This window comes from Pantherophis guttatus, chromosome 4 (genome assembly GCF_059756535.1).
Source record: "Pantherophis guttatus breed Tessera chromosome 4, ASM5975653v1, whole genome shotgun sequence".
NCBI lineage: Eukaryota > Metazoa > Chordata > Lepidosauria > Squamata > Colubridae > Pantherophis > Pantherophis guttatus.
The window spans coordinates 30,275,641-30,336,507 of record NC_142066.1 but is presented as its reverse complement, the minus strand read 5'-3'; the positions used below and the strand labels follow the sequence as shown (position 1 = coordinate 30,336,507).

Here is a 60,867-nt window from a genome sequence, read left to right as displayed (position 1 = left end):
TTACTTGGTGCCATTTTAAAAAATTAATAATTAATCAAATTAATCAAATTTCTATATTACCTATCACACTTGCATGCCCCTGGAGAGTTTACAAATAAAACAGTAAAATGATATAAAAGCTATAGTTAAAAATGGCTACATGGCTCAGGGCCAGGTTATCTTTGAGACTGCCTTCTACCGCATAGCTCCCAGCAACCGGTAAGATCCCACAGAGTTGGTCTCCTCCGGATCCCGTCAGCTAAACAATGCCGGCTGGCGGGCCCGTGGGGAGGGCCTTCTCTGTGGCTGCCCCAGCTCTCTGGAACCAGTTACCTCCGAGATCCGGACTATCCCCACCTTATTGGCCTTCCAAAAAGCGGTGAAGACCTGGCTTTTCCGGCAGGCCTGGGGCCGTTGATCTCACTCTTGCGATCTGGCAAGATCCGGCCATGAATGGTGTGAATGGGTTTTAATTGTTTTTAATGTTTTAATTTTTAATGTTTTTATATATGGTTTTTAAATTGTAAGCCGCCTTGAGTCTTCGGAGAAAGGCGGCATACAAGTTGAATAAATAAATAAAAAAAATAAGTGTGCTACACAAAAGCACATTTTGTATTGTTCTAATTGTTTTTATGTTTTATGATATCACTTGTTGAGATAGGTGGCTATAGAAATTAAATCAATCAGTGAAGAAATAAATATCAAAATGAGGTGATCTGGACATAGGAAAGAAGCACTAAGAAGGTACAGGAACAATATTTTCGCAAGAGTAGCTATCGTGATAGCTAGGTCACATGACACAGAATTAATATAATGTGGACCTGACGTAATTTATGACCACAATATTCTGTTGTGAAGGAAGACAGCAGGAACTTTAAAGGTTGGGACTGAATGATGTACCCTGGACTGGAAGTGTGAACAATAGAAGCTCTCTAAAGGTTACCTTGGCACAAACTCTATTCCATCAGGTGGCCCCATCCAAGTGATTTCAAATCATTTTGAAAAGTTAAATTGGATCAGATTTAAGTAGGACTTGATAGGAAAATAGTTCTACTTTGTGCAGAATATGGTCTCTCCGGTTCCTGACATAAATATCTATCTTTTCCTTTCTTTTGGAAATGTCAGGCTCCAATTTCTTTGCATGCAAATCTCTGCTCTCATTAAGGGTGCTTCCTTATGACAGGATCCACATGTATTGTGTTGGCTGAAAAAGCATTTAACTCTTATAGCCCCTCTGTTGATACCTCAGCCGGTACCTTTAGTGCACCTCAACAATGGAATTAATGAGTGTGCTGTCTTTCCAGATCTAATGGGGCATAGTTTCCAGATCTAATGGGGCTGCCATTGGCGGATCCTCTGCCTTTCTTTGTCCAATGAATACAAGTTGCTTTCCATAAGGATGGTGAGACAGTGAAGGGTTGGAGAATGGATTAAGGCTCGCTTCAGCATGTCTTCTGTCAGCCATCACAAACAGAAAGACAGACATTACAAGTTTGACGATCTTCATTGTTGCATTGTCCATGATGTCCTGACAGTAGCCAGAAACCAGGTGAGTAATTAGCCTTGAGACTTGAAGTCAAAAAGCTTGTGACTTGACTTGTGACATGAATTGTAGGGACCTGCTACAGGAGAAGAGACAGAGGTGGTGCCACAAGAGCTGTGACAGCCCAGGTTTGAAGGGATATAGAATTTTATGAGCCAGAATGTCAAGTTGGGGGCTCGAAACCAGGGCCAGGAGCATGTGTGAGAGGTACCCTGCTCTGGAGTATGGGAGTTGTGTCCAAGAATGGGCAAAGACTTAGAGAATCCCTAGGTACCAAAAAAAAAAAGCTTGATTGTTTAGCTGCTTTCCTATTCTCTCAGTGCTGACCTACTTAGCTCACCTTTTTGCAGCTGCTAGCTGAAGTGGTTTTGGGCTGAGTGCCTTGCCAGCATCTGGCACCCCATGATCTGAATCAGATCTCCCCCTCTTGGGGGGGGGTCACTGCCTCCTAGAGCAGTTACAGGACTGCCTACTGGTCTGTGTTGTCTGCTTCTTCAATCTCTGCCTCAGAACTCAGATGGAACCACAATTGTCATCTCTTCAAGTAGGTCAAATCAAGAAACAGGCATCCCTAAAACTATATTAACATGGGGTATAACAGAATCTTGAACCCCTGACAGAGCTTCTCTTACCTCCCTTTTATACCCAGGAAAGTCAAGACAGGACAATCTTGAGTTTCTTCCTCACTTCTTCCTTCTTCATTCGCAGCCAAGCTGCTATTTTTGTAATAGCTGTGGATATTTTTTTTCAAGGCTTCCTCTGTATTTCTCTACGAGTTGGATCATCTAGCTGACTCCTATACCAGAGGTGGGTTTCAGCAGGTTCTGACCAGTTCTGGAGAACCGGTAGTGGAAATTTTGAGTAGTTCGGAGAACCGGTAGTAAAAATTCTGACTGGCCCTGCCCCCATTTATTCTCTGCCTCCCAAGTCCCAGCTGATTGGGAGGAAATGGGGATTTTGCCATAACCTTCCCCTGGAGTGGGGTGGGAATGGAGATTTTAAGAGTATCCTTCCCCTGCCATGCCAAACCATGCCACGCCCACCAAGCCATGCCCACAGAACCGGTAGTAAAAAATTTTGAAACCCACCACTGTCCTATACCTCACTGAACATTCAGTCAGGATATTTGTAGGGGGGTGGCAGTGGTATTTTTACTAATCTATTATTGGTTCAAGAAGAGTTTTGTCTAATTAGCATAGGTAAATGGCAGCAATTTACTATAGTAAAATGGATGATATGACATAATCTTCAGTTCTCTTTGTGTAAAACTGTTCTACACCAGGAGAGGTAGAACATTTTGCTGTTGTTTATAATAAGCAGTAACAAAGAAAAGAGAAACCCACACCTGTCCTTGCATGTTAGGGTAAATGTTCTCCATTCCCTTCCGTGGAACATGAAAGAGCAATCAAAGCAGTTACATGTATTTCCTGCATCAAAGAAAAGTACATGAGGAGGCAAGGCAGGAACTGCATCTGCTATTAATACCTGCCTGTCTCTGCACCACTTCTGATGGTGCTCTTTATTACCAATATGGTAGTAAAATGTAGTGCAAGGGCAGAAATCCCATTCTAGATTCTTCAGATACTGTAAGTCAAGAAATAGGCATGGTAGAGTTAATAGGAATGCTGTTTATTGCAGTAATGATTTCCAGAAAAGAAATGGTGAAATGAAGATGGCTTCCCTAAAAGCAGAGCTGAAAACTGTAGTAGAATGAAGAGCCGGAGTAATCTTTGTAATTCCTCTCTGGACAAGGATTTGAGATCAGCCACAAGTGCTCCAGACAGTTGCCCCTTGCAAGGAGACAACAAAACAGTAGTCTCTGGTTTAGAGCTCTAAACTAATTTAATCTTTAAATGAGGGAATAACCATCTTGCTCAAACCATGGTCAGCCTCTTTTGGACAAATTGGCTCTTTGGTTTGTTGTTAGATTTGTAGAATTTGATCCACAGATATTTGTGTCCTAAGGAAAGACATCTCTGCTTCAATGAAAAGCTTCCACAACCTCACTATTGAGAGGAATGAGGCTGCATTTCATATTGTCACAGCTAAAAAAAATCAGATGCGGGAAGATACGGTTGTATCCCTGGGTTACGAATGAGATCCATTCCTAAATCTGGCTTTAAGTCAAATTTGTAGGTAAGTTGGAACAGTTATTTAGCACCAGTTAGTCAAATGTTTGCCTTAATATATACTGTAGTATATATTTTACCTTTCTGTGCACATGAAACACTTAAAAAACACTCCAAATACACTAAAATCTTAAATATAATAAAACAGTACATAGTAATAATTATATAGTAACTATAAAAGTAACTGCGTACTGTACTGTACTGAAGATAGAATATCTCTGTGTATGTGCATAGATATACAAATCTGTAAAAACCAGTGAAGAAGCATTTCTTAAAAGAATTTTGATAGGGAAAACAAGATTAAAGATTAACTTATTCTTCTTCCATGGATGCCTTGGATGATGCAAGGAAGATGATGGAGAGATAGAATGGAATGGAATGGAATGGAATGGAATGGAATGGAATAAGAATAAGAATAGAATAGAATAGAATAGAATAGAATAGAATAGAATAGAATAGAATAGAATAGAATAGAATAGAATAGCAGAGTTGGAAGGGACCTTGGAAGTCTTCTAGCCCAAACTCCTGATTAAGCAGGAAACCCTACACCATTTCAGACAAATGGTTATTCAACACCTTCTTAAAAACTTCCAGTGTTGGAGCATTCAGTTTTGGAGATGGCTACGGTTGAAGTTGTACTTATAGGAGAACTATTGTTATTGCTCAGATATCAACCAATAGACTGATGTTTGAGCAATAACAGTTAATATCATTGTATGAGGCAAGTTTCTTTCCGTGCTTTCTTCAAAACAGAGACCAAATTAGACCTTTCCCAGAGCAAGTTTGGGTTTCAAAGGGAGTTGAACATTTCCATTCTCCAAAATGCAAGAGAGACAAAAGTATCTGTTCTCACCCTAAGGCTGTTTCCTACAATATTCACAAACCAAAACACTTGCACAGCCAAACTCGGCAGGCTTTGTGTGTGTGTACACTTTAACAATTAATATGCCCCCTTGTGATAAGACCAAGAACTGTATAGGTTAGTAGACCACGTGGTTCTACTTTTTCTTGCCTCTTCTTCTGCAAAGAAAGGAATCTGGGTAAGATTTAAGTGGCCTTCAGTTCTTTACCGACATCAATTCTGTGTCATTGACAGCAAATGGATTTTAAAAAATTGGGAAGGTGCTAATAAGGTCCAACTGCCTGATTGATGAGTTCCGAAACAATTGCGGTCTCAAGGGTATGTGTGTATGTGAGGGAAGGGGGCTTAAGGCAAAATGGTGGTCATAACCATATAATTGAAGCCCTTTTCTACATTCAACTCATGCTCAATGAAAGTAAAAAGAGTCTGGCTTTGATCACCTGATGATTGCAACAGCTATCTTGCTACCCATCAGAAGTCAAATATACAAAGAAGGAAGTGGCTTAATTCCTTATTGCCAGTGCCCAAGAATCAGATGGAGGGATCTATTTTTGTAACTTTCTTAGTGGTTCTACATCTATTCCTTAATGGTACTACATCTACATGGAGTAAGCAGTGGGATATCACAAGATTCCGTCTTAGGCCCAGTACTCTTCAATATTTTCATAAATGACTTAGATGAGGGAATAGAAGGGGAACTCATCACATTTTCAGATGATGCTCAGCTGGCAGGAATAGCCAACACCCCAGAAGACAAGCTCAAGATCCAAAAAGATCTTTGCAGACTTGAATAATGGGCCCCATCCAACAAAATGAAATTTAATGTGGAGAAAAGCAGTGTTTTACACCTGGGCAGGAAAAACCAAAAGTACATGTATAGATTAGGTGAAACCTGGCTCAAAAACAGTAACTGTGAGAGGGACCTTGGAGTTCTAGTGGATGATTACTTAAACATGAATTACAAGTGTGCGGCGGCAGCCAAAACAGCTAATACAATCCTTGGTTATATAAACAAAAGCATAGAATCAAAATCATCTGAAGTATTAGTACCACTTTATAAAGCCTTAGTAAGACCACACCTGGAATACTGTATCCAGTTTTGGTCAACATATTACAAAAAAGATGTGGAGACTTTGGAAAAAAAGTGCAAAGAAGAGCAACTAAGAAGATTAAGGAATTGGAGACTAAAAACATATGAAGAATAGTTTGCAGGATTTGGGTTTGGCTAGTCTAAGAAAAGAAGGACTAGAGGGGGCATGATAGCAATATTCCAGTATTTGAGAAGCTGCCACAAAGGGCTGTCAATTTATTTTCCAAAGCACCAGAAGGCAGGATAAGAAAAAAGAAATGGATGGAAACTACTCACATAGAGAAGCAACCAGAAATTAAGGAGAAACTTCCTAACAGTGAGGACAATTAACCAGAGGAACAGCTTGCCTTCAGAAGTTGTGGGTGCTTCATCACTGGAGGTTTTTAAGAAGAGACTGGACAGTCACTTGTCTGAAATGGTATAGAATCTCCTGCTTGAACAGAGGGCTGGACTAGAAGACATCCATAATCCCTTATAGCTCTATTCTGATTGCTTGAACTACCTACAGTATTTAGCCAAAGCTTTGGACAAATACTTAAGGTTTAGCAACAACATATACATCCATATAATGGTAAGGATGGCAGCATTGAAGCTTCCGGCCTAATATGGCTTCCAAAGCTGACAGGATAGGATTCATTTTCTGCATAATTCATTTGCAAAGGAAACTTCCTTGTTTTTGCATTTTGTAATCTTATCAGTAAATAATGTATTAAACTTTTAAATCTAGAGCAGTTACAGTCCTGATTTCAAAAGAAGTTATGTACTCATTTCTATCTAAACCATGCTATTACCAAGTTCATATATGTCCTAATTAGAGTCTTACATAGTGTTTTAAATAAAATTGAACAATTAGTAAAATTGAAGTTAAATTAGCAAATATCATAGTATCCTAAAAGACAAAATCAAATGTTCCATTTTTGGGTTCAGATTGAGAGGTAAAAAGGCCTGCAGGTATTGCTATGAGCTCAGAGGAAGCTCCTTTGTGTGGCCAGAGTTAAGTGACCCTGTGCAGGTGGAGGTGAGAGATTAAGGAATTTGGGTTGCTATTTCTACATTTCAAGCCCTGTCCCTTGAGTAAGAGGCACGATTTGGGGCTGAAAGAGCAAAACGAGGATCTTTAGAATGAGGCATCTGAGGCAATGGGAAGGTGAGACGTTTTCAGCTCCTATGCAACTATTCACAAATGCAGGACCAGAAATCAGAATAGTTAAAACTAAGATCAGAGGTGAGGGGTTCTGACAATTCTGGTAGAATATATTCAGAAAAATGGAAATCCCAGAACTGCTTTGTGAAGGAGCATGCAGCTTGTATAAATTGTTTGTATAACTTTTAATTAGTTTATTCTGGCTCTGCTGACAACTGGAAGGTTGGAGGGACATACAGGTAATCTCGATTTACAACCATTCTTTTAGTGAGCTTTCAAAGTTACGACGACACTGGAAAAAAATGACTTCTCATCATTTCTCACACTTGCAGCATTCCTGTGATATGAGGATCAAAATTTGGATGCTTGTTAACTGGCATGTATTTATGACAGTTGCCGTATCCTGGGGTCATGTGATCACTTTTTGCCACCTTCTGACAGGCAGAGTTAATGGAGGAGCCAGATTCACTCAACAACCATGTTACTAACTTAACTGCAGTGATTCACTTAATAACTGTGGCAAGAAATGTCGTAAAATAGGGCAAAACTCACTTGTCTTACATAGCATAGGCTCAACTGTGGTCATAAATTGAAGAGTACCAGTGTGGAAAAAATATGGGATCCTTGACATATGACCAGGATGGAGCATGCCCATTACACTCATAAGCGATAATGGTTGCAAAATGGACTGACTCCATTTTACAACCTTTTTGCGATGACTGTTAAGTAAACTTCGTCACCGATAGTTCACTAAGGGCATGGTTTTGCCAAAAACTGGAAGTGCTGGATTTTGGCAAAACTGACATAAAACACAATCACGTAACTGTGGGATACTACAAACAGCCATAAAGGTGGCCATGTTCCCAAGCACCCAAAATTCAGCCACATGACCACAGAGAAGGACCAACCATTGGTCCAATGTTGAATCTGGCTTGTAAGTAATCCTTGGGACATCTGTAGTCACTTTGAATGGTTACTAAACAATCAGTTGAAAGCTGAGCACTTCCTGTAATTCAAATATTGACTAAGAGCGTACAGGAAGGAACCGCTGTTACAGATCACGAATAAATTTCAATGTCAACAACTTCCTTCAACTTAACAATGGATAGTGAGAGTGATGATGGGAAGAGCCTTTGCCTCAGTGCTAAAGGATCCACCACTGTCCTAAGTAACGTAGACAAGAGCATTCTGATGACCTCATTTCTGGAGCCCCCAGTATGATCCGGTCCTTACATTTGGCATCTATAATTATACATCGGTGGGGAAATAAAAGTAAGCCATTCTTGCTTGTATTCATCTCAGGAGTCCCCCCTCCAAGGTCTTATGACATATATGGCTGAAAACTTGTATTTTTGACCACTGATGCATATAAGCAAGGTTCAGAGGTTTGCCTAGGATTGGTTGCCTGTTGGGTTTTCTGTGGCTGGTGATTCAAAATAGCATAGGAGACTTCATCCGGATGTTCTCCAGCATCAGAGGGCTAGAAAGAAGAAGAAGGGTTTAGAAGACATACTTTCCTTCTCTGTTGCAATACAAGCACATGAGGTGATGTAATGGTGGGTGGGAATGAGCTTGCAAGAGGAAGAGATGCTGCCTAGGGAACGAGCAAATAAAAGGAGGGGGAGCCTGCAGCTGAACAATGGGTGGAGAAAGAAGTTTAGACAGGAGCCATGCTAACTTCTCAGGTGGTAAAAAGAGACAGTGCGTGCTTTGTATTTTGAGATTTGCAGGGTTGATGTCAGTCTCCCAAATACTAAGCTCCCTCTGAAAGCACAAATCTCCCGGTATCTCATTTTACCACCTGAGGAGTTAGGGCAGATAGCAATAGCAATAGCACTGAGACTTATATACCGCTTCATAGTACTTTTACAGCCCTCTCTAAGTGGTTTACAGAGTCAGCACATTGCTTTCAACAGTCTGGGTCCACATTTGACCCACCTTGGAAGAATGGAAAGCAGAGTCAACCTTGTCTTCGCCAGATCCTTTCTAACATCATTTCTTTTCCTGTTGTTCAACTCCAGGCCGCTCCCACTTTTACCTAATCAGCCCCTGGGTAGGATTTCTTTCCCTTTTCTCCCAAGGTCATTCCCACATACCACTTATGGGAGTCTCTCAAAATAAAAGAATTCAACTCTGCAGACTTGCAAGATTTACGTCAGTCCTTTGAGGTGGACCAGACTAGAAAACCAAAGTCATGAATACTACTACAACTTTTATTATAAGGTTACAATAACAGAATCGTCTCATTTGAGATGCCCCCTCCATCTTTGTGAAAACTAGGAGGGGTCAAAACTGAGACATTTTCTCAAATTAGTCTTCTACCTTGGATTCAAATTTCATTTATCTAACCACTATCTTAGTTGTGGCTCTTCCTATTGTTCCTCGAGGCTATTCTTACTTCCCATTACATGCAGTGATTCTTCAGATACTCATAATCTACTCTCTACTAGAGGCAGAGGGTTGTAAACAGCAAAATCTTTGCTGTCTCTTAGTTCATCAGTTTGTTCTGGCTACTTTTTTGCTAAAATCTCAGATCACTTCTTTTGACTTTTGTTTCCAGGTATCACTAAAAGGAGCATATGCTCTTTCATTATCCTTCTATTAGGATGAAAGCACTAGGTCAGTGATGGTGAATCTTTTCGGCACCGAGTGCTGGAAACCCAAAGCCCATTTGGCTGGTGTGTGCATGCCTGTTTTTGGCTGTTTTCCAGGCTGTTTTCTGGCCATTTTTTGGGCTGTTTTCAGGCGCTCCAGTGCCCGTGAAGACCAGCTGGCTGGCATGCATGTTTTGGCACGCTGTAAACCAGAAGAGAATTGCATGTGCCAGCACGTGCCCACAGAGAGGGTTCTGCGTGCCACTTCTGACACATGTACCATAGGTTCACCATTATGGCACTAGGTTTTATTTGCCTCTATCATATATTTCTTATAAATAAATCTCCTTTCAGTTATAGTTTTAAAAACTCACTCCATTCATCAATTCCCAGGCAGTTCCTGTTCTTAAGATCTTCATATGCTTCTACACAATACTTTTACTTCCAACTTTGAAGATACTTAGAGAGCTCCCATTTTTTTCATGAATGGAATGAAAACTTTTTGGCCTCAGAGGAATTGAACCAATTTTCTGGTTGCTCACTGGCACAGGACTGAACCTACACAGAATCCCCACTTTTCCCAGTTAAAACAGTTCGCATGAGATAAAGGAGAGTTAATTCAGCCTCCAACAAGAATGGTCAGATCTAGCCTTCCTTCTGTTAATTGAGTGGGTCATTTCTGGGGTTAGAGAATTCATATGTCTACCCATTCACTCTCATGATGTCATTATCAATTTAATGCCACCGGTTTCATTATGTGGGGTGGTTTCTTAAATTCTAAATCACACATGCACAACTGTTTTCAAGCTTTTGTGTGTCATTCTTCAAGCCAGACTCCCTAAAGCCAGACAAAAAGTAAATGGTTTTAATAGTTAATGTTGAATGTTATCATCTTTTTTTTCTTTTTCAACCCTGTAATCCAGGGGTGAAATCCAGCAGGTTCTGTCAGGTTCTGGAGAACCGGTAGCGGAAAGTTTGAGCAATTCGGAGAACCAGCAAATACCACCTCTGGCTGGCCCCAGAGTGGGGTGGGAATAGAGATTTTGCAGTATCCTTCCCCCAGGAGTGGGGAGGGAATGGGGATTTTGCAATAACCTTTCACTGGAGTGGAGTGGGAATAGAGATTTTGCAGTATCCTTCCCCTGGAGTGTGGTGGGAATGGAGATTTTGCAGTATCTTTCCCCTGCCATGTCTACCAAGCCATGCCCACCAAGCCCCACCATACCCATCAAGCCACTCCCACAGAACCAGTAGTAAAAATAATTTGGATTTCACCACTGCTGTAATCCGTTTTATCGGTCTGGAGTCAGAGTGACTGAATGGAGTTCAGTGCTTACTGGCTGGATGCCCTTCCTGATACCTATGCGGAGTTCGCAGCAGATATTTTCTCTTTGTGCCATGATAGAGGAACATCTGTCAATACCTAGGATTGAACCTTCTGAGTGAGAGGCAAGTGTCTTTGGAGATTTACAATGAAGACATCTTAGATCTCTTGGCAGCGGGCAAGGAAAGGACTTCTCGGATAAGCATTTGGGAAGACCCAAAGGGAGGCATTAAGGTAGGATATTTTTTTAATACTTTACCGATTTTAAGGTAGCAACATCGAGTATCTAGAAATTAGATGAAATTTCCTGATAGGGAGAACAATTAATCAGTGGAACGATGTTGTAGATGCTCCCACATTGGAGGATTTTAAGAAGAGATTGGACAACTGTTTGTCTGCGATGGCACAAGATCTCCTGCCTTGAGCAAGGGGTTGGACTAGAAGACCTCTGAGGTCCCTTCCAGCCCTATGATGATATTTACCTCTAGGCCATGGTGCTGTTCTTGTTGAATGTTATCAATTAATTGCAGTTAACAGCTTTCCTCCCTGTGCAACAATGTTCTCCTTAGGTCAAATGAAAACTGACAATTCAGAGGTAACTTTGGAAGGACTTGCCTATTCTAACATCTGCGTCTGATGAAATAATCTGGACAAGGAAGTCAGAGTTATGAAAAGAAATATCTTACCAGATTCATTGTTGGGTTATGTTCGTTGGTTTTGGAACCTGTGGATCAAAGAAAGCCATGAGATTCTTTGCCCAATTTGAATTTGATTATAATAACAGCAGCTGATCTTTTCAAAAATATCCTATTCTTAAAATTCCTAAATGAATAAATCTCTATCAGTTGATGATACCAGAAAAGTTTTGTGCCAAGGTGGCCCTACTCTACCATTGTTAAAAGTCATGAAGACCTAGGCCTTTGACATCATCACATTTGGTCTCTTTTATTTTTATATTTTACTGATTTTATTCTAATTTCTTTGATTGTTGTGAACCATTCAGAGTTGCTCAGAGCATACAATTTTAATTTAAAAAATATTCATTGCTTAAAAACTTCTTCCTGTTTTTAAAATATAGCTGCTAAGATCTTCATATTATTCCAGTTTGAAAAGCTGGTATATCTGAAGGACTTTTTATATGAAATTTACAGTTAAAACAAATTCTACCCACTTCCACTTTAGGTCTTTGCACTCCAAATTTGCAATTTCTTTTCTGGTTAGATTTGCTTGTGACACTTTGTTGACATTAGACATGAGATTATGTCTGCGTTTATTCAAAAGGTTAAAATTGTATCTTGTGCTGCTGATCTATTGTTCAGTTTTCTTAATTTTGCATTTCTCTTTCATCAGATGGCTTCCTTTGCTTTTCAGTGTTTGGTGTAAGCCATTTTTAAACCATGTCCATATGTTGAATTGTAATGGCTATAATATATTCTTTAAGACAGCCTACGTTCAGTTTGTTTTTTACTTAATTCAAGGATAAGGTGACCAGATTTTAACATTGGTAAAGAGGGACATTGTGGGCGTGGCTTATTTTGTGGGCGTGGCTAGCTGGTCACGTGACTGGGTGGGCGTGGTTAGCTGGTCACGTGACTGGGTGGGTGTGGCTAGCTGGTCATGTGACCGGGTGGCCATGGCTATGTGTATAGGGTAAGGTGAACAGATTTTAACATTGGTAAGGACACCATTGTGGGCGTGACTTATTGTGTGGGCGTGGCTTGGAGGCCATGTGACTGGGTAGGCGTGGCTACCTGGTCATGTGACCGGGTGGCCATGGCTATGTGTATAGGGACTACTCAGAGGGCTGAAAAGTCATTTCTGACAGGTCCTCACACTTTTGACTGGTCCTCACACTTATGACCATCCTCACATTTATGCCCGTGCAGTATTCTTAACAACCATGTCACTCATTTCACAACTGCTTCTCTTCACCATGATGACAAGATAGGGCAAAAATGTAAAATGTGAGGACAGTCGTAAGTTCGAGGACTGGTCAAAAGTGTGAGGACCAGTCAAAAATAACTTTTTCAGCCCTCTAAGTAGTTCATATGCACAAAAGGACTAACCAGAGGGCTGAAAAAATCATTTCTGACAGGTCCTCGCACTTTTGACTGGTCCTCACACTTATGACCATCCTCACATTTATGCCCATGCAGCATTCTTAACAACCATGTCTATTTATTCATATTTGTTCTCTTTTATTCTTTAAAGTTTAACCATTCATTCTTTATCTTAATATCTTTATATTTGTTTGGGATTGGCTTTCTTCCCTTTCATCTTTTTTATTGTACAGCAATCTTTCTCCTCAAACCTACCACCTCTCTCTTTTCTTTCCTTCTTACTTTCTCTTCCCCCCCTCTTCTTCTCCTCCCTACTTCCTCTTCCTTTCTCCTTCTCCTCCTCTCTTCCTCCCCCTCTTACCTTCACTCCTACTCTAATTTCCCTTCCCTTCCTTCATCCCTCTCTATTGCTGTATCCTTTTATGCATATGGACTACTCAGAGGGCTGAAAAAGTTATTTTTGACTGGTCCTCGCACTTTTGACCAGTCCTCGAATTTACGACTGTCTTCACATTTTACGTTTTTTGCTCTATCTTATCACCATGGTGAAGAGAAGCAGTTGTGAAATGAGTGACATGGTTGTTAAGGATGCTGCATGGGCATAAATGTGAGGATGGTCATAAGTGTGAGGACCAGTCAAAAGTGCGAGGACCTGTCAGAAATGACTTTTCAGCCCTCTGGTTAGTCCTTTTGTGCATATGGACTACTCAGAGGGCTGAAAAAGTTATTTTTGATTGGTCCTCGCACTTTTGACCAGTCCTTGAACTTACGACTGTCCTCACATTTTACATTTTTGCCCTATCTTGTCATCATGGTGAAGAGAAGCAGCTGTGAAATGAGTGACATGGTTGTTAAGAATGCTGCATGGGCATAAATGTGAGGACGGTCATAAGTGTGAGAACTAGTCAAAAGTGTGAGGACCAGTCAAAAATAACTTTTTCAGCCCTCTGGTTAGTCCTTTTGTGCATATGGACTACTCAGAGGGCTGAAAAAGTTATTTTTGATTGGTCCTCGCACTTTTGACCAGTCCTCGAACTTACGACTGTCCTCACATTTTACATTTTTGCCCTATCTTGTCATCATGGTGAAGAGAAGCAGTTGTGAAATGAGTGACATGGTTGTTAAGAATGCTGCATGGGCATAAATGTGAGGATGGTCATAAGTGTGAGAACCAGTCAAAAGTGTGAGGACCAGTCAAAAATAACTTTTTCAGCCCTCTAAGTAGTCCATATGCACAAAAGGACTAACCAGAGGGCTGAAAAAATCATTTCTGACAGGTCCTCGCACTTTTGACTGGTCCTCACACTTATGACCATCCTCACATTTATGCCCATGCAGCATCCTTAACAACCATGTCACTCATTTCACAACTGCTTCTCTTCACCAAGGTGATAAGATAGAGCAAAAAACGTAAAATGTGAAGACAGTCGTAAGTTCGAGGACTGGTCAAAAGTGCGAGGACCAGTCAAAAATAACTTTTTCAGCCCTCTGAGTAGTCCATATGCATAAAAGGATACAGCAATAGAGAGGGATGAAGGAAGGGAAGGGAAATTAGAGTAGGAGTGAAGGTAAGAGGGGGAGGAAGAGAGGAGGAGAAGGAGAAAGGAAGAGGAAGTAGGGAGGAGAAGAAGAGGGGGGGAAGAGAAAGTAAGAAGGAAAGAAAAGAGAGAGGTGGTAGGTTTGAGGAGAAAGATTGCTGTACAATAAAAAAGATGAAAGGGAAGAAAGCCAATCCCAAACAAATATAAAGATATTAAGATAAAGAATGAATGGTTAAACTTTAAAGAATAAAAGAGAACAAATATGAATAAATAGCAGTAATTAGAAACACACATACAAACATACAATTTATTTTCTTTGAACAGAGTATTTGGCCGGTTCACAAATTTAAACAGTGTTTAGTCACTTCAATTAAATTTACAATTTCTATATTTCCTTTTTGCCATATTTATTCCTCATCTATTTTTTTAAAAAAACCAATATTACCCTTCATCCTCATCTCTAATCTTAATCAAATTCAATTTTTCCCTTCTATTCTATATTATACCCCTTCCCATTGTCATCTATTTTTATATCCATCCTCACATTGTTTAATTATGTAATTATGTAATACAGTTGTTTAATACAAATTCAACATTTTAATATAAATCAATTAGTTATAAAACTATCTTTTTTGTATATTAATCAATATGAACATGAATATTCCTATTATTTCCATGCAATCCAATTTCTTACAAATCAATTAATTATATTTACCAATAATAATAAACCAAATAATTTCCCCCATATATTCCTCTGAACCACAACTTAACCATTTCTGCTTTCAACACAATATACAATTAATAGTATCTCAATTATTACAATTCCCTAGTTAAATACAGCTTTTTTTTCTTTTGTGTTTTAAAATCTTGAACTCTCCTCCTAAATTTCCCATTGTTTGCAGTTTTTCACCTACCTTTTTTGGGGAGGAAAAATAAAAATAAAAATAAATCTCTCTCTGCCTCATTTTGTCACGTTGCACCAAAGATCCTGGTTTCGGTTTCGTTTCTGCAGCTTAGCTAGGGGGAAAAAAAACTGCTTCAGGAACTCTTTACACTGATTGCCTGTAGGGCGGCCCTTTGAAGCCCCGGGCAAGAGTTTAAACAGTTTTTTTTTCTTCTAGCCATCAGCTGGGGCTCAAGAGGCAGCGGGACTGAGGAGGCAGAATGAAAAATCGGGACTTTTTTGAAACGCCGCGGGACGCAGGACAAATTGCTAAAAATCGGGACTGCCCCGCCAAAAGCGGGACGTCTGGTCACCTTATTCAAGGAGTATATCAAGGAGATATATAAGCTTTTCCCCTTGGATTATAAAAAAAATATTCCTGGGCCAATTACGCTACCAAGGTTTTCAGATTTTATCACTTATTGCTAGCAAGCTTCAAACTTCCTTTTAAAATCACAAGGTCTAAAATGTGCTTTGCTTCTCTGTCTGATATTATTAGCTGTAATATTTTAGGGAGAAGCTTTTTTAATGCTTTTTGTGAAAAGGAAGGCAATGCAGTCATTATGTGAATTTTATAGACCATGATTGGTTATTGTTCACCCACTTCTCTGTAACAATGTTTATTACAAGATCATCTCCACTTACTTTTTCTCCTTCTCCTGTACAGTACCACAGCCAGCAGCAACACGATAATCAGGAAAATGCTCACCCCAATTGCTGCCCATAACTTTGGGGTAAGAATAGCTGTAAAGCCAAAACACCTGCATTATATTGCTGCTCCTCTAGATGTCCATCTCAACATTCATTGGGATTTCCTAGAAGTTCCTCCGCACTTAGAAATGACACGGGTTGAAACTGGCACCCTTTGAACGAAAAATATGTCCCCTAAAATAGACTTATGATCTTTTCATACCTTCTGCTGACAGTGGGGAAGCAAAGCTACTATGATTCTTACGTCAGTGTGTTTGCTTCTCTCATTGGAGCCGTTTCCCCACACTGCTTCTTGTCCATAGCTCCTGGTTCTCAATCCATCCCATGCTTCCCTTTTTTACACACAAATACGCACACACATAAATTCCCTGCGTCATCATTTTACATCATGAGGTGGACCTAGACTTAAGCAACCACATGAGTCAAACCAGTTGAGTAGGACTTTCCATATCCCTTTTGTCACATCAGCACTAAAAAGGATGCTTTTCTGGAAAGCTTTGCTCCCACTGTTAGTCCTCTATCTTGCTTAATTCACAGACACAAAATATATCCTTTCAGGTAACAGTAACAGAGTTGGAAGGGGCCTTGGAGGTCATCTAGTCCAACCCCCTGCTCACGCAGGAGACCTGTACTAGGGATTCGAACCGCTGAACTGCCGACCTTTCTGATCAACAAGCTCAGTGTCTTAGCCACTGAGCCACATCTTTTTTTGTTGTTGTTTTCTTTTTTTTTTTAATTTAGCTTTCTGAAAGGAAAAAAAAAAGGATTTTCATCCATCTGTCTCAAGTCTCAAGGAGGGACAAACCTGTTTGCTTAGGGCAGAATTGCCTATCCTGTATCCCCCCCACCCATCTTCAGGTAACATGTTTAGAAGCTCATAAGTTAGACAATGTTGAATGAAGGAATGTTGTCCTTTTCACGTTTTTGTGCCCATATTTCACTTCCCACCACCTTTATTTCAAACTGCCATGCTGTCTCTGAGTTTCTATCTCAGATCCAAAAAACAATGGTTCCTATACATTAACATGACTCTTCCACAATGTTTATCAGATGCAAAAAGCGAATTTTGTAAAATTAAAACAAATCATTCTTCTTGGTAGCTGCTCTATATCTCACAGCTCTGCAAACTAAGTCACCATGTCCTGGTTTGACTTTATAGGCAAATGTAAATATTATACGTCCTGATTAATGGATAAATTAGGGTGGGAAACTTGATGCTATTTAGATATAGCTGAAATGAACTTTTGAGCATCGTTTCTCACAGGCACACCAGCTCTGGGTTCCGCATGGTGATTCAACAACATCTGTCTCTTATGGAGATGATTTTGATAGACAAACCCTTTTGGGCAGTGAAATAGGAGGAATTTTAAAATGGAGGGAAGAGGAGAAAATCCTTTATTATAAGCGTTTTAAAATGAAGTAACTGAGACAGGGAAAGTTAATGGAGGATAAAGAGGACTTATATACAATTCCCTAAGGTAGATTTGAAGATGCCTTGAAGGAGACGTCCTCATGACATACATTTGCTCTCTCCCATCCAAAGCTAAGGATGCTTTAGATTTACAGGATGGAATGGAATGGAATGGAATGGAATGGAATGGAATGGAATAGAATAGAATAGAATAGAATAGAATAGAATAGAATAGAATAGAATAGAATAGAATAGAATTTTTTATTGGCCAAGTGTGATTGGACACACAAGGAATTCAGTGTTGAAGTAGTATTTTTGCCTTGCTACATGCCACTTTTGTAGCAACTGTGGTGACGGAGGTGAAGCAAGAACTGACACCTTCTAAGCTCCTATGAAGTCCTCCCTCTTTTCTTCCAATTACTTGTGATTTCTCTCTATGCCCATTTTAGGTTTTTGAGAGCAAACGTATCCTAACAGTAACAGTAACAGAGTTGGAAGGGACCTTGGAGGTCATCTAGTCCAACCCCCCTGCTCACGCGATAGATTCTAGGGATCCCTTTACTAAGGATTCGAACCGTCGAACTGCTGAACTTTCTGATCAACAAGCTCAGCGTCTTAGCCACTGAGCTACTTGATCAGGCACTGAGGTTTTGCTGTATAATGCTTGATCTGTGCCTCAAAATATGCTAATCAGGCGTTACACAAACTCTTTGTGTACTGTAGCTCCTTATTTGCAGTTCTAGCAGTCTCACATATTAGACACAATCAAAAAAAAAAAATCCCATGGGTGACAGAGAATTTGTGGGTTGGAGTGTTACTGGTGAAGCAATGAGTCCACTCACTCAGTGTGGGTCAGCTGTTTTTAGACAGAGCAACTTCAGCAAGAGAGTGACAGGAGGAAAAGTTGTCATTTAGCCCACAGCCCACAGAAGAGGGAAGGAGCACAAGGAAACACTCCCCAGTTTTCCAGAGAGAAAAAGGAAATTGGGGGGAGGGGAGAGAAATACTTTACATTATTCTGTTAGTAATAAAGACAGAGGTAGCATTCCTGTTTGTGTTTCTTCTCTGGACTGCCTCTCAGGGATTACACCAATCTTGCAAGCCTGAAAATATTTCTCCCCTCCAAAAATCCTATACCCATGATTGCGAACCTATAGCACGTGTGCCACAGGGGGCACGCGGAGCCATATATGTGGGCACGCAAACTTTGCCCTAGCTCAGCTCCAGCGTACATGTGTGTGCCAGCCAGCTGTTTTTTGGGCCTTCTGGGCCCACCAGACGTCTGGACTTGTTTGGCGACACCCTGCCTGTTGAGGGCTTTTTCGCCCTCCGGAACGCCTGGGCAGGGCTGAACTCATTGTTTGGCGGTGCCACGGGAGATGGGGTGACGGCCTTGCTGCACCAGCTGTTTCCAGCTTTTTCAGCGTCGGAGGAAGTGGAGGCTGAAGCGCTCGGCAGCGCTCGACGGTTGTGCGACGGCGGCGGCTTGGAAGAGGCCCCTTGCCCCCTCGCCCCTCTGGGACCTCTGGGATGCTCTTTTTGGACGTTTTCAGGGGGCCCCGGGGTGATTGGAGAGCCTAGGGTGCTGGTTGCAGGCTGGTGATGACGACGGCAGTGGCAGCTGTGGAGGCAATGGTGGCCACGGACCGGCCGGCCAGGGAAACAGCCTGCAGTAGGTGGATGGGAGAGATACGGACAGGCTTTGCCCTCAGGATTACCTGATTAAATGGGCCATTTCCAGCCTCTGGGAGGGTGGGAAAGGCCATTTTCGCCCTCCCCAGGCTCCTAGAAAGTCTCTGGAGCCTGGGGAGGGCCAAAAACAGGCCTACCTGGCCCACTGTGCCATCATGTGCCAAAAGCAAGGGGAGCGCAGGGAGGTTGCATGCACATGTGCGGGGGGGGCGCAGGGTGCATTGAATTATGGGTGTGGGCACGTGCAAGAGAGACCCCCCGGCTTTTGGCATGCAATGGCAAAAAGGTTAGCCATCACTGTCCTATACAATAGGCAGGCTAAAATCTAATAAACAGATAAAGTTTAGATAATCCTCAATTTGCAATCATTTGTTTAGTAACTATTCGGAGTTGCAATGGGGCTGAAAGAAGTCCAATCCTCATACTTACAATCATTTCATGCACTAATGATTGCCATACCACTCTCATGTGATCGCAGTTGGGATGCTTGGAAACCAGCTCACATATATGACTGGTTCCAGTATCCTGTGCTCATGTGATCATGATTTGCAACCTTTTTTGGGGGGGTGGGGTGGGGGGTTCCTGGCAAAAAACCCAAATAATATAGAAGAATGGATTTGCATTTATGACGGTGGCATTAATGTCTATGGGTTGTCATTAATGGCTGTCATAAAAAAGACCATAAAATCAAGTCTGACATGATTTACAACCACAATGACTTAACAAAAGAAAATCCAATCCCAATTGTGGTTGTAAATTGAGGACTACCTATCAATCCAGGGAATGGGAAATCAGAGAGCATGAAGAAGTACAGTACGTGCAGGGATCAGGGATGGGTTCTAATTTTTTTTACTACCGGTTCTGTGGGTGTGGCTTATTTTGTGGGTGTGGCTTGATGGTCATGTGACAATTCTTTAGGATTTAGCAGAGGTACTGGTCTACCAGGCTTTTAACTGCTTGCAGAGCTGTACCGGCCTTCCCATTTGTTTTTGGAGGCACCGGTCTACTCAAAAAGGAGTGAGTGAAAATCAACATTTTGTGTGGAGGAATGGCCACAGGAACAATCAGAGGCAAACTGTAAGGGGGCCAAGTGGATATTGAGGAGACATTGTCCCCGTGTGCTGTTTGGGAAGTGGGCATCTTTTGACTAGAGAAACCATCATGGTGGCTATTCTGAGAAGAAGAAAGCTCTCAAGGCAGCCATCGTGGGGATTGGCCAAAGCATACTTTTGCTTTTCCAGATATGCTCACTTAGCCCTCTAAACTGAGCACTCCTGTCCTCTCTGTGGCTGAGCACCAATCTCTACCTCTGGAAAATGTTCCACTAGGGATTTCTGAGAGGAGGGATTATACAATCATTTAAAAAACCCCATATATCTCATTGATTGGAGGCAAGAAATTGGAAATTGGAAATCCAACTCAGACTCGATCTGAGCAATTTTATCTCTGTTTATCAAAATCCTCACAACATCCTTGAAGATGTTCATCAGGCCCCTCCCTTCCACAAAGGCGTGGTTCAAGGTCTTTGTTCTTAGTCCCAAGGATAATTAACCAAAGTTAAACCTAACTATGCTTAGGATGTTGCAGCTGCTCAGTTTCTCATTGGTTCAGCAGGTAATGTCAATGGAGTCTGGAGAAAGACAGTCCTCATTCTTATTTATGAGGGCAAAAATCAGATCTTTTCTTAGCCCCTGGGACTCTATGGGGGGATTCCCACCTGAATCACCTCCAGGCATCGTCGTCATGGTGGGATTCATCATCTCAGGATCTAAAAACGATCAGGATTCAAGGAAGGAATTCATTTAGTCCTTTGGATTTCAACAATATTTCTCGTGAAATCTCTTAGCAAATACCAAGATTCTTTTTTGCACATTTGCAACACATCTTCATTTATTGCAAAGAAAAGGGAATCCCCCCCCTCTCAAATGATGAGGATGGAAGCCCAGGACCACTCTATACAAAACATATGACCCCCCCCTCCAATGAACAACAGTGAGTTAACCTAACCCGCCACCAGCTGTTTTCCAACAAGGGAGGCTCTTTCTGCTCTGGGCACACTGCCACACCATGGGAATCGACCTCAAGCTGGTCAGATGATCAACTTCAGAGGATAAGCAGAGCCCATCGCTAAAGGTCCTTGCAGGTCCTCTCTTGACCAAGTCCCTTCTCATCTCCTCTCTCTGCATAAAGGAATACTCCCATTGCTAATACTCCCACCCCTTCTGTGTTTCCGGGAGTATTTATTTATTTATTTATTTGTTTGTTTGTTTGTTTGTTTGTTTGTTTTATATTTCCTGATCTTTGGCAAAAAATTTCAGCAGCTGCTGTCAAGGGATAACATGAGTGTGCCTACAGTCCCTGCCTACTGTTCCCATTTATTCTTACTCATTTATTATGTATATATTTATACCTGTTTATACTTATATACTTTTATGTTATGTTCTTACTTGTTTTCTCATACATACTTGACAAATTAAATCAATAAAATAATAAATAAATAAACTTTAAAATATTATCATCCAAATTATTGGATTTTAACGATTTTAGCAATGCAGCCAAACAAAGCAATATTCCTTAGCAACATGTTTGATTTCAAGAATATATTTGCACCTCCACGTAGGCCCAAGAAACACAATTAGAAGAAAAAGTGACTGAAAATCAATATTTTGTGTGGAGGAATGGCCACAGGAACAATCAGAGGTAAACTGTAAGGGGCCCAAATGGGTATTGAGGAGACATAGTCCCCGTGTGCTATTTGGGAAGTGGGCATCTTTTATTTATATATTTATTTATTTATTTATTGGTTTGATTTATATGCCGCCCTTTTCTGGAGACTCAGGGCGGCTTACAATGCTTTAAGCAATAGCCTTCATACTTTTGTATATACCTGCTTAGTAGGGCTTTTTTGCGGTGTTCTATTTTATACCCCCACAAACCAGGTCCTCATTTTACCTACCTCGAAAGGATGGAAGGCTGAGTCAACCTTGAGCCTGGTGAGATTCGAACTTGCAGTAATTGCAGGCAGCTGGTGTTATTTAACAGTGCTTTAGTCTGCTGTGCTACCAAGGCTATCAAGGCTTTTGACTAGAGAAACCATCATGGTGGCTATTCTGAGAAGAAGAAAGCTCTCAAGGCAGCCATCGTGGGGATTGGCCAAAGCATACGTCTGCTTTTCCAGATATGCTCACTTAGCCCTCTAAACTGAGCACTCCTGTCCTCTCTGTGGCTGAGCACCAATCTCTACCTCTGGAAAATGTTCCACTAGGGATTTCTGAGTGGAGGGATTATACAATCATTTAAAAAACCCCATATATCTCATTGATTGGAGGCAAGAAATTGGAAATTGTGTTAGATTTGGTCCACATCCTCAAAATCCAACTCAGACTCGATCTGAGCAATTTTATCTCTGTTTATCACAATCCTCACAACATCCTTGAAGATATTCATCAGGCCCCTCCCTTCCACAAAGGCGTGGTTCAAGGTCTTTGTTCTTAGTCCCAAGGATAATTAACCAAAGTTAAATCTAACTATGCTTAGGATGTTGCAGCTACTCAGTTTCTCATTGGTTCAGCAGGTAATGTCAATGGAGTCCGGAGAAAGACTGTCCTCATTCTTATTTATGAGGGCAAAAATCAGACCTTTTCTTAGCCCCTGGGACTCTATGGGGGGGATTCCCACCTGAACCACCGGACTCTCCAGGCATCGTCTCCGTGGTGGGATTCATCATCTCGGGATCTAAACACAATCAGGATTCAAGGAAGGAATTCATGTAGTCCTTTGGATTTCAACAATATTTCTTATGAAATCTCTTAGCAAATACCAAGATTCTTTTTTGCACATTTGCAACACATCTTCATTTATTGGCAAAGAAAAGGGAATCCCCCCCCTCAAATGATGAGGATGGAAGCCCAGCACCACTCTATACAAAACATATGACCCCCCTCCAATGAGCAACAACAGTGAGTTAACCTAACCCACCACCAGCTGTTTTCCAACAAGGGAAGCTCTTTCTGCTCTGGGCACACTGCCACACCATCAGAGGTGGGTTTCAGTAGATTCTGACTAGTTCTGGAGAACCAGTAGCGGAAACTTTGAGTAGTTTGGAGGAACTGGTAGTAAAATTTCTGACTGGCCCCACCCCCATCTATTTTATGCCTCCCAAATCTCAGCTGATTGGGAATAAATGGGGATTTTGCAGTAACCTGCCCCTGGATTGGCGAGGGAATGGAGATTTTACAGTATCTTTCCACTGCCATACCCACCAAGCCATACCACGCCCACCAAGCCACATCACCAGAACCAGTAGTAAAAATTTTTGAAACCCACCATTGCCACAACATGGGAATTGACCTCAAGCTGGTCAGATGATCAACTTTAAAGGGCAAGTAGAATCCACCGCTAAAGGTCCTTGCAGGTCCTGTCTTGACCAAGTCCCTTCTCATCTCCTCCCTCTGCATAAAGGAATACCCCCATTGCTAATATTCCCAGCCCTTCCATGTTTCCATTTCCTGATCTTTGGCAAAACAATTTCAGCAGTTGCTGTCAAGGGATAACTTTAAAATATTATCATTCAAATCTCATGCTTAACCCCGACAGTCACTGCAAGCACTTACTATTGGAGCAATATCCTTCAGTGTCCTTCATTGTTATAATATGGTGATGGAACAACTCAAAAGTGCAGATAAACCTCAATATTGCAATGTGTGTCTATTCACCCTCTCTAGCTCTTCTCATTCTCCTGAACATTAATTTTATTGCTACAACCTACTAAAACAATGGCCTAATGTTTTATGATTACCAGTCTGTATGGTATCCATTGCTAAAAGTTCTGTCCCAGTTTGAGATCTTCCAGAAATTCAGTCCATCTCAGATGGGCAAATGGAGAAAAGGAAATATGCTGTTTTGGTGACTTACCTCTCAAAGGCAACACCAACGGGTCACTTGGCACTGACCAGACAAAGGGGTTGCTTTCAAGGTGGTACTGGCAGGTATAACTTCCTGCCTTTTTCAACCTCGCCGAGTAGAGAGGAAAATCCACTTCCTTTTCCCCAGACTCTGCAGCCTTGTACTGTATCTGCTTCCTTGAGTTCACAAGAGCAAATGTCAGTCTAGGTTTTCCCCCGTTGCACCTTACGAAGAAGTATGGATGATTTTCTGGATTTAAAATCTGGATGGAAGGTTTGGTCAGGCTGGGATCTAGAAGGGAGAAAGATTCAATGAAACCTCAGAGATCCTTGTAGGCAAATATCTCCTGCTTCATTCAGCCACAAATAACATCCCTCCCTTTTCAGTCTTTTGGCCAAAAAAGGATCGTCTTCTCCATTCTCAGTACATTTTTTTTCAAATATTTATAAGAAAGCCTATTTATTTCTTCTCCACTATATTGTTTTATCGAAGGCCAAGCACCTAAATTTCCCTCATCTTACATTCTGTGTCTTCAATGTGATATACTAAACAAAGTTAGCTTACAGAGAACGGCATCTATAAAAGCCAAAAGATATCAAAATGAAGTTATAGGTGCCATGATGTAAGTGCCCAAATGGCTGCATTGTCTCATGGGGTCAACAACATCTGATGGGAAGATGTAAGTTCCTGTTCACATTTCTGTTTTGGCATCCTCATGCACATGTAGGCACTCTTTGTCCAATCCAGAGGGTTGGAGGACTGCGAAAGAACCTAATTCACATCAGGGAGAAGAAAATGAACCAATTTTAATCTGGATCACATCACTATGGACACAGGAGGGAAATCTCTTGCAAAATGCATGGATATTTTAATTGAAGCAACTTGGCTTTCCATTCAGGCATTACAAAGGCTAATTTCCCACCTCCTGTACCTGTGATCTGAGTGGTATACAGAGTGCTCCCTCTTCCTTCCCCTTCCCAATAACAACCCTGTTGGTTGATATAGACTTTTCTTTGGGGCTCAATGGTCAATTGAGCCCAATGCTCAATGGAAATGGCTGGTTTATACTATTATGTAAAAGTCAAAAGTTGAGGTTTGATGTTACTGTCTTATTCTACTGCACCAAAAGGAGTCAGAAATCAATTCCTTTTCTGTCTTTCCCCCATCTGTTCTACACTTTTCTCTTCCCTTTTCCCTCCCCCATTTTTCCTATTATTTGCTTTTGTATTTCTGTATTTTATATTATAAATGAATAAAAAGGATAAAATACCAGAGAGAGAGAGAGAGAGAGGGAGAGAGCAATTTGCCCAAAATTATTTTATGAACTTCTCTGACAGGGAAAGGAAATACCCGTATTTTCCAGCGTATAAGACGACTGGGCGTATAAGACGACCCCCGACTTTTCCTGTTAAAATATAGGGTTTGGGCTATACTCGCCGTATAAGACTACCCCTCTTCCAACGCACACCAAATAAAAATTAAAAAATATCAACTGGCTCACCCACAATGTAAAAGCAGCTGTGCTAGACCCAAAATGGCCCCTGCAACAAGCAGAAACCTCACACAGCCACAAAAAGGCCAAAAAAACAACTTTCACACTTTACACACACAAAATTCCACATACAGCTTTGTGAGATTTTGTATGTTTGTATAGTTAGAGTGAAACACTACAGAAACACACTAAATCTCAGAAAGCTGCACAAATATTATTTTATTTTTATTTTTATATGAAAACTAAATTTAAAACTTCCTAAACTTTAAATGGCTAGGTCTAAAAAAGAACAACTAAAAAAAACCCCAATTAACTATATTTTTTAAAGTTCCCAAAGGGGAAAAAAACTTACCCAATAGAACAGGGGTCTCCAACCTTGGCAACTTTAAGACTTGTAGACTTTAACTCCCAGAATTCCTCAGCCAGCTTTGTTTTGCTGGCTGAGGAATTCTGGGAGTTGAAGTCCACAACTCCTGCCTGCTTGATTGCAGGCAGGGAGTGGCTTGCTGATGGAATGAATTCAGGCAAGCGAAGCAAGGCAAGCGTTGCGATTAGCAGCTAAGGTAAGCAAGCTGGAGGGGGAAAACCTTTTTCCTTTTACAGGGCTCTGGGCTCTGGCGATCCCAGCTGTGTTGCCTGATTGGCAGGCAACTCAGCTGGGATCGTCAGAGTTTGCAGAGCCACGTAAAAGGAAAAAAGTTTTTTCCTTTTACATGGCTCTGGCATCCCAGCTGAGTTGCCTGATTATCAGGCAAAGCTGGGATCGTCAGAGCTTGGATTGCCAGAGCCATTTAAGGCTCATCAGAGTCTTTCGGGCTGGTCTGCCTGGTTACAGGAGAATGACACCCGGCGTATAAGACGACCCCCGACTTTTGAGAAGATTTTCATGTTAAAAAGTCGTCTTATACGCAGGAAAATACGGTATTTGACTGATGCAAAATTGTGAAACTAGAGCCAGTTGTGTGAAAATCAAACAATTAGTGAGCAGACATCACCTGTTAGGTTGAGATAGATTTTATCACATAAAGGTGAGCATCCCACTCCATCCAGGCAAGATCTGCAGCTGTACATGCCCCCCTGTGATTTGCTAAGTTGGGAGAAGGAAAATGCAGCTTGATTGGATTCTGCCTCCTTAACTTGTACAGTTCCCCCTGTATCACTTGAGCTTGTAGATCTGGTGAGATAGAATTTTCCATGAAAATGATCCTGGCTCCTGCAGAAGAAGGTGATACCTTCTCCCAAAGAAGCCATCCCACGGATGTTGGTAGATATCAAAGGTGTGGAAGGAATTTGACCTGGACAAGACAAAAAAAATTAATAAATGTGGATAAAATGTGGAAGGCGGAACATCTGTTTATCCTCAGAAATGGAACAACTAAAGGCAAAATCAGGATTCTTTCTGTGTTTGGAAGCATTATTTTTCTTAACTTTTAGAGGCCAGTACTTTTTGGAAGAAATGATTTCCACCAGGAGCCCTTAAGTAGAGAATACACCTGTAATAATATCTATTTTGTTGCCATATATTATCATTTTCATGCCTTCAGGTTTTTGATAGCATTGATGATATACTGCAATAGGGTTCAACAAATAGGTTGATGTGTTTGAGCCTAGAAATGGCAGATGACCTGAACGTGTTTTATTGCAGGTTTGAAAGAAAACTACAGCCACCTATCTCCACAACCCCCATCTCAGACACACCAACAACAGCCAAACCTCCTACAACTGATCCCATCCCATTGTGTTCACAACCCTAGTGATCATAGAAAAGGAAGTGCAAGACCTATTTCACAGACAAAAGCCAGGCAAAGCTCCAGGCCCAGACAAGATAACTCCTTCTTGCTTAAAAGTCTGTGCTGACCAATTGGCCGCCATCTTCACCCGTATCTTCAATAAATTGCTAGAGATGTGCTATGTTCCTTCTTGCTTCAAACGCTCTACTATCATCCCAGTGCCGAAGAAGCCCACCATCGAGGAACTGAACGACTACAGACCAGTTGTTCTTGTCAGATGTAAATGCCTTATTCCCTAATGTGTAAATAATGTATATATGGGATATCAGGGGTTAACTTATTCTTTGTTTCTTAATGTATTCATAATTCACCACTCCCACTCTTGGCTCCACCCTTTGTATATATAAGGAGCCACCTTCGCCATTTTCCTGGCTTCTATCTGTGAATATTCAGTGAATATAGAATGCCTACTATAATTAAAGAGAAATATATTTGAACCTATAACTCTAATTATTATTATTGAGTCTGATCCTAAAAATATTGCAACAAACTGGTAGCAGAGGATGGTTAATTGACTCAATAAATAACTAAAAATGTCTAAGAAAGATAGGCCCAACACCAGGGCCTACAGCAAAGAAATAGAAACTGAACAAGAAATAATCAACGAATCCACAAACGCGATTTCGAGAGAATCCGAAGAATACACCACTGAAGAAGAAGAACTAATAAATGAAAATGATGGCCAGGAAGAAATCGAAATAGAAAATAACGAACTCAGGTCAGAGATACTAAAGATTTTAAAAAGCCAGAAGAATGATGAAAGCCTCATCGCGAACCTCCAAGAAATGCTGAAGAACAGCGGAGCAGAGAGAGAGAAAAACATCGCTAAAGAGAAACCCAAAGACCAAAAAACTGTGAGTGATGTGACTACAGAGAAAGTCGTTATGAAAAAGAAAAGATGTGATCCCGCGCGAAATTTTGAATGGCAGCCATCTTGGTTTCAACAAGCCTCCAAAGTGAGCGAAGCAGAGCCAATCAAGATGCTCAGTTCAAAATTTCTGGCGCCAAAAACGTTATCAGACAACGAAAGTGAAAAGGAGGATTCAAACTCTTCGGAAGAGCCAGAATCAGAAAATGAAAACGACTTAACGAAATCCCAAGTAAAGTCAGCAATGAAGACGCTTTTTGCCGCATTCGGGCCAAAATTAAAAATTTCCAAAGCGCCAACGAAGAAGCAAGCGAACAAGCCGACACTTCAAGACCTGCACGCTCCCATCCTGACTTCGAGAACGACGACGCCCGAGCCCAGAGAGCCATGTCGATTCCGCCCTACACCGCAGACCGAAGCAAGTGCCAACGCACCCAAAAGAAAGAAAAGAACAGTCGCCGCCATCAGAACTCCTAAGACCGAGCCAGAGACCGACTCGTCTGAAGAGGAACGGAGCGAGCGAGCTGCAATGGAGAGAACCTTCCACGACGACGTCAAAGAAGAAATGAACAACGCGCATGTGCGAAACTACGTAGACGGTCCGGAAAGACTTGAACTGGCCAGAGAACCGCGCAGACTCGTTGCGAGCATTCCCATGCCGTTTTGCAATTTTCTACACTTGCGAGACCACGGACTGCCTCAGGTTGTAAGTAATGGACAAAATAATGTGGGTAACTTACCCAGTGACTTCCCAAAACTTAGAGTTGATGGCATTAATTTACAAGAATGGTATCAACAGCTACAGGTTGTCTTTATGAAAGAAAATTTACTATTCTTTATCACTAGTCCCCCAAAAAGACCTTGGACTTTAAAAATAGATTGTTTACACCATAAGGCATTTTTCTTAATAATATCTAGCATGTCTCCTGCAATGTATCATAGCATCAAACCAAATCTAACTGTTTCAGAAATAATTCAATGCATGTTTAATTTGTTTCACAGCGATAGTGTAGCTACCACCACAAGAATGTCTAAGGACTTCTTTTCTTCCAGAGTAAAACCAGGGGTTTCCATAAGTGAGCATTTAATATCTTTAAACAAAATAAGAGCTGAGCTGCATTTGAGGGGGGAAGTGATTTCAGATCAAACAATGAAAAGTGTTATTATCAACTCACTTGATTCATCATGGGATAGTTTTATGTCACACTTAGACACCATCAATCTAGGATATTTGTCAATAGAAAGTCTATCTAACAAATTGATAGCAGAAGACAATTCAAGAAAAAATCGTTATAGCAATCACACAGAACACAAACCTTTTAGGAAGGTAGCTTTCCAAGAAAAATATAATGAAACCTTTAAATGCCACAATTGTGGGTCCAGAGAACACAATAGAAGAGATTGCCCCAAAATCTCAAAAGAAAGACATAGGTCAGAATATAGAAATAAATACAATTATAGACAGTCCTCCACAGATAGACATAAATATAGAAGCCCACCAAATTACAGAGAAAGTAGAGGGGGCAGAGAAAATTCAAAAGAGAGAAAATCTGGTTCACTGAATGGACTAAATAAACAAGATAGCACCAAAACGCAACCAAATGAGAACAGTAATTGGCTTATTGATTCTGGAGCAACTAATCACACCACTAATAACAAAAATATATTGTCTTCATTTACAGAAGATAAGTTTGTAATAAAGGTAGCTAATCAAGAAAAAGTTCAAGTACTAGGCAGAGGGAATGTGACCTTGCCTGGTCTAGGAAAAATAGAGGGGGTATTGTTAATACCAGAAATACCTCATAACATACTAAGTGTCATAAAATTAAGCAGAGATTCTGACATCAATATAGTTTTCTCAAAGGGAAAAGCAACTTTAGAGAAGAATAAAACTAATGTAGGCACTGTGATGATTAAAGGAGGCCTACCCTATCTGATAACAAAAGAAAGATGGTTACATAACATTGATTCAAATATGGAAGATTGCATTGAGGCAGATGATGAAAATATTAGTAACAGTGACAATGATGAATGTAAAATATCTCATGATCACACAGATACACACAATGAGAAGAAACCAAAAATAGGTAAACCAATACATGACGAGTGTGCTCATATCTTACATAGGAAGTTAGGACATGCAAGTTTTCCTGTAGTACAAAAAATGATTGAACACGCAGAAGGTGTCAAAATAAAAAATTGTGAAAATTATTTGGAATGCTCAGTATGTAAATCTACTAAATTAAAAACTAGTCCCAGGCCAAAAAAAATCCACCAGATCAACTAACAAAATTTTTGACTTAGTACACATGGACTTAGTTGGTCCATTAACTCCATCAATCACTTATAGAAAACGTTACTTCCTAACAATAGTAGACGATTACAGTCGCTATGGTTTTGTTTACACATTAAAACACAAGGATGAAACCTTTCAAAAATTTAAGGAATTTTACAAACGCATAGAAACACAACATAATATCAGAATAAAACAAATTATGACAGATAGGGGATGTGAATTCATGTCTAAGGAATTCTCCCAATGGTTAAAGGATAGAGGAATGTTACATTACACGTCTAGTCCATTTTCTGCGTTCCAAAACGGGATTGCAGAGAGAAAGAATTCTACATTACAAACCATGATTAGATGCACATTAGAGGATGCTGGTTTAGGCAAACAATTTTGGTCAGAAGCCCTACATTATTCAAATTACACTCAAAATAGAACCTGGTCCAGTATTGTGAATAAGACACCATATGAGGTGATGTATAATAGGAAACCAAAATTAGCACACATGCACATATTTGGGGTCACTGCAGACGTACACATACCCAAACAATTGAGGAGAAAGGGAGAAAACGTATCCAGAAGATTAAGATTTATGGGTTATGAAACTGGCACCAAAGGGTACAGATTCATTGATAATAATAATAAATTTATAGTTTCCAGAACAGCTGTGTTCCATGAACAGGCCAACTGGTCTAAATTACATCTTAATGAAATATTTCCGAATAAATGCAAGGATAACAAATCTCGTGAGGAAGGGACGATAGAAAATCAAAATATTAACAGAAGCAAAAGCAAAACCAAAACATGGACAAATAGTAAACGCAAAATAAAGACAGACACATTAACAAAAAAGGAAGCAAGATATTTGCATGACTACCATAGCAAACCAGAAAGAACTATTAGGAACAACAGAAATCAAATACCAAATAAATACAAAGATTACATAATGCATATGGATGGTGAACAAATAACACCTAATACATATGAGGAAGTATTAAAACTACCTCGTGAAGAAAAAGAAAAATGGGAACTAGCTATGAAAAAAGAGATGGAGAGCTTACAAGGATTAAATGTATTCACACCTGCGATTGCACCCAAAGATAAAACAATTATTGGTACCAGGTGGATTTATAAAATTAAGAATCTAGAAGGAGGCAATATCTTATACAAAGCTAGATTGGTTGCACAAGGTTATGCACAAAAATATCCGGAGGACTATACTGACACATACTCCCCCACAGTAAGAACAGAGAGTGTTAAAACAGCTCTAGTAGTAGCATCCACACTCAATCTTGATGTATTTCAATATGACATACAGACTGCGTACCTACACGCAAAACTAGATAAGGAAATATACATAAGAGCACCTCACAGTCAATACACTAATAAAAATGAAATTTGGCTATTGAACAAGAGCTTATACGGATTAAAGCAATCTGGCAAAAGATGGTACGATTGCTTGGTAAAAGTACTTAAAACCATGGATTTCAACGCTACCACTGCTGATAACTGTTTCTTTGTCAAAAAGAGTGATGATCAAGTTGAGTTTGTATTGATTTACGTAGATGATATTTTATATATAGGAAAACACAGAGAGAGAAGAGAAATCTTTGTAAACAAGTTAAATGAACATTTCTCGTTGAAATCTCTAGGTAAAATAAACAAATACCTTGGTGTACAAATTAACAAAACTAGAAAGGGTTTCAAACTTACTCAGAAAGATAAGATTATTGAACTTCTAAACAAATGCAATTTAAACAATGCCAAACCCTGTGACACTCCTATGCAAACTGATTTCCTTAGAAATACTGATGAATCTTCCCCTGAATTCAAGGATAATACATTCTATAGATCAGTCATAGGTTCACTTCTTTATATATCTAATTGGACCAGACCAGATATTGCATTACCACTCAATTTATTATCAAGGCACGTTAGTAAACCAACAATGTATCACTGGGAAGCTGTCAAAAGAATTTTAAGATATCTGAAAAGTACATTAGACTTTTGTCTAGTATTAGAGCCTAGTGATAACAAAGAACCAAGACTTACTTGTTACGCAGATGCGGATTGGGCTGGAGATACATCATGCAGAAAAAGTACTTCTGGTTATATTTTTCTGTTAAATGACTGTCCAGTTTACTGGTACACTGGTAAACAAGAATTGGTAGCCACTTCAACCACAGAAGCGGAGTATGTTTGTTTATCCAAAGCTGCAAATAACCTTGTATGGTTTAATGATTTAATTTCAGATGTTTGGAAAAAACCTGCTTTGCCTTTTGTTATGCATGAAGACAATAAAGCGGCCATTGAAATATCTAGATCCGATGCCATTGGTCAAAGATCCAGGCATATAGATATAAAATTTAAGCATGTGAGACAATTGTCCCAAGATGGATTTATCAAAGCAGTACATTGCGATACCTCTGAACAATTGGCTGACATATTGACGAAGCCTTTACCTTCTAAACAGCACAAATATTTAACTTCCAAATTGTATGTATTATATTGTCCTGAATCTGAATGTAATTGGTGTTGTATAGCGAACCGGCATTTAGAGGGGGATTTGTCAGATGTAAATGCCTTATTCCCTAATGTGTAAATAATGTATATATGGGATATCAGGGGTTAACTTATTCTTTGTTTCTTAATGTATTCATAATTCACCACTCCCACTCTTGGCTCCACCCTTTGTATATATAAGGAGCCACCTTCGCCATTTTCCTGGCTTCTATCTGTGAATATTCAGTGAATATAGAATGCCTACTATAATTAAAGAGAAATATATTTGAACCTATAACTCTAATTATTATTATTGAGTCTGATCCTAAAAATATTGCAACAGTTCTAACACCTGAAGTCATGAAAACCTTTGAAAGGCTAGTGCTGTCCACTTGAAAACCATAATGGATCCGCTGTTAGACCTGATGCAATTTACATATCAAGCAAATAGATCAACAGATGATGCTGTTAATATGGCTCTGCACTACATCCTACAACATCTTGAATCTCCAAAGACCTGCGCAAGGGTCCTCTTTGTAGACTTTAGTCCAGCATTCAATACCATAATTCCAGTGGTGGGTTTCAAATTTTTTTACTACTGGTTCTGGAACGTGGCTTATTTGGTGGGCATGGCTTGGCAGTCATGTGACTGGGTGGGCTGGCTTGGCAGTCATGTAACTGGGTGGGCGTGACTAGGTGGTCACGATCCTAGTTTCCCCTAAGAGGATTTCCCCCATCCTACAATAGGCTCCTATTGTAAAGTCTGGCAATATGCTTAAGCCAAAAATGAACCAAAACAAAGACTTAAACGGAGGCTTGAAAACCAAAGAAAACAGACTTTATTCTTTGATCAAAGTTAAAATTCTGGATTCTTATTACTCTAGTCATATAATCTAACTACATTATAAAAGTCAGTCATATAATCTAATTTATGATTTACATCTTCCTGCACTGTTTATCTTTCGTTATCTTTTCCTCCTTTTATCTTCCTAATTAGCCACTTGGTCCCCTATTAACAGTACAAAAGGTGTGTGGATTGCTCTGGTAGTTTGAGATAGGTGAGCCAAGAGATACCTGCCAATTCCTGGAGGAAACGGGGTGACATTTTATGGAAGAAGGAAAAGGATTTATCGAGGATTTAGATCTTAATGCAGGAAGGATGCAATTGATTGCAGGCATATGTTCTTACAGATGCTTAACAATTAAAAGGAAATTCTTTTACAGCAGCATAACATATATATATATATATATGAAATTTATATTTTCACGACAAATATATATATATATTTGTTCTATATAAAACAATAGAACCAACTTCTATAGAACAAGAAGTTTCTATCTATTTATTACTATTCCCTTCACTATAATTTAGAGCTCTTCCCCGGGGATTATGGTGAAATCAAGATAGATCTGTGGATGCAAAGATGCTTTTCCAAAATTTGAAAATGGTTTGTTTTCATCTAAGAAGCTTCTTCAGTTTTTGGATGAGAAGCAAAACATTTTCAAGAAAACAACCAAGGTAGTTCAGTTGCCTTTTGGAAAAGCGCTTTTGGAACAACCATGACTTAGGTGGTTAAAAAAGCAAGCTGGCTGTAGTCTCATCGGGCATTCACAAGAATATAGGGTGGTTTTCCACGTTCATCTTCAGAAATAGCATGTGGTGGATTGGATTTACTCGCTAAACAGCCTCGGGGCTTGTTTGGCCTGGGCTTCGCACATTACATGAAATTAGCCTTTATAGTTTCCTAAACCATGGCACACGACTTAAGGGGCTGCAGGTGAACCTTTGAAACTGGCTTCTAAATTTCCCTTGAGGGAATCCCGCAGACCCGGACTGCCTCTCTTGGAGTGGCACTTACAAAAGGCGAGGATAGCACCACTGACCTGTTAAACGCAGTGGTGGGATTTTTTTTAAAAAAACTGTTCTGTGGGTGTGGCTTATTTGGGGGCACAACTTAGTGGTCATGTGACCGGGTGGGCATGGCTGGCTGGTCATGTGACTGGGTGGGTGTGGCTATGTGCATAGGGACTACTCAGAGGGCTGAAAAAAGTCATTTCTGACTGGTTCTTGCACTTTTGACCGGTCCTCACACTTATGACCATCTTCACATTTATGCCCGTTGCAGCATACTTAACAACCATGTCACTCATTTCACAACTGCTTCTCTTCACCACGGTGACAAAATAGAGCGCAAAATGTAAAATGTGAGGACAGTTGTAAGTGTGAGAACCGGTCAAAAGTGTGAGGCCCGGTCAAAAATAACTTTTTCAGTCCTCTGAGTAGTCCCTGTGCACATAGGGAAAATGTGTTTATGAAGTATTATTAAGTGTTGTACCTTATGATTTTTGATGAATGTATCTTTTCTTTTATGTACACTGAGAGCATATGAACCAAGACAAATTCCTTGTGTGTCCAATCACATTTGGCCAATAAAAAATTCTATTCTATTCTATTCTATTCTATTCTATTCTATTCTATTCTATTCTATTCTATTCTATTCTATTCTATTCTATTAAACCAGAGAAGACCTTACTCCATATAGAATAGAGTAACAGTTGGAAGGGACCTTGGAGGTCTTCTAGTCCAACCCCCTGCCCAGGCAGGAAACCCTACACCACTTCAGACAAATGGTTATCCAACATCTTCTTAAAAATCTCCAGTGTTGGAGCATTCACAACTTCTGCAGGCAAGTTGTTCCACTTATTAATTGTTCTAACTGTCAGGAAATTTCTCCTTAGTTCTAAGTTGCTTCTCTCCTTGATTACCTGTTGCTTCTTGTCCTGCCCTCAGGTGCTTTGGAGAATAGCTTGAACTCCCTCTTCTTTGTGGCAGCCCCTGAGATATTGGAACACTGCTATCATGTCTCCCCTAGTCCTTCTCTTCATTAAACTAGACACACCCAGTTCCTGCAACCGTTCTTCATATGTTTTAGCCTCCAGTCCCCTAATCTTCTTTGTTGCTCTTCTCTGCATTCTTTCTACAGTCTCAACAATATCACCAACCTCTAGTTTATTAAATATTTTATATTTCACATTTTCTAGTTCTGCTTTATGTATTTATTATTTATTCTATTTATTATTTATTCTAGGACATCTTACATAGATTGCAACATCCAGAGGTTTTTTTTTAAATATATAACCTATGCCCAACTTCTGTTATTGGTCAAAACCAGCTGGTCTTTCTTTCTATATGAAATAATTCAGATCTGAATTATTTTTGAGGGCATTCTTTTTGCCCTCCCTTTCATTTCCTCTCTCTCTCTCTCTCTCTCTCTCTCTCTCTCTCTCTCTCTCTCTCTCTCTCTCTCTCTCATAGAGATATTTCTAGTAATGATGAATCAAACATTTCAAATCTGAAGTCTGTTTATTTCAAAACAGACCAATCTGTGCTATTTTGAACTCGAAACCAGGCATTTGGCTTTGAAATGAACACACCTGTCATTTACTCTCCTTGAAAAAATTCTCTTTGAAAGTAAACAACCTCAGGACAGGTTTCTATAGGAATATTTTCTTCATGCTTAGCTCCAGAATTAGGATCCCCTGAACACAGTTAAAAGGTGAGATATATACCCAAAGAGATGAGGAACTTCATGCAAAAACCAGAAAAAGACCATGAAGCGTATTAGTTGTGGGAGATAAAAGAATAGGAAAGAAAATACAACTAAATCACCTTTATACCTAGAGAATTCAATATACTATTCTGTATATTTCTGTTCCTACAAACCTCCCTAATTTTCATCACATCCAAATCAGTTTCCAAATGATATTGCAAATTATAAGAGTAATTAAAAAGCAATATTATTTCTTCACACATAGATGGGATTACACAGATATATACTGGAATTTTCCCTCCATGTTTAACTCTAAGACACAATTAAAGTGCTCAGTAGAATTTGAAATTGGCAAGACTTCCCTTGGTCTGGAGTGCTAACATATGATCACAAATACATATTCATTGAGCGAAGGAATTGTATGCAAAGCACAGCAAAAGCAGATTAATGTAATAAGCCAACCCAATAGAGGTAGGAGATGAGGAAAAGGAATGTAAATCAGGTTTATCACTATATGATTCATTATACCACTGTCTCTTCTTACAAACCACTATCTTTGCTTTCACTAAATGGCTTAAGGATTTAAGGAACTTTGTTCTTTAAATGTACCACTTTTCATTTATTCAGGATCTAATCAACTTCATCTTATCACAATTCCTTCTATTTCTTCCCTTCCTCTCAATGGAACATTTTTGCTTATCCTTCTTTTTTCCTTTTCTGATTTCATCCTCATTCCTTGTAAATTTTATGGTAAAACCTCAGTGTGCTTCATACTGTGCTCAATGTGATCATTGTAACAGAGAGAATTGGGACTTGTTTGTCATTGTCCTCTCCAACATCAAAAATTGCTATTTTGACTTCTTTTGACATTCATTCTTCAGAGCAAGCCATATGCTTAGTTTCTCCCAGGACTTATACCTCATAAAAGTTCTCCGTCCATTTTCCATCTTTATGAAACTGTTGCGAATGAGAAAGATGGAGTAGAATTCTGAAGAAGAAAATTACACTTTTTGAAAGAAGAGTAATTTAGTTTCAGATTACAAAGGAAAAGGAACAGAGTATAATACCGTGATGGCGAACCTATGGCACGCGTGCCACAGGTGTAAGGTGACCAGACGTCCCGCTTTTGGCGGGACAGTCCCGCTTTTGAGCAATTTGTCCCGCGTCCCGCGGCGTTTTAAAAAAGTCCCGATTTTTCATTCTGCCTCCTGAGTCCCGGCTGCCTCCTGAGTCCCCGCTGATGGCTAGAGAGAAAAAACCTGTTTAAACTCTTGCCGCGGGGCTTCAAAGGGCCGCCCTACGTTGATTAGCTCAGCTTCCCCCTCTCAGCTGATTTGCGCAGGGCTCTGCTCTTGCTAAATTGCTCAGCAGTTTTTTTTTCTCTTTGTGCAAACCAAGCTCAAAATGAAACTGAAAGTAAAACAGGCTGTTGGCTTTGCTGTTTGCTTGCAATGTTGGAAAATTAGGCAGCAGATTTATTTTCCTTTTCCTCACCAAAAAAGGTAGGTGCAAACAATGGGAAATTATTTAGGGCAAAAGAGATTTTAAATTCAAGATTTTAGATTCAAGATTTTAAAACACAAAAGAAAAAAAAGCTCTTTTTAACTAGGGAATTGTAATAATTGAGATACTATTAATTGTATACTGTGTTGAAAGCAGAAATGGTTAAGTTGTGGTTTGGAGGAATATATGGGGGAAATTATTTAGTTTATTATTATTGGTAAATATAATTAATTGATTTGTAAGAAATTGGATTGCATGGAAATAATTGGAATATTCATGTTCATATTGATTAATATACAAAAAAGGTAGTTATATAACTAATTGATTTATATTAAAATGTTGAATTTATATTAAACAACTAATATTACATAATTAACCAATGTGAGGATGGATATAAAAATAGATGACAATGGGAAGGGGTATAATATAGAATAGAAGGGAAAAATTGAATTTGATTAAGATTAGAGATGAGGATGAAGGGTAATATTGTTTTTTTAAAAAAATAGATGAGGAATAAATATGGCAAAAAGGAAATATAGAAATTGTAAATTTAATTGAAATGACTAAACACTGTTTAAATTTGTGAACCAGCCAAATATTCTGTTCAAAGAAAATACATTGTATATTTGTATGTGTGTTTCTAATTATTGCTATTTATTCATATTTGTTCTCTTTTATTCTTTAAAGTTTAACAATTCATTCTTTATCTTAATATCTTTATATTTGTTTGGGGTTGGCTTTCTTCCCTTTCATCTTTTTTATTGTACAGCAATCTTTCTCCTCAAACATACCACCTCTCTTTTCTTTCCTTCTTACTTTCTCTTCCCCCCACCCTCTTCTCCTCCTGCCTATTTCCTCTTCCTTTCTCCTTCTCCTCCTCTCTTCCTCCCTCTCTTACCGTCACTCCTACTCTAATTTCCCTTCCCTTCCTTCATCCCTCTCTATTACTGTATCCTTTTATGCATATGGATTACTCAGAGGGCTGAAAAAGTTATTTTTGACTGGTCCTCACACTTTTGACCAGTCCTCGAACTTACGACTGTCCTCACATTTTACATTTTTGCCCTATCTTGTCATCATGGTGAAGAGAAGCAGTTGTGAAATGAGTGATATGGTTGTTAAGAATGCTGCACGGGCATAAATGTGAGGATGGTCATAAGTGTGAGGACCAGTCAAAAGTGCGAGGACCTGTCAGAAATGACTTTTTTCAGCCCTCTGGTTAGTCCTTTTGTGCATATGGACTACTCGGAGGGCTGAAAAAGTTATTTTTGACTGGTCCTCGCACTTTTGACCAGTCCTCGAACTTACGACTGTCCTCACATTTTACGTTTTTGCCCTATCTTGTCACCATGGTGAAGAGAAGCAGTTGTGAAATGAGTGACATGGTTGTTAAGAATGCTGCACGGGCATAAATGTGAGGATGGTCATAAGTGTGAGGACCAGTCAAAAGTGTGAGGACCTGTCAGAAATGACTTTTCAGCCCTCTGAGTAGTCCCTATACACATAGCCATGGCCACCGGGTCACATGACCAGCTAGCCACGCCCACCCAGTCACATGGCCTCCAAGCCACGCCCACACAATAAGCCGCGCCCACAATGGTGTCCTTCTTACCAATGTTAAAATCTGTTCACCTTACCCTATACACATAGCCACGCCCACCCAGTCACATGACCAGCTAGCCACGCCCACAAAATAAGCCACGCCCACAATGTCCCTCTTTACCAATGTTAAAATCTGGTCACCTTACACAGGTGGGACACGTAGCCATATCGGTGGGCACACGAGCTCATCTCCGGTGCGCATGCCCGCACCAGCCAGCTGATTTTCAGGCCTTCTGGGCCCACCAGAAGGCCAGGACCTCGGTGGCTGGGTGGGTGGGGAAGGCCCGTTTTTCTTTTCTCATCCTCCACTTTGCCCCAAATCCATCAGGCGCTTCCCCATTGTTCCACAGGAGGGCGAATGTCACAGCTGCCTTTCCAGAGGAAGCTGCGAAAAAACTGACATCACAAACAATTGCCACTCTAGGACACCACATTTGCTCTCCTTAACAGCCCAGGCTCTCCCTTCCCCCTCCCATAACTTCACAAACAATTGCCACTCTAGGATGCTGCGCTCACTCTCCTTAATGGCCCAGGCATTCCATAGTTATGCTTGAACATGCACACACACACACACACACACACACACCAGGGGTATCTTATCCCCACAGTAGTTGTTTCCAGATAGTAAGTCATCTATGTACCAAGTCTGGTTGAAATTGCTCGAGGCGTTCCAACATTGTACTGGAACATACATACATACAGCCTTTTTTATATAAATAGATATGGCATATCATACATGGACTAGCAAAATATATTTTAACATTAGATTGTTGTTCAAATACATATGTCTAGAAGTGCAACATCAGTTATAGTAAAAAAAATATATCAGATACTGGACCAGTAAATGCCTTCAGTTTACTGCCGGTCATCTGATCTACAGTTTGCCGTTGGATCCCGCAATCACATTGATGGGAGGATACTATACCTCATTTATACGGAGAGTCTCATAGACATCATGTAAGGTGTGAATCCTATTCAGAATTGTTCATTCCTGATGTGGTAGTTCAAAGCCTGGCACCTTTTTTATGGGGTCATTTATATCACCAAGGAAAGGATTATATCGGAGTGGGAGTTGTTTAGAGGTAGGAACAGTTTTGGGGAGAATCTGAGGGGATTATGTAAAGTGGGAGACTGAACTTGATCCTGTCATGTTTCCATGTTCAGGGCAAGAAGTCATGGAAATAAATTCTCTTTCCACTTCAGCCATAACACTTTTTATCAATATACATATAATTTTCTACTTGATATAATTTTTCATCATCACTTGCAGTTCATCACTCTATTTACTTTGTCAAATACAGCCTGCCTGGCCCTTGGTACATTAATTTTCAGATTAATACTCTTTGATTTATGAGACATTCAAATATTCACTGCCAATCATTCATATTGTCATCATTTGCAAACTGCACACAGTAAGCTATACACAAAACACCAAAAGTGCAGCAAAGATACACATAAACATCACCACAACTTCTTTTAAATAGGTTCTCTCCAAATTATGCTGACACAGAAGCACCCTGATGCATACATAGCTCAATTTGAATATCTGATAATCTAATTAAATAAACTGAGATCCTGAACTGTGGTGCTGGCGATATATTATTGCATATACCATGGACAGATAGAGTAACTAGCAGAGAGGCGATATAAAATGATATGATATAAAGGCGATATAAAATGAATGATATAAAACCAGACACATCACTAGAAGCTAAAGTCATAATGCATGCAAATTCATTGGGGAAGTCAATGATGCTGGGAATGGTTAGTGGAACAAGAAGAAGGGGCAACAAAGAGCACACTGGTTTGTTAACATCAAATCTGATACAAAGTTAAACATCCCATAATTAAAAGAAGCTGTACTTGACAGAGCAGCATGGAAAGCATTTGCCTATAAAATTGCCAAGAGTTGGACGTGACTAAATGGTTAAAAGAGCAAGACTGAGATCCATTTATGGACACAGTATAAAAGACAAAAGAAAAATTAAAAGTAGCTGAGCTTTATGCATAGTATAGATGCAACCACCAACTTTAATGGGACCAATTAAGAATTTTGAGCCAATTCAGTCATGACCCGTCCCAGAGACACTCAACAGTGAACTGGGAAAAATATAAATTTAATAAATAAATATGTTTCCAAGAAAGACTGGGAAAGATGTTCTCCCCAAAATCTAAAGAGCAAGGGATTCCTTCCAAACTTTACTGCAGAAGAGACTGTTGAATTAAATACCTTGGAGACCCTTGAGGTCAACTCCTAGGATTAAAATATTTGTCAGTGGAAGTGTCTACTTGTTGGAGTGCTTACATTACGCCTCTGTCTAAGCTCAAATCCTCCAAGTATAAACAATTATATAACAGTTATTTCAGATGATCCATAAGGATCCAGAAAGTCAACCCCCAGAACTTCCCAGCATTTAGGGAAAAAGGTGTAAAAAACTTCCACCGCATTGACTCACCTCTAGAAATCCAACACTGCCTGGCCAAACACCATCCTGGAAAGAAGATCAGGCCATTAGAAGCACAGCCACCAAGAAATAGGAAGCAATGTTGAGTCTCCCCCCCCTCCCCTCCATCAAACATCATATATGATTCTCTTTCCCTTCCATGTCAGGTACCAACCAAAGAAGAAGACATTGAGGGATAGCTTCATCTTCAAAGTTCCCTCAGCCCTATAACCAGGATAGTCTTCTCAGCTCTTCTCATGTGCAGAAAATAGTCCCCACTGAAGATTTGTACCTCCTAACACACAGCATGAACTGGACTAGTGTCTAATCATGACCTCTTTGAGATCTCACTTTGGTGTTGTTCACAGTCAACAGTCCTTGTCATCTGCAAAACCACATCCCGTTTTTCTATTGCAAAAGAAGCATAAAATGTACCAATGGGAAGGAATGAGCTACATACACCCACATTTGTAAGGATTTTTCAAGATGAAACTGATAAGTGAATTATTTTTCCCCCCTCTTTAGCAGCATCAAGAGCTTCACTTTTCTCATGAAAAGAATTATGACTTCTGTAATGGAGGGCATCTGGCTTAGTGTTTTCTTCTTCTTCATCATCCTCTGTGAGACTGATTCCAAAGTGGGTGAGATGGTGTTAACAAGCACCCACTTTGGTGGATGATGTCCTGTTCTGTAAAGAGAAGGAAAATTATACTCTGAAAAACATGAAAGATTGCACAAAGCATGCAGAAGCTATTTTTATTGCTAAAAAAAAAAAACCCACCAATCATCATTAATCCCAGTAACAAATGCAGAAGTGAAGAACAGCTGGTGTGACATCTCTGAAGAGTACCATTCTCAGCAACTGTAGCATGATGGATCAAGTATGACACATCCTGGGATCTGTTGTTCAACACCAAGAGCCTTGGTGGTGCAGCGGACTAAGTGCTGTTATGTAGCACTTAGCTGCCAACTGCCTGCAATTAGTGAAAGTTCAAATCTCACCAGGCTCAAGGTTGACTCAGCCTTCCATCCTTCTGAGGCAGGTAAATTGAGGACCCGGATTGTGGGGGCAATAAGCTGACTTTGTAGAAACACCACTTATGGGGGGCCAAAAGCCCTAATAAGCAGGTATATACAAAAGAATGAAGGCTATTGCTATAAGTGCATTGTAAGCCGCCCTGAGTCTTCGGAGGAGGGTGGCATATAAATTGAACTAATCAATAAATAAATAAACATCCAAAGGGCCACCTAGTCCCCAGCCCCTATCATGACAGTTGGCACCCAGCTAGCAGCTACAATCTTTTTTTTTCTCTCAATTTTTAAATAAGTATACCTTAAATGCAAAATAAAGCAAGCGATGGCCTAGAGATGGAGCTCTTGCCTCACAGGCTGTGAGTTCAATCCTAGGTAGCGGGAGATACTTCTCTCTTCGGGCACAAAGATAAAATATCTGCTGCAAACTCCTCATAGGTGCCAGGAAGGGCATCTTGCCAGTAAACGCTCAGCGCCATTCAGTCACCCCAACTCTATCCTAATGCAAGGGATTACAGGGTCATTCAAAGAAGGAAAAAAAATAGACTAAATGCAAAGTAAAATAAAAAACCAAGAATTAAATATAATCTTTTACAGGATGCTAAAGGGAAAGGAATTGCCGGATCTTAGATTATATTATGATTGTTTGGAATGGTTAAAAGGTTGGATAACTTTGAAAAACATAAGGTGGTTAGACCCTAAGTCTAAGGTGATTAGATCTCAAGGTTCTGATTTGAGATTTGGGTGGGATGCTTACTTATGGCATGATAAAGTAAAAGTTAACCCTAGTTTTAGGAATCATATTATTAGGCAATCAATTGGGAAAATATGGTGGAAATATAAAAGAAGATTGGCTGACAAAGTACCACTTTGGTTATCATCCCGTGAAGCACTATATAGAAAAGAGATGCTATTGGTATATAAATGAATGGTATATTGGGATTTATTTATTGATATTTGAAAAAAAAGGGACTTAAGATAAAAACAAGAGAACAACTAGTGAGGATTTGTTTGTGATTGGTTTAATTATTATGGAATTTCTGAAAGATTTAAACTTGATTAAAGGTTTTGCATTTGCAGGAGCTAAATCTGAACTGGATATCAACTTATGTTCTGGAGATGATCGACCACTTGATTGCTAAAGTATACAAAATGTTGCTTAAGATGAATCTGGAAGATGAATATGTCAAAGATTGTATGGTAAAATGGGCAACAAAATTTGGGTATAACATAATGCTAGATATATGGGAGAGCAATGGTTTAAAATTTACTTTGAACCTGAGTGATTGGGGGCGTGGAGTTGCCTTGAAAATGGGTGCTCAGAAACAGAAGCTCTCTGTGCCAACTTTAAACTTGTAGAACTCCATTTGTCTTGTAGCCGGCTTGTAGCTGTAATAAACCTGCCTTTGACCAGCATTCCAGCACGTTTGAGTACTTTGTGGCAACTCAGCACAATGTGGCCAAGCAAGCTGAGACATACATTTTATCATATGTGGTCATCTTGTAAATATGCTAAACCATATTGGATAAACATAGTAATGGTAATGGAGAAAATATTTAAGATAACATATATTAATTTGCTTAACAATTGTGGCAAAAAATCAGGGATAACTGAACAACTGCCTTGCTTAGCAATGGATATTCTGGTTCCAATTGTGGTCGCAAGTTGAGGACTACCTATGCACTACCCAAAAATGGCTGATCGTTTTTGCCCATTGATATGACAAAAGAGGAGCAGCAACAATGATCCCTATTAGTGAGAACTGCTTGGGTAATTACTTCAAATATCTGATGGTTTCCTGTTGTAGTAACTTACCAGGCATTCAACTGAACTCTGCATAGGACCCAAAAGAATCCACCCGAGTCTATAACCTGAATCTAAAGAATTGGCCAAATAAGTAGAAAGGTCAAAAATACACTTTCTTGTTTAATTTAAGTGCTTTCAATAAAGAGACATACAAACTCCCATTGTTTCTGCTTCTCAGTCCATCCAAACCAATTCAGTGCTTCAAATACCAAAAGTTTAACTCTGCATTATTCTTGTGAAGTTTCCTCCATGAAGGATTTAGGGATGGAGGGGGGGGGAGGGGGGGTTTCCAGCAGAACGTTGAGTCCATAGGATGGAAGGCTAGAAGATCTGTACCATGTTTCCCCCAAAGCAAGACCCTGTCTTGTATTTTTTTGAACCCTGAAATAAGTGCTTGGCCTTATTTTCAGGGAGGTCTTATTATTTTTGGGGTGTATGGAGCAAGTTGGGGCTCCTCTTGCCATCTTATCTGATTTCCAGCTCTGTGTTTAAATATTTTCAGGGAGGGCTTATTTTCGGGGGATGTCTTATTTTCAGGGAAACAGGGTAACAGTGTATTGGGAAGACCTTGGGAGTCTGAGCAAGGAGATGCTGCCCAGGGGAATGGTAGCATAGCCTAGGGAAGAGACAGCATAGCCTGCAACTCTGGATGGTGAGCACAGTAAAAGTCTCAGAAGAGACCCTCCCTAGTTTCTCAGGTTGTAAAGGGGGAGGGAGGATTGTAGACTTTAGACTTCCTACATTCTTTAAGTGTGGCTTTACAATAAAGTAGAATTACCTCAGTTGGTAGTGATTCCTATCTGATTTATCCCACATCTGTCTTGCAAGTCTGAAAGTACACTTCTGCCCCATCCTTCAGCAGATCACATGGCTGTGATTAAACAAAGAGATTATTTTTGTGGTGGTACAGGTGAGTATAACTCAGTGGTGAAATCTTCTCCGGTTTGCCACTGGCTCGCTGCCCATGCATGCGCAGTGTGCACCAAATTCATGCTGAGCACGCGCATGCACAGTACATGCCAAACGTGCACTGTGCATGGAAAAAGGAGTCTTGGGAAGGCAAGTAGAACAGTGAGCAGGATTTCCTGCTTTCTAGCAATTTTAAATCGCGACGATCACAGCTGATTGTCAGAAATACCGGTTCAGAGGAAATGGTAGATTTTTTTTACTACCGGTTTACCCAAACCGGTAGTTTTTATCACTACCGGGTTGCCCAAACTGGTGTGAACCAGTAGCATTTCACCACTGACATAACTGTGTGCCTTTTCCAACCTCATTGGGTGGAAAAGGAGCAAAAAATCAGACCACATTTTATCTCCTTTCATGGTAATCATATGCTTGCCTTTGGAGAATCTGGTTCCCCCTTTTTAATCTTGATTGGGGGGGGAGTTGAGCAGGCTGCAATTTAGGATTAAGAAAGATTCAGTGAAAGATCCCTGTAGAATCTGTGCTGAATGTAACATGTTTAACTTCTTCACAAGAAACTTAAAAGAAGCAGAGCTGTGATCACACGTTGTGGCCACTATAGTGACATTTTTGACAACCAGGAAAGTACATGTGAGAAAATCTCTACAGATATCTGTGATAGGGGTACCACAGCTGAAGAACATTTTAGACAGAGCAGAACTAAAATAAGAATTTCTGGAATCGAAAATGAAAGAAAGAATGGAGTACTGCTGAATTGAAAGTGAGTGTATTGTTAAATGCTGGCTAGGCTTAAATTCAAAACCCGCACACTCTATTTTGCCATTTGATTGTCCTCAGTCAAAGTGTTGTTTCCATTTAATAGGCCAACACAGCTTTCTTTATAGCAGTTTAGATCAAATTCATCTGGTGGCATTTTCTTCCCTTTTCTCTTTTTTAAATTACTTTTTACATTTTCAATTCTGTTTCACTATTTAAAACATTGTAAAATGAGCTTCTTAATCATTTCTTAAATTGCTGGTTTATTAAAACCTTTAATGAAAGGAAAATATTTTTGGAATAACCTTGCCAAAACCTTATTATTCACTCCACGCTGAAGTATAAATCCATACTACCTAATTCAGAAAATTACCCAGGGTACCAGAGACTGTTAAGCTATTTAGAGTTAACCTTCCTAAAATCTATTACCAACAGGTTATGTTGAATTGCAATTAACAAAATTCCCACCCTGTACCAACACATCCTGTGAAGAATTCCAGAGGTGCCCTGTTGTATATATCAGCCAATTTCTTAATGTCTTGAAGACATAAATAGAAATTTATCTGCTGCAGAGTAGCTGAGCAAACACAGTGCCTCCACAGAGCTGTGGTCTCATTCACATGAAACAATGTTGAATAGTAGGAGAAAGAATTTGACAAAGGAAATCAATTCATCTCTCCCAATCACAACAACTGGGTCACTTAGTTCTGACTACACAAAGAGATTTCCTCTGTGGTGTTATTGTCTGCAACTTCAGCTAGGATAAAAGGAACTCAGCAGTGTCTCCAATATTGTTTGGTCATTTGTAAATGTGTTACTTTCCTTGACTTACAGAGATTTTTCTTGACAGATTTTTCCTCAGGTCCTGGCACCTAATGGTGATATTCAAGCCTAGATTTGTATGACTCACCAAGATCCTTGATTTAGGGAGGTGAGGGGTGTCTTCATAATAAATATATTGATCCATGTGATTTTTGTTTAACTTGTATCTTTTGCTTATTCCAATTCACTTCATAGTGAATAGGGAAGAAAATGGTAAGTGAGTACCTGTCTACCCTAGACAAGTTCAAATCACCAGGACCGGATGGATTACACCCTATGATTCTGAAGGAACTGGCAGACGAGATCTCAGAACCATTGAACGATATCTTTCAAAGATCCTGGAGCACCGGGGATCTGCCAGAGGATTGGAAAAGAGCTGATGTAGTTCCCATCTTCAAAAAAGGAAAAAAAAAAATAGATCCAGGAAACTACAGACCTATCAGCCTGACCTCAATTCCAGGGAAGATTCTGGAAAAGATAATCAACCAACAAATCAGCAAACACCTAGAACAGGGGTCCTCAAACTTTTTAAACAGGGGGCCAATTCACGGTCCCTCAGACTGTTGGGGGGGCTGGACCGTCTGGGTGGGCGTGGCTAAGAGGTTGTGTAACTAGGTGGGCATGGCCAATTTGGCAGTCCATTAAACAATGCACACAAATTAAACTTTAATCTGTTTTGCTCTTGGGGGTGTTAGATTTGCTTTTGTTTGCATGTTGCTCTTTTGGTTGACTTTTCTTTTTACTAGATCATCTTTTCAGTTGTTTAGGAGTCTAGTGGTCCACTTCAGGAAACTCAGTTTTGCAGCAATTCTTCTCAATCCCAAGAAGCTTACAATCAACAAATCTCTCTCCCTCCCTCCTTGCCCCCTCTCTCTTTCTCTCTCTCTGTCTATCTTCTGGAGGTGGGGGAGGTCAAAAACAGGGGGCGCAGAGTGGACCAGAGGAAAGCTGTTGATATAATTTACTTGGACTTCAGTAAGGCATTTGATAAAGTAGACCATAACCTACTACTAGATAAAATAGAAAAATGTGGATTAGACAGCATTGTCACCAGATGGATTTATAACTGGCTGACCAACCATACTCAACATGTAATCCTCAATGGAACTGCATCTACATGGATGCAGTGGAGTACCCCAAGGCTTTGTTTTAGGCCCAGTACTGTTCAACATCTTTATCAATGATTTGGACAATGATAGATGGGGAACTCATCAAATTTGCAGACGACACCAAGCTAGCAGGAATAGCCAACACTCCAGAAGATAGGCTTAAGATACAGAAGGATCTTGACAAACTTGAATATTGGGCGCTATCTAACAAAATGAAATTCAAAGGTGAAAAAAGTAAGGTTCTACACTTAGGCAAGAAAAACAAAATGCACAGGTATAGTATATGTGGTACCTCGCTCAATAGTAGTAACTATGAGAGGAATCTTGGAGTCCTAGTAGACAACCATTTAAATATGAGCCGGCAGTGTGCAGCAGCTACCAAAAAAGCCAACACAGTTCTAGGCTGCATAAACAGAGGGATAGAATCAAGATCACATGAAGTGTTAATACCACTTTATAATGCCCTGGTAAGGCCACACTTGGAATACTGCATCCACTTTTGGTTGCCACGATGTAAAAAAGATGTTGAGACTCTAGAAAGAGTGCAGAGAAGAGCAACAAAGATGATTAGGTGACTGGAGGCTAAAACATATGAAGAAAGGTTGCAGGAACTGGATATGTCTAGTTTAATGAAAAGAAGGACTAGGGAAAACATGATAGCAGTGTTCCAATATCTGACAGCAGTGTTCCAACATCTGACAGCTGTGGCTAGAGGGACCTTTGCACAGGTTCGCCTGGTGCACCAATTGCGACCCTACTTGGATCAGGAGGCTCTCCTCACAGTGACTCATGCCCTTGTCACCTCATGGTTAGATTGCAACGTGCTCTACATGGGGCTACCCTTGAAAAGTGTTCGGAGGCTACAGTTGGTCCAGAACGCAGCCGCGCGAGCTGCGTTCACCACATTACACCAATTCTCCGTGAGCTGCACTAGCTCCCTATTGGTCTCTGGTCACAATTCAAGGTGTTGGTTATTACCTTTAAAGCCCTACATGGCTCAGGGCCAGGTTATCTTCGAGACTGCCTTCTGCCGCATAGCTCCCAGCGACCGGTAAGATCCCACAGAGTTGGTCTCCTCCGGGTCCCATCAGCTAAACAATGCCGGCTGGCAGGCCTGCGGGGGAGGACCTTCTCTGTGGCTGCCCCAGCTCTCTGGAACCAGTTACCTCTTGAGGTCTGGACCATCTCCACCCTATTGGCCTTCCAAAAAACTATGAAGACCTGGCTTTTCCGGCAGGTCTGGGGCTGTTGATCTCACTTTTGTGATCTGGCGAGATCCGGCCATGAATGGCGTGAATGAGTTTTTAATGTTTTTAATGTTTTTAATTTTTAAATATTTTTTATAATGATTTTTTAAAATGTATTGTGAGCCGCCCTGAGTCTTCGGAGAGGGGCGGCATATAAATTGAATTAATTAAATTAAATTAATTAAAAAATCTCAGGGGCTGCTACAAAGAAGAGGGAGTCAAGCTATTCTCTAAAGCACCTGAGGGTAGGACAAGAAGCAATGGGTAGAAACTAATAAAGGAGCAAAGCAACGTAGAACTAAGGAGAAATTTCCTGACAGAACAATTTGCTCCAGAAATTGTGAATGCTCCAACACTGGAAGTTTTTAAGAAGATATTGGATAACTATTTGTCTGAGGTGGTGTGAGGCTTCCTGCCTAAGCAGTGGGTTGGACTAGAAAACCTCCAAGGTCACTTCCAACTGTTATTCTGTTCTGTTAATTTGGCAGCAAATGTTTTGTCACCATTCAAGGAGACATCGTCAGTGCGTTTTGAGTTGAGCTGAACTCAAAACATACTGACAATGTCTCCTTAAATGGTGACAAAACATTTGCAACCAAATTGCCAAAGCAAACCAACAGCCTAATTAGTTACATTTCTTTACCAATTTCCCTGCCTGATCTGCCCTCCAACTGCCGAAAACTAAGAAAATTTTTGTGTTATCTCTGAATCTACTCTCTTATCAGTTCCAGGGTGAAAAAACTGGTTGCTGTCAAAGTTTATCTATATATATTTGACTGAAATCAGGTACTTTTGAGGCAGTAGTCTTAAGCATATTTTCTACATAGGAATCTTAAGAGTTGACAGGATTAATTTCTGAGTGAATATGCAAACAATTGTACTGACATATGGATCATTTTGGGGGGATGGTAGTGGAATGCCTCGCTCAAAAAAACACATCACCACATTACTTGTACCTTGTTAATCAACTGGCAGTGAACCAATGACTTCCTTTGATTCACAAAATTTCTTTCACCGCATGAGTCACTCACACTTCCATTTCCTTTCCAAAGGTTGATTTCTGCACCTCTTCAATCAATCAACACAGCAGCTGTTGCTGCAGCACACAAGCTAGCTGGCAAACCTAAAAGTACTGGATTTAACTGCTCAGAAAAATATGCCACAGGACATCCCCAGTTTCCTAATTTCTCAGTCAAAAATAACTTTTCACACTTGACTGTTTCAGCATATCAGGGGCCTTGTGATCAAAATTCAAACAGTTGGCAACTATTTTCGCAACCTTCTACAAGGAAATTCAATGGGGAAGCCAGATTCATTTAGCAACCCTGTTACTAATTTAACAACTGTAGTGTTCACTTAACAACTGGGGCCAGAAAGATCGTAAAACAGGGAAAAGTTCACTTAACAACTTTCTCACTTAGCAACACAAATTTTGGGCTCAATTGTGATCGTAACTCAAGTCTATACTGCCTCTCAAGCCCTATGTGTTTATTTATCTCATAAGCCAGGCAGTCTAGACATTGACTAATAATTTTTCAATTAGTCACTAAGGGATCTGAATTTGATGTTTTCTCAGGAACTGAGATCTGTTTCCTCTTTTGCTTTTATAGCCAGGACTGAATGTTCTTTAAAGCTTAGTTAATTGTTTCAGTTCCTGCCTGAGCAGCAAGAAAGGCTGTTCTTTCTCCATCTTTCCTCCCTTTATCTCCTCTGATCCATGCCCTTCTTGCTGATTTCTTTCTAATGACTCCACCCGTTCCTTCAAGCTCCTAATAGAAGCCCATCCCATCTCCCCATGTTTTCTCCCAAATCTCTCATCTTTTGCCACATTTGCACACCTTCCTTCCCATTCTCAACTCTCTGCCTTGGTTGCTCCACACATTCCTATTCCTATTGTCTTCGTCTCTTCTTTTCCACCGTTTAAAAACTATTTGCATGTCCCCCGTATCCTTCACTTTTCTCTCCAACATTAACAACAGCTTTACTTTCTTCTCACAAATTGGTTTCCAAAGTGGCTAAATCTAATGAATAAGCTGGCACCTACTTGCCCAGTCCAAGATTGCTCAGGGTGCTGCAGTCTACCCAGCTGCATGCCCACCAGGGGTGAAATGCTCCCGGTTCGGACCGGATCACCCGATCCGTAGCAATGGCAGCAGGTGGTTTGGAGAACCGATAGCAAACATCCCTGCCCCCCTCCCCATGCCCAGATGAGCCGCATAATCATCAGAGGCTTTTTAAAATTATTTTTAAAAGCATTTTTTCTACAACTTCTTTGGCTGAAAAAATGCTTTTAAAAGTAAAAAAAAAAAAAAGCCTCTGATGATCGTGCGACTCAGCTGGGATCATCAGAGGCTTTTAAAAGCATTTTTTCTACAACCTCTTCGGCCGAGGTTGTTTCAGCTCTCCTCCTAATAAAGTAGTATTTATTTTCTGTTTACAGTTAGAACAATTAACCAGAGGAACAACTTGCCTCCAGAAGTTGTGAATTCTCCAATACTGGAAGTTTTTAAGAAGAGATTGAACAGCCATTTGTCTGAAATGGGAGAGACTTTCCTGCCTGAGTAGGGGGTTGGATTAGAATACCTCCAAGGTCCCTTCCAACTCTATTCTATTCTGTTCTGTTCTGTTCTGTTCTGTTCTGTTCTTCCCATTGCTGGTTTGGGGCATTTCTGTGCCTTGTTTGTGTTCAGGTTTCCATACTGTTATTGAATCCCACTGAATCTTGTTGCTTAATTCCTCAAAAGGATCCTTCCCATCAAAAAGAAAGTCTGGGGTTTCATCAAAATCTGAGCTTGGATTACAGGCATTTTGTTAAGATTGTTGCCTTATTTGTCTGCCCATTTTCCCCTACTTTGCTACGTTCTCCACAAGCTGGGTGCTTATTCCTAGCAGAGGTGTGCACAAGGTCCTTTAAGGCTTCAATTTTTTATTCTTGCACAGCATGCTTTTGTTGCCATGCATCTTCAAATCTGTGCTGTGATTGGTTGCTGTGGGTGTAAAGGAGGAGTTTCCTTTCCCCCACCTTTTTGTTTTGCGTGCTCTGTATGCTGTTTTGATTTACCTCATGCTATTCCTGACTTTCTTGTCTGCTGTAAATATAAATGTTAAATATATTTATTTATACAAAACTACAAGTTTGTGTCAATGTCTCCCAGTTCATTTGGACAGCTGCTGCACAATTCCTGCACAAATTGGAATCCCAGTTTCTTAACAAGTTTCTCCATCCCTTCACAATATTTAAAATCCATTTCACCTTCCTCAGGATTTTGCAGTGAAGCTATCGCACCCTTTTGCTGGGCATCCCCATATTTCAATAAAGCATAACTGTTCACTCAGATAATAAATTCAAAGGGTCTAATCCATAGATCCCACTTCTGACACAATTAAAAATGTTACACACGTGCTCCCAGATTCGCCTTATCATCACTCACTTGCACACTCCCTGTCCTGGAAAATAGTCACACTCAAATCACTTTCACCCGAATACTCACACACAATTGGTTCTTTAGAATACACAGAGACCCAATGAATTTAAATGAATGGCAAAACTTTATTGGCTACAACATATATACTCGCTCTCTTTTGCTCTCCCTCTCTCTCTCTCCCCCCCTCTCTTTCTGTCTCACTAATACACACAGACAACTCATCCTAGTTGAAGATCCTTTTTGGAGGCGGTTTTGAGGAGTTGAAGAGGTTTTAAAGAAGAGGTTGGACAACCATTTATCTGATATAATATAGAGTTTCCTGCTTGAGCAGAGGGCTGGACTAGAGGATCTTCACAGTCCCTTCCAACTCTGTTTTTCTATTATTCATCCACACTTACTCAGGTCCTTCTCAGCTAGCAGGCATTAGCCAGAAGGACAGAAGCTGCAAAGTCTGGATTCAAAGAATGAATGGGCTTCAGAATTTTTTTTTTTAATTTGATTTATATGCCGCCCTTCTCCGGAGACTCAGGGCGGCTTACAATGTGCTCAGCAATAGCCTTCATCCTTTTGTATATTTATACAAAATCAGCTTATTGCCCCCACAACTGGGTCCTCAATTTACCTACCTTAGAAAGGATGGAAGGCTGAGTCAACCTTGAGCCTTGGCGAGAGTTGAACCTGCAGTAATTGCAGGCAGCTGGTCTTAATAACCAGCTTAATAACAGGGTGCCTTAGACCACTGTACTACCAAGGCTCTTACTTTTATTCCCCACCCACCCACCCAAATCCTGGCTTTGTTGATTCACAAGATTGGCAGCTGCTCTAACCTTGTGGATGTATAAGTCTGGTAGCTATCGATGAGATTTGGAGAGAGGTTTCTCATGTGCTCAGGTCCAACTTCTTTTGTCTGATTTAGGTGACATTTTTCCTTCATTTCCTTAATGACTTGGTTCCTTCTTATCTATCTTCTGAAGGGATCTTTTCCTGGCTTTTGTTCACCTTGCTTAGGTCCCTGTTCCATCTTTATGCATAGATTCATCCGCTTCAGTCCAGTCTCACAAGATGAATTAGTTAACTTTGGGCTATACCTATTTTAAAATATGACAGAAAAAAAGACTGTAGGTTAGCTGGGTGCCAGCTATCATGACAGGGGCTGGGGACTAGGATGTTGCTGAACTACAGCTCCCAGGATGTATCATACTTGATCCTTCATTCTACAGCTGTTGGGAGTTGTGTTCTTCAGAGATGCCATACAATCTGTTCTTCACGCCTGTGTATGTTGCTTGGGGCTATAATGACAATTGACTTTCTTCTAAAAGAGCTAGTTTGATAGCTTCTATATGCTTTGCGCAATCTTTTGTGATTTTCATCAAAGTGTGTCATTTTCTTTCTCTTTACAAAACAAGCCATGGTTCCCCAAGGTGGGTGTTGAAGTTACCAGCATCCCACCCACCTTGGAATCAGTCCCAAGGAGGTCCCAAGACGGAGGAGACAAAGCCAGATGCCCTCCATCCAAGAAGCCGCAATCCTTTTTCATGAAAAACTGAAGCATTTGATGCTGCGAAAAATCATTAATATATCCAGATTCATCTTGAAGAATCTCACAACTGTGAGTGTATGTAGCACATTTCCTTCTCCTTGGTATATTTTATGCTTCTTTTGCAATAGAAAAATAGGATGTGGTTTTGCAGATGACAAGGACTATTGACTGTGAACAATACCAAAGTGAGATCTCAAAGAGGTGATCATAAGACACTAGTCCAGTTCGTGCTGTGTGTTAGGAGGTACAAATCTTCAGTGGGGAGTATTTTCTGCACATGAGAAGAGCTGAGAAGACTATCCTGGTTATAGGGCTGAGGGAACTTTGAAGATGAAGCTATCCCTCAATGTCTTCTTCTTTGGTTGGTACCTGACATGGAAGGGAAAGAGAATCATATATGATGTTTGATGGAGGGGAGGGGGGGAGACTCAACATTGCTTCCTATTTCTTGGTGGCTGTGCCTCTAATGGCCTGATCTTCTTTCCAGGATGGTGTTTGGCCAGGCAGTGTTGGATTTCTAGAGGTGAGTCAATACGGTGGAAGTTTTTTACACCTTTTCCCCCAAATGCTGGGAAGTTCTGGGGGTTGACTTTCTGGATCCTTATGGATCATCTGAAATAATTATTTGCACCTGGAGAATTTGAGCATAGACAGAAGCACAATGTAAGCACTCCAACAAGCATTTCCACTGATGAATAGTTTTTATCTGAGACATTGACTACAAGACTCATTTAAGGTACAGTATTTATTTCAAAAGTCTCTTCTACAGTGAAATTTGGGAGGAATCCCTTGCTTTTCAGAATCTCAGAGAACACCTTTCCCAGTTTTTCTTGGAAATTTATTTATTTAATTTATACAATGCCAATTTCAATGTTGATTGACTCTGGATGGGCCATGATTCAATAGCTAAGTCTGCACAAAGTGCTTAAGTGGTCCCATTAAAGTTGGCAATTGCATCTGTACTATGCATAAAGCTCAGCTACATTTAATTTTTCTTTGCCTTTTGTATCATAATATGTTGTGTCAGCTCATGCTACTTTAACTGGGTTAAACATGTTCTTTGGCCTCAGCATACTTAATTAGATTATCAGATACTTAAGATGAGTTATAGTGATATGTATAAGTCATAAGTTTATTTGTCAATCATATATAAGATAACAGGTAAAAGTATAAACAGAATTTGAATACATGAAAAGAGTAAGTAAAAAGGAATATTAGGATAGGAACGGTAGGCACGTTGGTGCACTTATGCACGCCCCTTACAGACCTCTTAGGAATGAGGTGAGGTCAACAGTAGACAGTTTATGGTTAAAGTTTTGGGGGTTTGGGGAAGAAACTACAGAGTCAGGTAGTGCATTCCAGGCATTGACCACTCTTACTGAAGTCATATTTTCTGCAATCGAGTTTGGAACGGTTTACCTTGAGTTTGTATCTATTATTTGCTTGTGTATTGTTGTGGTTGAAGCTGAAGTAGTCATTGACAGGAAGGACATTGTGGCAAATAATTTTATGTACTATACTTAGGTCAGACTGAAGTTGGCATAGTTCTAAGTTGTCTAAGCCTAAAATGTGGAGTCTGGTGGCATAAGGTATTTTATTGTGGTTAGAGGAATTGAGGACTCTTTTCGTAAAATATCTCTGGACTCTCTCGATTATATTTATGTCTGATATGCAGTGCGGGTTCCAGACAGATGAGCTGTATTCAAGAATTGATCTAGCAAATGTTTTGTATGCTCTAGTTAGTAGTACAACATTACCAGAGAAGAAGCTACACAAGATTAGGTTAACAACTCTTAATGCCTTTTTGGCAATGTTGTTACAGTGGGCTCGGGCACTTAGATCTTTAGAAATGAGTACTCCAAGGTCCTTGACAGAGTGAGGGTCATCTACAAGGTCATGTCCATCTAATTTGTATTTTATGTTTTGATATTTTTTTTTTGCCAATGTGCAAGACAGAGCATTTGTTGGTTGAAATTTGAAGTTGCGACTTATTAGACCAATCTGACATATAGTCAAGGTCTTTTTGAAGGGGAGTTGCATTGTCAGTGGTGTTGAATAGTTTAACATCATCAGCGAAGAGAACACAGTTGCTTTTAATATGATCACAAAGGTCATTTATGTAAAGTATGAAGAGTGTTGGACCAGAGACACTGTCTTGAGGAACACCGCTATTAACATGTACAGGATTTGATAGAGCCCTTCCTTTAGGTGCTTCTGAGTCAGCATAATTTGGGGAAAACCTATTCAAAAGGAGTTGTGGTGGTGTTTGTCTGTATCTTTGCTGCATGTTTGGCATAACTTTTTCTGTATGCAGTTTGCAAATGATGGCCTGTGGTTGGCTGACAATCTGAATGATTTGCAGTGAATATTTGAAATAATGTCTGATAAAACAGGGAACATTCATCTGAAAGTTAATGTACCAAAGGCCTGCCAAGCTGTATTTGACAAGGTATATAGAGTGAAGAACTGCAAGTCATGATGAAAATTACAGCAATGAAAAATTGTATTACAATAATATAATTATAACATAGGATATGTTAATAATAAAATGGCTCTCTTACGCAATCAAACTTATCCAGTTTTCCCTATATGATCATAAGATCCTGACAGTAAATCTTAAGCTTTGCCACCCTATAATTCAAAATCCTTATAAGAGATTTTAGATTCTGTTATACTATTACAATCCTTTTCCTTTGTAATATGGTATTCCGTGTTGTTGTTTTGATAAAGTGTGGATCTTCATCCTTATAGTTATGCTCCATCTTTCCTAAAGATGGGAAAACGGATGGAGAACGTTTAAGAGAAAGTAATGAGTAGTATATAGCTTGACCTGAAAAATGAATGTCAAAAGAAGTCAGACTAGTAGTTTTGTACAAGAGTGAGCTTCTGCCTCATTTTTCAAGGATGATGGAGGGAGACAAAAACAAATAAATCTTAATTCTACCTGCTACGGTGATAATATTGCATACAGTATGAAGCATATTGAGGCTTCATCATAAAGAGACAAGGAATGGGGATGGAAGCACAAAAGGTAGAGAAGAAGGATGAGTAAATGTTCCTTTGAGCAGAGGGGAGGAAATAGAAGGAACCAGAATCAGATGAAGTTGAATAAATGGTACATTTAAAGAACAAAGATCCTTATGAAGCTGTGTATCAATGTAGCGAAAGCAAAGACAGTGGTTTGCAAGAACAAAAAGAGACAATGGTATAGTGAATCATATAGTGGTAAAACTGATTTAAATTCTTTTTCCTCATCTTCTACTTCTATTGAGTTGGCTTATTACATTAATCTGCTTTTTCTGTGCTTTGCATACAGTTCCTTCGCTCAATGAATATGTATTTGTGATTGTCTGGACTACTGTAATGCTCTCTACATGGGGCTCCCCTTGAAGAGCACTCAGAGGCTCCAACTGGTCCAGAACGCAGCCGCTCGGGTGGTTATGAGCGCACCTCATTACGCCCATGTAACACCTCTCCTGCATGAGCTGCACTGGCTCCCAGTGGTCTTCCGAGTGCAATTCAAGGTGTTGGTTACCACCTTTAAAGCGCTCCATGGCATAGGACCAGGATATCTATGAGATCGCCTTCTGCCACCAACAGCCTCCCACTGACCAGTTCGCTCCCACAGAGAGGGACTCCTCAGGGTGCCGTTGGCCAAGTTATGCCGGCTGGCGACACCCAGGAGGAGAGCCTTCTCTTTCGGAGCCCCTGCCCTTTGGAATGAATTGCTCCCGGATATTCATAACATCTCTGATCTCCGGGTCTTTCGCTGTACCCTCAAGACCCTACTGTTCCGACAGGCGGGGCTATCTAATTGAATGATTTTAAATTGGATTTTAACTTTGGGTTTTAAAATTCAGCCAAAACTATTTAATGATTTTAATTAATTTTAACTATGATATTGTATATTTATGTTTTTAATTTTGGCTGTACACTGCCCCGAGTCCTTCGGGAGGAGGGCGGTATATAAATAAAATTATTATTATTATTTATTGGTTAATCTTTAGTGAGATTCACAGCCTTTGAGGCTGGTTAATAGCTCAGCAGCTCGAGTCCTAACCAAGGACCTAGGAACTGTTAAGGTATCATCGGAGGATGTAAGCTGTTCCGAGTAAGGTGGTTTTTTGTAGAGTCAAAATGTTCAAGTCCGGCAAATTTAGAATTTCTAAATAGCGGGGTAGTCCTTTGGGTATTGCTCCGAGGGCTCCAATTACAATCGGGACAACACACGATTTCTATTATTATTATTATTATTATTATTATTATTATTATTATTATTGTTGTTGTTGTTGTTGTTGTTGTTGTTGTTGTTGTTGTTGTTATTGTTATTATTATTTAATCTTTAGTGAGATTCACAGCCTTTGAGGCTGGTTAATAGCTCAGCAGCTCGAGTCTTAACCAAGGACCTAGGAACTGTTAAGGTATCGTCGGAGGATGTAAGATGATCTTGAGTTTCTCATTCTCTAAAACTTTCTCAATCTGATGTTCCCAGTGGTTTTTGCTGTACTCAAATCCAAACTTCTGGCACAATTTCCAGTGAATGATCTTAGCAACACGGTCATGGCATTGTAGGTAGTCAGTTTGTGAAATTTTGCTGCATCCACTGATCAGGTGGCCGACTGTCTCATCTTTCTCATTGCAGAGGCGGCATTTGCTGTTGATGGTAACATGTTGAATTTTTGCCTTCATGCAGTTTGTGGCTAGGGCTTGTTCTTGAGCTGCCAAAATAAAGCTTTATGTTTCTTTTTTCAGTACTCCTGATCTTAACCAGTTCCAAGTTAGTTTCTGGTCAGCTTTGCCTTCAATACTTTTCAAGTATTGGCCATGCAGAGCTTTGCTTTTCCAATTTTCAGCTCACTGCTCAATTATTTCTTTCTTATATTCTGCTTTTGCTTTAATTGTCTTTAAAAAGCCTCCTTTATTTACTTCCTTAATCATTGGTTCTTCACTTTTCTGGATGTAATCATTCAAGCTGCGTTTTTCTTCTTCCACAGTCTACTTTACTTGTAGGAGTCCTCGACCACCCTCTGCTCTTGGTAAATATAATCGATCAACATCACTTTTAGGGTGCAAGGCATGATTCATTGTCATAAGCTTCCTTGTTTTTCTGTCCAAATTGTCTAACTCCATCTGGGTCCAGTCAACTATTCCTGCAGAGTATCTAATCACAGGTATAGCCCAGGTATTTATGGCTTTTATGATGTTTCCTCCACTCAATTTGGACATTAATATCTTACGAATTCGCTGAATGTTCTTGGCTGAAGTTGATTCCTTGACTTTATTATGCATTAAGTCAGAGGCTTCTAAAATCCCCAAGTACTTGTAGCCTTCTTTTGATTTTACTGCCTTTATCATTTCTTCATTCTCTAGTTCTATTCCATCCTCTTTTATGATCTTGCCTGCTTTGGTTGCTATTGTTGCACATTTGTCAATTCCAAACTGCATACCGATGTCTTGGCTGAATTCTTTTGTGTTTTCAATTAATAAATTCAGTTCAGCTTTTGTTTTACCAAACAGCTTCAAATCATCCATGTACATCAAGTGTGAGATTTTCAGTCCTTTCTTTGCAAGTTCGTATCCACAGTTCATCTTCTTCAAAATGATTGTCAGTGGTAGCATTGAGAGTATAAAAAGTAGGGGTGAAAGGGAATCGCCCTGGAAAATGCCTCATTTAATTTCAACTTCACCCAGTTCTTCTTCATTAGGCATAAGTTTCGTTTTCCAGAGGTTCACTGAAGATTCCATGAATTTTTGTATGTTGCTGCTGATGCCTAAGATTTCCAGGCATTTCTTGATCCAGCTATGGGGAACTGAATCAAATGCTTTCTTATAGTCTATCCAAGCCATGAACAGGTTGCTTCGTCTTTTCTTTGAGTTCTTTAAGATTAGCTTGTCAATTAGCAATTGATCCTTTGTTCCTCTTGAGTTTTTGCAGCATCCTTTCTGTTCTACAGGAAGCAAGTTATTTCTTTCCAGGTATCCATAGATTTGGTTTGCAATGATACCAGTAAGAAGCATGTATGTTGTTGGCAAACAGGTGATTGGCCTATAGTTTCCAGGGTCCTTTCCTTTTTCTTTATCTTTTTGGATCAAAAATGTCCTTCCAGTTGTCATCCATTCATCATTTTCAGGTGTTTTTAGAATCTGGTTCATCTGGGTTGCCAATCTTTTGTGCACACTTGTAAGTGCCTTTAACCAGAAGCCATGTAGCTCATCCGGTCCAGGTGCACTCCAG

The 60,867-nt window shown here is 40.0% G+C and overlaps 2 protein-coding genes across 2 annotated transcripts in view; one reads left to right on the top strand and one right to left on the bottom strand.

The window, feature by feature from the left end:
* Window positions 1-3,138: 3,138 nt before the first annotated feature.
* Window positions 3,139-42,188, bottom strand: LOC148113945 (leukocyte immunoglobulin-like receptor subfamily A member 3). Its single transcript, XM_087893900.1, has 9 exons — window positions 42,143-42,188; window positions 41,980-42,015; window positions 26,416-26,715; window positions 23,938-24,219; window positions 22,702-22,758; window positions 20,741-20,791; window positions 15,855-15,953; window positions 11,352-11,389; window positions 3,139-8,227 (listed from the first exon to the last, which is right to left on the bottom strand). The coding sequence occupies exons 1-9, from the start codon at window positions 42,171-42,173 to the stop codon at window positions 8,069-8,071; spliced, it is 1,053 nt and encodes a 350-aa protein (XP_087750026.1). The 5' UTR covers window positions 42,174-42,188; the 3' UTR covers window positions 3,139-8,068.
* Window positions 42,189-54,870: 12,682 nt separating this feature from the next.
* Window positions 54,871-60,867, top strand: part of LOC132712203 (leukocyte immunoglobulin-like receptor subfamily A member 3) — a 14,161-nt gene continuing 8,164 nt past the window's right edge. The window contains exons 1-2 of the mRNA XM_087894496.1: window positions 54,871-54,993; window positions 55,120-55,155. Of these exons, the coding sequence (XP_087750622.1) occupies window positions 54,963-54,993; window positions 55,120-55,155 (67 nt within the window). The 5' untranslated portion in view covers window positions 54,871-54,962. The remainder of the gene's footprint in view (window positions 54,994-55,119; window positions 55,156-60,867) is intronic.

Excerpts from the sequence above, each read along its gene's own strand:
- LOC148113945 (XM_087893900.1), bottom strand. The coding sequence starts at position 42,173 with ATGAAGCTATCCCTCAATGTCTTCTTCTTTG. Across the intron at positions 22,759-23,937 it reads GTTGGTGTTGCCTTTGAGAG|ATCCCGAGATGATGAATCCC; the intron begins GTAAGTCACCAA and ends GATTGTGTTTAG. Across the intron at positions 11,390-15,854 it reads GTACAGGAGAAGGAGAAAAA|GTTCCAAAACCAACGAACAT; the intron begins GTAAGTGGAGAT and ends TTTGATCCACAG.